This window comes from Lycium barbarum, chromosome 7 (assembly GCF_019175385.1).
Source record: "Lycium barbarum isolate Lr01 chromosome 7, ASM1917538v2, whole genome shotgun sequence".
Classification (NCBI taxonomy): Eukaryota; Viridiplantae; Streptophyta; class Magnoliopsida; order Solanales; family Solanaceae; genus Lycium; species Lycium barbarum.
The window spans coordinates 117,071,860-117,137,622 of NC_083343.1; the positions used below are offsets into that span (position 1 = coordinate 117,071,860).

The 65,763-nt window shown below is 35.7% G+C and overlaps 2 protein-coding genes and 1 long non-coding RNA gene across 3 annotated transcripts; 1 reads left to right on the forward strand and 2 right to left on the reverse strand.

Annotated features, from left to right (window-relative positions):
* Positions 1 to 12,771: 12,771 nt before the first annotated feature.
* On the reverse strand, positions 12,772 to 14,126 carry LOC132603950 (FCS-Like Zinc finger 6-like). The gene is made up of 2 exons (XM_060317253.1): positions 13,727 to 14,126; positions 12,772 to 13,154 (listed from the first exon to the last, which is right to left on the reverse strand). Exons 1-2 carry the CDS (start codon positions 14,011 to 14,013, stop codon positions 13,028 to 13,030), a joined length of 414 nt encoding a protein of 137 aa, XP_060173236.1. The 5' UTR covers positions 14,014 to 14,126; the 3' UTR covers positions 12,772 to 13,027.
* Positions 14,127 to 16,140: 2,014 nt separating this feature from the next.
* On the forward strand, positions 16,141 to 18,371 carry LOC132602480 (uncharacterized). Its single transcript, XR_009567800.1, has 3 exons — positions 16,141 to 16,350; positions 17,329 to 17,394; positions 18,326 to 18,371. It is a non-coding gene; the product is annotated as an uncharacterized LOC132602480 (long non-coding RNA).
* A 29,636-nt stretch (positions 18,372 to 48,007) lies between these two features.
* Positions 48,008 to 61,358, reverse strand: LOC132603953 (probable glucan 1,3-beta-glucosidase A). Its single transcript, XM_060317256.1, has 8 exons — positions 61,086 to 61,358; positions 60,876 to 60,995; positions 60,196 to 60,384; positions 52,266 to 52,427; positions 51,638 to 51,807; positions 50,749 to 50,895; positions 49,667 to 50,019; positions 48,008 to 48,385 (listed from the first exon to the last, which is right to left on the reverse strand). The coding sequence occupies exons 1-8, from the start codon at positions 61,290 to 61,292 to the stop codon at positions 48,204 to 48,206; spliced, it is 1,530 nt and encodes a 509-aa protein (XP_060173239.1). The 5' UTR covers positions 61,293 to 61,358; the 3' UTR covers positions 48,008 to 48,203.
* Positions 61,359 to 65,763: the final 4,405 nt, after the last annotated feature.

Here is a 65,763-nt window from a genome sequence, read left to right on the forward strand (position 1 = left end):
AGACTGGTCTTTAATTTTTGTCCCTCAATTCGCTGGTCTTTAATTTTTTCCCTTCGCTTAAAAAGGTGGCAGAAAACGCCCCGAGGTTCTGGGTTTGAAACCCAGTGAAGTAAAAAATAATAATATTTTCGCAAGACGTAGGTTTCTATGAACCTATGTCTATTCGGGCAAAGTTACATAGAACCTATGCCGGAGACGACAGACTTTGCCTTATAAGACAAACTTTTAGTTATGCCTTAACTAAAAGTCTTGCCTTGCTATTTTATTTTTTATTTTTTATTTTTTACTGAGTGGGGTTTGAACCCAGAACCTCAAGATATTTTTAATCACCTTTTTAAGTAAAGGACAAAAATTAAAGACCAGGAATTTGAGGGACAAAAATTAAAGACCACATCAAAAGAAGGGGAATCCGCGCAAGAAAATGTTTAACTTTGCAGAGGGCGGGCACATGCATGACTGTCTAGGCAGACAATTAATATTTAGTGCCGAGAACGTGGTCGGATGAAATTAGAAATATTTATTGGGCTTTGGGGTTACTGATTATATCTTTTGGGCCGCTTTAACTAACTCTGAAATGAGAAAAATGAGTGTTTGCGTCACTAAGTAGGCGTGTGGCCATAGGATTTTTAATCATGATTTTATATTTTAACTTCAAATAGGTGTTTGTTTATAAATTTGCACAAAATTTCAACTATAGCTTCATATCATAATTTCACATTCCAAATTCTCCAAAAAGTAAGATTTGGGATTCCAAAAAGAAAATTTAAATCATAAGTTGGTAGATATTTTTTTAAATTAGAATCAAACCAACGAAGTTAAATGTACTAAATTTTAATGAGCATATATAAAACGGAAAAGGGCCAAAATTACCCCTGAACTTTGGGAAATAGTTCATCCATACCCTTCGTTATACTTTAGGGCCAATTATACCCTTACCGTTATACTATGGGGTCAATTATACCCTTATGTCTAACAGCTGCCACGTGGCATCATCCCAACCCTTCAAAATTATTTTCCCCTCAAATAATTTTTTACCCACTAAAATAATTGAACCCGACCCCATTTTTTTTTTCCAGCCAAGCGGTAATGGGTTGGGTCCGTATCAGTTTGGCTGGAAAAAAAAATCGGGTCGGGTTGGATTATTTTAGTGGGTAAAAAATTATTTGACGGGAAAATAATGTTGAAGGGCTGGGATGATGCCACGTGGTAGCTGTTAGACATAAGGGTATAATTGACCCCATAGTATAACGGTAAGGATATAATTGACCCTAAAGTATAACGAAGGGTATGGATGAACTATTTCCCAACGTTCAGGGGTAATTTTGGCCCTTTTCCGTATATAAAAATCAAATCACAATTCTGAAAACAATTAATTCAAACGGATAAGAATTGAAAGGTCATTCACCAGAAGTCCTGAAAATTTTGAAAATATCGCAAAATTTTGAAAACAAAAGAAATAACTTAGAATGATTATTCATCACGCAGTATATTTTAGAGGTCTAAGGTCACTATCAATTCAAAAGAATAAAATTCGGGAGAAATGGATTTTTGGCCTTTTACAAATTTTTTTATAACATTTTTATAAGAGATCTTTATTTTTTACACATAAAAGATCTGAAAAAGACATTTTCTTCTATTCAAATTGTAAGAGGCCAAGAGATCCTATTTTCTCGTAAAGTTCTCAACCAAAGCAATTCGATTGAGTAAGCAATGATTTTATACGATCAGGCCTTGCCGTAATGATTTTATACGTTCAGGCCTTGCCCTCATATTACATTTACATTTTCAATAGTCAATATAGAAGGAAAGTGAAATACAATTAAGATATAAAATGAAAGACGCTAAAATATGTACTTATTACATTTTTCTTTGAAAAAAAAAAGGGTAATAGAAGTCATTTAGTGATGCGAGGAAAAGTAAAGAAACATTTAAAAATTAGAGGCAACAAATAATTGGTAGAGCATATCCAAACAAGTGGGAAGAAGCTGAAAACTACTTAAGATGTATTTCCATTATTTTAGTTTATATGAACTTATTTGAGTTCGTATGCAATTGAAAAAAAATATTATTATAATTTTAAACTCTTTTTGATATTTACGCGACTTTAACACTTTTTAAACTTATACTCTTAAATATGTTATAACATTTGTATGACTATAAAAATTTCTCACTATAAATAAATTTAAATTATTTTTAAATTCAAAAGAAATCATTCTATTTAAAACTAATTACTACTGAAAAGAAACAAGATCATACTCCACACGATTCATTTTACTTATCGTCCACTGAGAATAGTCGGTCTAAATTAGTTGTCATTTTAGAAAATTAACATATAATTAATTATTAGTTTCCACCTTTACCCTTATTCAATGAATGTGGTGAAAAAGAGAGTAGTAATAAATTGAGACCAAAGAATAAATAAGAATAATTTATTCAAATTAACGTTTTAGTTAATATTTTCTTAAGGAGCGCGCGAAAAGAAAAAAAACATGACAAACAAAATGAACCGGAGTGAGAATACACTAAAACGGAGGAAATACTCCCTCCATTCACTTTTACTTGTCCACTATGAAGTATGGACTCTGCACACCCTTAAAAAATAATAAATGAAGTGCATATTTTGCTATGATACCTATATTAATTGGTGTATGACTTCTTAATGGGTTTTGAAAGTGTTTTGCAAGGAGTAATTAATGATACGGGTAAAGCAGGAAATATAAATTGTTTTTATCTTGATATGCGAAAGTGGACAAGAAAACGTGAAAAATTATTTTTGAAACTGTGGACAAGTAAAAATGAAGGGAGTGATTAATAATAAGAAAACAAGTGGTTGACATTGGCGACAAACCTGTCACTGGCATTGTAGGTCCCCAAATGATATTACTTTGTTTTTCAGTTCTTGTCCAATTAGAAAATAAAAAATTCCCCTTTGATCAAGAACAAATCTCGAATAATTGGGTAGAAAGCGGTTACAAAATACGTTATTCATTGTTGCAGAAAAAAAAAAGGTTAACACAACGGCCATGAATCATATGGATTTTACTATTTTCTCTATGTTCCTTTTCCTTTATTTGAAAGTTTTCACATAAATAGTTCATTATTCTTATTTGGTCTTATATTATGCTTCGCGTAGTTGATATCATGCTTCATATTTGTTTCTTTTATTATCAATGAACAAACGTTGGCCGGAGGTATGTTTGAATATACGAATTATCGAGTATGATTTCTATATATGTGTTAAGAAATTTACTATATAAAAATTGTCTGGTTGGATGAATCTCGCTAGCCCAACTCACTAAAAGAATCTTTCATGTTAGTGACACAACTCACATGACTATAAGATGTATTAACATAATGAGCACTTGTACTAAGCAATGAAAACCCTTATAAACTATACTTTAATTGTGGGTTTATTAACATTGGAAGTAGACGCATTCCCCACTTGCACTAGTTAATGCAAGCTTTGTTCAGTTTTATTTTCTTTTTTAATTTAGACTCTCTCTCGTCGTTTAGGTTAAGAAACTAGTAAACATGAAGCAACTTTAATCTAAAGAACTTATACTTTTTGCGAAGGTAAAATCAAAATAAGTTTCTTTAACCTAAACTTAAAATATATTATATTTTTTTGCCAATTGTTTCCTCATCTACGGGCAAGGAGCAAAAGCTGCAACTTGAGAGACCACCCTAAACTCCGCGGTTCTTGGAAGCAACCTAGTAACATTTTGCTCCATTTAATTTTCGAGATAATTATACACAACTACCAATATATAGGGGCTCAAAAAGAGCTCCAACCAATATATACTTCGTATTTAATATTGTTTTCTTGATGGACGTGACAATAGTTAAATCGACAGTTAAAATGTGACGGAAAGAGTATTTTTCAATGCGAAATTGATTGAAGTGGGGTAAAAGTGATTGAACTTTAATTTAGTCATACGTGTATGAAGTTCACACAAAAATGCGTGAAGTGAAGTAGTCGGCCTAACCTTTGGTTCCGCAACCAAGTTTTTTCTTCTTATTCTTATGTACTTTTAATTTTAACTTCATCCATACTTTTTGATTTTTTCTGAAGTGTGCTTGGGGTAAAGTGCAAACGGCGCAGACAAAAAGAGCTCAACTTCAGTTATATAAAACTCACACATGTCCTTTAGAAGTGGATAGACATGTAAAAATTTATAAACTAGGACATAGCTCTAACAGTGACACGAAAATTGAGTATTTTGCGGTTCTCCCTATTGTATGTTTGTTTTCACCAATAAGCAGTTCAATAAGTGAGGTGGAAATACTAGGTAAAATTGTTTAAGAATTCTAATGGCCAAAGTGGTTAGCACTTTTTATTTTTAATCAGAGATTATGAGTTCAAGTTTTGAGAATAAAATCACTAATGATAAAAAGTATTTGCCTGTTAAAGTGAAAAATTTTCAGCTCGAATTCAAATTAAATGGCCAAAGTGGTTAGCACTTTTTATTTTTAATCAGAGATTATGAGTTCAAGTTTTGAGAATAAAATCACTAATGATAAAAAATATTTGCCTGTTAAAGTGAAAAATTTTCAGCTCGAATTCAAATTAGTTAGACCAGAAAATATATGAGTACCAAATACCAGATGAAAATTATCGACAAAGAAAAAAAGAGGTTGATATTGACATCAAAGCCACCAATATATAGGATGAATTGGAAAATTATATGTTTCCTTATTTTTTTAGGTCCCATGTGACTCTATTCGCTTGATCCACTACTTTTTTCCAATTAAAAAGAATCTTAAATTTCCCCTTTGAGAAAGAACAGATCTCGAATAATTGGGAGGGCAATTACAAATTCTGATCTTTGGTATTGCATAATGAAACACACCCACCAATTGCTAAATAAAAGTTCGTTATGTTTGTCTTTGGTGTCTTATTTCTTACGATTAATTTGGATTAACTGTGCAAATTCTTACAGAAATCAAGTTTAACTATTAAATGACGTTAACCCTAAGACTATAAAGAATCTTTACTCTTTAATTTGCATAAGAATCTTTCAAAGTCTGTGACACGACTCACCTGATTTTAGTATCTTTTATTAATGGAGCAGTTGTACTAATTAATAAAAAAACGCTTGTAAGTTAAACTTCACATTAAAATGAGATTTATTTAATTTTAGCCTAGATGTAGACACATGCCCACTTGCACAAGTTGGTGCAAGCTGGATTCAGTTTTATTTCTTTTTACTTTAGTTTGAGAGTTTAGTAAACATAAAGATACTTTAACATAAAGTACCTAGATTTTTGTGAAGGTAACAATCACAATACCTCTCTTTAACCAATTTAAAACTACCACTTTACTATATTTTGCGTATTTGTTTCCTTATCTAGGGCGAAAAGCAAGAGTGCAACTTGCAGAGAGACATCCCAAATTCCTGGTATTGGAAGCAACCTACTTCAAACAATATAAATGGTGGTAAGGATGACTGCCTGATATTTTGACTATAATGACTAGGTTTAGATTACATCATGCCGTACTATATATACTATTTACTGTTATTATTATTGTTGATCATATACGTAGAAATATAATATAATGATTATGACTAATAGTAAGTTAAGAAATTCATATGAGCCATATACCAATGCCATATGTTATATTGGACGAGCTGATGTACGTGATAGGCGGAGTTAGGATTTGAAGTTTTATGGGTTTAAAATTTGATTTTCAAGTTTTTGGGTTCTAAATTAAATAATTTGTACATATTTAATTTAATGGATTCCTTAAGATAAATACGAGGTCTAGCCTAGCTAAACCTGGATTTGGCCAAACCCGAAAATTTTACCCTAGATATGCCCATGCTGACGTATTAATTTTATAACCGGACTTCTAGCTCCGCCCATGGGGAAAGGAACATGACATTCACAAAACTCTATACATACACAAAAATAACAACACTTGCTTATAATTAAAGAATTTAATGGTTTATTAATCTCAAGGTAAGAAAGAATCGAACATAGAACAAAGTAAATCTTGAACGAAGCATCCCACCCAACTATATAGCATAAGTAAAATTCCTTCTTGGCCAATCTGTGACCTTCACAACTTGACATTTGTATATCCTTTTTCAGCATTATGTTCTAAGGTATCAGAGAACATTTCTTTAATTATAAGAACATGTGATATGTTTTATGGATATTGTTTTCTAGCAATGGACATTCTTTTATATGTAGTTTGCATGGATGAAGTAAAGTATTTCAATATATAGTTCTTCCAAATAAAACCAAATTGTAAGAGAATATTTGCCGTGCTCATTCTCATTCCTTGAATAGGTTAATATACAGCATTTACAACATAATTGTAGGCTACAAATTAGGAACTAATTTGACTAATATAATTCTAACATACGCTATCCTAAAATAGAAGATTACAAAATATATTTGACTAAATATTTACATAGTCTAACACACCCCCGCAGTCGAAGCGGTAGGTTTACGAACGGTTAGACTGTCCCGAAAATCATCAAATAGTACGCGCAGAAGACCTTTGGTGAAAATGTCGGCAATCTGATAACGGGACGGAACATGTAGGACGCGAACCTCTCCACGTCTAACCTTTTCACGAACAAAATGAATGTCCATTTCAATATGCTTGGTACGTTGATGTTGTACCGGATTTCCAGACAAATAAATGGCACTCACATTGTCACAATAGACCAAAGTTGCTTTACGAATAGGACAATTGAGTTCAAGCAACAGATTACGAATCCAACAAGATTCAGAGACAACATTAGCAACCCCTCTGTATTCAGCTTCAGCACTAGACTTAGATAGAGTGGGTTGGCGCTTTGAAGACCAAGAAATCAAGTTATCCCCAAGATATACACAATAACCCGATGTGGAGCGTCGAGTATCTGGACATCCACCCCAATCAGCATCTGTATATGACAGTAGTGACTGTAGAGAGGTTTTGTATAAGTGTGTACCAAAATCAATCGTACCTCGAATGTAATGCAAGATGTGTTTTAATGCTTCCATATCCTCGACTTTGGGATCATGCATAAACAAGCAAACTTATTGGACTGCGTACGATATGTCTGGCCGAGTAAATGTCAAGTATTGCAAAGCACCTGCCAGCTGACGGTACTTCGTAGGATCTTCATATGGGGCGCTCGAATTGGCGCTGAGTTTCCATTTTTAATCAACTGGTGTGGGGCAAGGCTTACATTGTGACATGCCTGCCCTGTCAAGAATATCCTCTGCATAAGAACTCTGAGACATGAATAGGCTATTTTTGTCCCAGGAGACGGCAATCCCCAAAAAATAGCTCAACGGACCCATGTCTTTCATTGCAAATTCCGTAGCTAACTTGGACATAATTCCGAGTCTGAGAGAGTCTGAAGATGCAGTTAGAATAATATCATCCACATATAACAGAATGTAAGCAGTATCCTGTCCACGACAATAGGTGAAGAGAGAGTTGTCAGATGTACTATGTGAGAAACCAATGGTTGCCACAAAATCAGCAAAACGCTGATACCATGCCCGGGGTGCCTGTTTCAAGCCATAAAGAGACTTACGCAATAGACAAACATGATCGGGACGAGCCGAATCCTGGAATCCCAGGGGCTGATACATATAGACGGTCTCATTCAAGTTTCCATGCAAGAAAGCATTCTTTACCTCAAGTTGGTGAATGGGCCAAGAGTGAGATAAAGCAATAGTAAGTACCACACGGATAGTTGCCGGTTTGACGACCGGACTGAAAGTCTCGTCACAATCAACACCTTCCCGTTGAGACCTGCCATCACCTACAAGACGGGATTTATGCCTCTCAAAAGAACCATCAGATTTCTTTTTATGCCGAAAAATCCATAAAGACCGAATAATATTAGCATTTGAGGGACGAGGGACCAACTCCCAAGTCTTACTATCAATAAGAGCATTATATTCATCTTGCATAGCATTTTTCCAATTCGGGTTATTAAGCGCACCAACTGGATTCCGGGGAATAGGGGAGATGGAATTGTTGGTGACACTTAAGGCTTGATTATGGTATTTCAAGTTCGGCTTAAATATCCCATGTTGACTACGTGTAGTCATGCAAGGAGCGGGTGGGGGGCTGGCAGGGGTGGGGCTGCTGCCGTGGTGGGGGGCTGGCAGCGAGGGAGACGGAGGGGCTGGCAGTGACTCGATTGCTGGCAGTGACGGAAGTTGGCGGGCAGCTGGGGTGGTGGGAGGTGTTTGCGGGGCAGGCGACGAGGGAGGAGCAGGCGGCGGAGCAGCGGCCTGGTCATGCAACAAATGGATTCTCAATGGAGAATTATCATCACCCAAAAACTCATATGAGGTAGAAGATGGACTATTTATTTGTGAAAATGGAAAGGAGTTTTCATCAAACCACACATGCCGAGCTATGATTATTTTTCGGCTCGATGGATCATAGCATTTGTATCCCCGATGATTAGAAGGATACCTCAGGAAAACACACGGAGTGAACCTAGATTGGAGCTTATGAATTTGTGTGGATGGAAAGAGAGGAAAGCATAGACAACCAAAAACTCGGAGATGAGAGTAGGATGGATTCTTTTGATAAAGAATCTGAGTGGGTGTCTTATATGCTAAGATTTTAGAGGGGAGAATATTGTGTAGGTACGTTGCCATGGCCAAGGCATGATGCCAATAGGAGGGGGGCATAGATGCATGGGCAAGGAGTGTACGAACAATATTATTTATGGATTTAATTTTCCTTTCCGCCTTACCATTTTGGGATGAGGTGTGCGGGCAAGAAAATCTAAAAAGCATCCCGTTTTGTTCACAAAATTTATGAAAAGGACCATTATCAAATTCACGCCCGTTGTCACATTGAAAGGTTTTGATTTCTTTTTCAAACTGAGTGCGAATGAAAGTCTGGAAAGACAAGAAACAATCATAAACTTGGGACTTTGTTTTGATGGGAAAAGTCCAAAGAAAATTAGTGTAATTGTCAAGAAACAAAACATAATATCTGTGACCAGAAGAGCTAAGTACAGGTGAAGTCCATAAATCACTGTGAACAATGTCAAATGGCATAGTAGTAGTTGAAAGAGAGTCATCAAAAGGCATTTTAATTAATTTCCCTAAAGGACAAGAATGACAAACATTGTTTCGACCCTTATTACATTCAATCAAATTACTACTACGCAAATGACTAAGAATTACATCCCCGGGATGACCTAAACGGGAGTCCCAAATGTGAGGAGAGATGACGGTAAAAGCAGATGGTACGGAAGGCGAGATGGCTCGATAAGTTTTGAAGAATGGATAAAGATCACCCGAACTCTCACATCTCATGAGTTTTCTCCCCGTCCGTAAATCCTTCACAGAAAATCCAAAAGGATCAAATTCAACAGAAACCATATTATCGATAGTAAATTTACGAACGGAAATAAGGTTTTTGATGAGTTTAGGTGCATGTAAAACATTTTTCAGGTTTAAGGAGGGATTTACTTGAAGGGATGTATGACCATAACCACGAATCGGAATCATGTTACCACTACCAACAACAATGCCATTATTTTTGCTCAATTGATAGTAAGACGAGAGAGTACCTTGGGAGTTGGTCATGTGGGATGTGGCTCCGGTGTCCATGTACCAATTGTTGTCATCGGGCGGATTCAAAGACATTGTGTGCATAGCATGATCAATATCCGTGGGCGCATACCCACCATGTGATGACGAGGCTGACGAGTAGAACGACTGTGGAGGACGAGGACCAAGAACTCCCTGCTGTGAGGGAGCTGGACGCAACTGCTGCCACCCAGCCGTGGGGTACGGGCACGGTGGGGTGGCCCACGGCTGTGGCCCCCAGGTATCCCACGGTAGAAAGAACCACGACGGGGCAGTGGATCCCTGGTGCTGCGATGCAGTGGGCTGGTTGGTCTGGGCGTTATGCCGGCTGCCCCCGTCGCTGCTTTGCCCATTGCCGGCGCTACCGCGGTTGTTGTTGCGGTTGCCGCCACTGCGACCAAGGTTGTTCTTCTTTCCACGATTGTTAGAACTTCCTCGATTGTTTGCCGTGCTCATTCTCATTCCTTGAATATGTTAATATACAACATTTACAACATAATTGTAGGCTACAAATTAGGAACTAATTTGACTAATATAATTCTAACATACGCTATCCTAAAAATCGAAGATTACAAAATATATTTGACTAAATATTTACATAGTCTAACACAAATATTTGACCCAATTAAATCACCTGATCAAGAGCAATTAATTCTATTCATAGATGACTTTCACCCGAAACATAAAACAACAAGAGAAAAGAAAAGGAAAAATTAAATAGGTTCAGGTCCTCCAGGAGATGCACGATCATTTAATAAACATATGAGAAGTACATGGGCAAGTATTTTGTTTCTTTTTCTTTTTATATACTAGCTATTTTGTTTTCCTTCAAAATAGCCTTGAATATATATAAAGTGAATGATTCCAAAGTGGCACGCTAAAGAGAAAACAAGAAGAAGGAATCAGAAATTCTGTGGTTGGACAATGGGTGGGGGTGGGGGGGGGGCAGAGGGACCAACAAATAAAAGAGTAACTGCAATCACATACAGAAAATATAATAAAAGTTTAATTTATATAGTACACCGCATGATCAGGACGTTCATATTATTAGGTCATCTTTACTTACTCTAACAGGTTTCATTTTAAAATTATAAATCTCATATTTTAAGAAAATCAACTTACTATATATTTATTTTAAGTGATTATCTTACTATATATTTATTTTAAGTGATTAAGGTGTAAAACTGATAGATCATCAGTAATAGCATACTATATAACAAACTCAGTAAATTACGGGGACGAACTAGTGTAGCCTTTTTTTTAAAAATATTTTTCATCCGGTGCCCGGTACACTCATTGAATCCGATTAAATTTGAATTCACGTCTGAAAGTTTTACATTGAAAGATAAAACACTCCATATAATTATATATAACAAAGGTCACTCCGTATCCGGAGGAAATCGAACCCGGGACCTGTGGTATATTGTAGCTTATTTGCCTTTAAATCTCATCCACTTTTGTTAGTAATTGTTTATCCAAAGATGGACCCCATTCCATGGGTAGCTGACTAGGCTATGGTTGAGTCTCCGCTCAAAAATTTCAATTCGAGATGTCATTTTCTTTCATATATTCTTAGACAATTATTCACCTTGAGTTAACCTTTAAATTTGAAGTAAACCTAAAATATATTTTTATAATATGGTATTGAATTCCTCATTGATGTTGATCTACTAAATGTAGGCCATCTTATAATATTACTCTACGTTTCAAATGTCTAATATGAGCATGCCAAATATATGTCAATGTTTTTACAACAATTCTCACAGTTTGAGCTAGCTCTTGAGGTAAAATTAGACTCAAAATTCATTTTTTTAATATATGTCAATTACGGCGCCACTCTCAAGACTCACGACGACGAATTTTAAAGAATTTGTCTTTCACTTAATTAGCATAGGCAGAGCTAGGGGCTCAAGAGACTTCATCCTAACCCCTTTCGTCGGAAAATTACATGGTATATACAAAAGTGAATAGGTTAAAAAATCCTAAATTCTTACCATTCTGCACATTTTATACCTAAGTTATTGAGTGTTCACAAAATCCCCTGAACTACCATGACCTGATATCAAATACTTTTGGAGGCTGTGACATGCTATGTGAACATCATGCTCAAAGCTCCTCCAAAGAGTTTCAAGTGGTAGTACACATTATTTGTTTTTTTGAGTGAATAAGTTAAAAGCATCCTAAACTATCACCAATTTGTGAGTTTCATCCTAACCTATTGGGTGTTTATAGAATTCCCCTGATCTACCATGAACCCATTGTGCAAGGTGCACTCATTTTAAGACTTTTCATCTCCCACGTGTCTCTTAACAAGTTATCCCAAACCTTTTACAATGTATTCAACCACTTTTTTTTTTAAATAATAATTAAAGGGAGTTATAGTCAAGGAGGTAACAGAAACACCTAACGGTTTAGGTATGAAACTAGCAAAATGACGATGGTTTAGGAGGATTATAACCTGTAAACTGTATTAGGAGAAGCAAGACCATTATATATCAACCTAAACCCAAATTTGGTGACAGTTAACAATGACAAAAAATCTATTATTACGGTGTACCCCGCTAACCCAATTAGAGGAAACAAGAAGTAGTAGTACTCTTGACACGAGGAATCTCTTAGTTATGCATGCCATAATGTTTTTTTCCTTAAGCGACCAATCAAATCAAATATAAGACTGCATTCTCTCTGTCCAACTTTATATATGTCATCGTTCGGAGTCAAACTTTTTTATGTTAGACAGTATATTTGGGATATTCAATCTTTAAGGTTTTTGAAAAATAATTTATATATTTAGAAATTACTCGACATAAAAACTATTACTTATAAATCACAAGAATTAACGATGTAAAATATTTAAACAACATACGAATAAATCGCGATCAAAAATTTTCTTGTTCGACTCTCAGAAATCTGAATTGCTGACATATAAATTGGGACTGAGGGAGTCATTAATACTTTCAGTACCATAAACAAACGACCACTTAGTGAAATAAGCAAATTCTAGACTAAGTTTTCCACTTAGTAAAGAAGAAAAAGAAATAGAGAAATTCCTGGGACACAACTCTCACGTCCTTCATTAATCTACTAACCCGAATTTTGTTTTACCAAGTGGTCCAAAATTTAAAAGACAAAAGCAGGGAATTGAAAACTTGCTAAAAAAGGAAAAAAAAGAGAGCAACCTCAATAATTCGGAAATAGAAATTTCGCACAAAGTAAAACTGGATGATCAATCCTTCATTAAAATGAAAAGCTTGCAAAACTTGCCACCAGCTCATGAATTTTTGATAGAAAAATATTTACACATTCATCATCTTATATTATAGACCCACATCTATATACATATATAGTCTGATAGTATATGTATAAGAGTGGGTTCTTGAACATCATCTGGAATATTTGTTCGTTGTCTAATTTCAACAACGGAAGTATATATAGGTAACAATAATTCACACTGCGGTTAAGGTAATTTGGCTTGTGGTGGAGTAATTGTTTTCCTAGCTGCAGCAAAGGAACCCTTCTCTTTTCTTTCATCTTGATTCATCTGCTTTTCTCTACAGTCTAGGCTGCAAAAAGCACTATCTCCTCTGGAAAAGGAAAAAATCACAAGTAAGCTCATTTAGTTTCAAGAAAAAAAGTAACAAGATATATATGTGTAAAGAGTTCAACTTTTGTAAATTGATAAGGTAAAATTCTTTTTACACTATGATATCACTTTAAAAGATAACCACACGTGATCGATTATAATAAGTGAGATTAGTACTTAATGAGTAAGACAATGATATTGTTACAACATGTTAAACTACACTATCAGTCATTCAAAGATATCTACAGTTAACTTATCATAGAAAAAATCAAATTTGAAATCTTGAAAATAAAGTATATTACTTGGTATTACAGATTAAAATAATTTGATAGTCATAGGCGGAGCTGGGGGTGGTGGTGGTGAGGGGAGTCATATGAACTCCTTCATCGGAAAATTACGGTGTATATATACTAGTTTCAATATTTACGTTTGTATGGAACCTTTAGGTATTTTGCCTATTCTTTATATTTTGAATCTCCTTCATAAAAGTTCCAGCTTAATTTGTCTTTACTGACAGTATAAAGTTTCTTTACAGTACTGTCGATGTATATAAATTGACTCGTATGTATATACCTGTACATGTAGATGTCATGACCAGGGATTAACTGGCGTTCACAGAGGGAGCAAGCTCTAAGGAAATGAGCAGTTTCAACAAAATCAGCTGATTTTCTGCGAGTCAATAATGAGCGTTGATCTTGACCGTTGGATCGTGGAATATTATTTGGGCCAAGGGGGTTATGAGGATCAAACGGTTGTTGTTCATAATTAAGAGGTATAGCAGTAGCAGGATCTAAGGTGAATTCCTTCAAGCTTGTTGTTCTCTTGATAACTGGTGGCCTTGGCCTCTTTCCTAGCAACATGTTTAGTATTGCTTTGTTTTTTCTTAAAATTGGTAGGGTTTAATTTTATTTTTTTTGCTAGAAGTTATTGGCCATGGCTGAAGAGAGTTGGGGGTTGGGGGGGGGGGGGGGGGTTGGATTAGGGGTTAGAGAGGAGGAGGAGGAAAGAACTTAGAGGTTTTTAAAGAGGAGGAGTGAGAGTGGAGAAATGTGGGAAGATAAAATATATAAGAGCCAGAAAGCAAGGAAATAATTTGGACCACTGAATATATATATTCACTTGTTTATTTGTGTAGTCACTTTCATTTCACGTGACATAATTTAACAGTAAAAAAGTATTTATACCAAATTAGCTCGACTTATATTATGGTTAAGCGGAAGAGCAGGTGCACTACGGTCTCACTATGTGTGGGGTCCGAAAAAGGTCAGGTCAACAAGGGACTTATATTATATGGGTTAAGTGATTTAATAATAATAAAAGCATGGTTAACCATAGTTAAATAGTAAGGGGTCGTTCGGTATCATGTTTAGTAGAAGGTATAAATTAGTTTCGGGATAAATTTATACCATGTACCAAACATGGTACAAAAATTAGTGCTGGGATATCCCAGCTTATACCTTCTTATCCCACTTATACTGGGATTATTTTATACCATCTAAAAGATGGTATAAAATAATCCCAATAGATGGGATAAATTAGTCTCGGGATTATAATTTCGACTATCTACCAAACGGCCCCTAAAAGTATATATACAAACATATGTAATATACTTGTTGGCTATTGGTTTGATGCATGCAAATTAATATCCAATACGGATAAGCTTTAACCTACTTTGAGTGGACATAAAGTTCAAGAATGGTGTTTATTTTTAATTTATGATTTTAAACATGTCATAACATTTATAAGAATATCAAGACATGTCTTTAAAGGTAAAAATGGTAAGATAAAGATATTTTTTTTTTACTAAAAAAAATGTGCGTTTTTTTTTTTTTAAAACAAAGTGGAAAGAAAAGAATGTTGCATCAATGACAGAATATAGAGTATTACTTTATTTATATGCGTTGACAGTGTAACATAATTTTCACTGTTAATGTACTTATATATGTTGTAAAATACTATTATCTATTTTATTTTTTAAGTTATTAATTTCACTTATTATATATGAATATATGTAGTTATAATTATTGATAGACTATGAAATAGTCTACGTAAATATTAGGATAATCTTTTCATAATTAGCAAATGTATATTAAGCATGATCTCTTCCTTATGTATAGTAATTAGGTCCTATAATTTAGCCTAGTATTATGCTGATAGTTAGATACCTACTTTGTATATAATGACTTTCATACATCAATACAGATCACAGATTGATTTCCTACATGGTATCAGATTAGGTTTCCTTCCTCACCTCCCCAAAACCTAGCCGTCACCTTCCCTCCAAACCCTAGCTATCCTCTTTCTCCTCCCTCTTCTCTCTTCAATGGCTGACAAAAAATTTCATTCTGCTTTAACTATCACGAATGTGAAATCTTTAATACCAATCACCCTTGACATGGAAACCGGCCATTATCACGAATGGGCGACCCTCTTCAAAGTTCTAGCTCGCGTCCACTCCGTACTTGAGCACATCATACCACCAGCTGACACCACCGAACTCACAGCGTACAACGCAACGAAGGCGGCTAATCTTCCGCTCTGGAAACGGCTCGATGCGGTGGTCCTCCAATGGATATACGCCACCGTATCCCATTGTCACGACCCAACCCCGTAGGCCGTGACTAGTGCCCTAGTTGGGCACCCTGACGTACTTACTCAATCGAATCACAAACAGATAGCATATACGACCATAAATACTATATGCCGTCTCAAATTATATCAAACTACTGCAAACACATTTTTAACATAACCATAGGCGTATACATATATCAAAAGCCGGCAAGGCTATCAAATGGCACGACGGCCCCAAAACATATCCCAAGTGCACGCCGACAAGGCTGCCATAACCAAAACATATACAAAATGCACGCCGACGAGGCTGCCATAACGAATAGGCTCATACTAACACATCTGGGATATTTTGTATACTCTTAAAAGATGAAGACCAAGTCTTCTTTCATCATTTGCTCACTTCAACACTTAGAAAAATAAGAACTTGGGAGCTCCATTTTTGCCACTGTTTTCGGCCAAGAACAAGAGAAAACCAAGATCATTTCAAGCCTCCCAAAAAATATTTCCTTGATACAAACCCACTATATTGAAGTCCCTAAGTAGCGTGGAAGTATTGTTTGGGTCATCCAACCATTAGTTGTGCCTATTTGCAAACCCTAGCCTATTGGTGGAGGTGAAGAACAAAGGTATGTTTTGCTCTTGCTTTTGTGTTGCGAACGTTTATTTCATGTTGTAGTATGTTAATATGGATGAAATTGGTGAAATATAGTATGTTGGAAGTGGAGTGTGTGCATTGTGTTCTAGTCGTGTATATGGGGGTGGAAAATGGAATTTATGAATCAATTCTTATATCATGTTAGATTGTTGGAGAGTGGGGAAGAGAATAAAAAGTCCTCAATATATATATATATATATATATATATATATATATATATATATATATATATATATATATATATATATATATATATATATATGTGTGTGTGTGTGTGTGTGTGTGTGTGTGTGTGTAGTGTGGACGAATGTGAGTCCTATTATTATGCCGAAGATCGCATTTATATTGCTTAGCGCTTTAGTTATCGTCGATATGAATTCTAGTTGGAAATAAGTGTTTAGTGACTCAAGGATGATGTTGAAATGGTAGGGGCTGATCTAAGGCTTATTGTACGTTCGATGTAATTCGTATATTTTATGAGAATGATATTGTTATATTGTGGATTGTGATACAAAACATGACTTGAAAATGAGGAAAGTGAAAAGAGGGCTGCTCTCGGCTAGGGGCTGTTTTCGGCCAACATTGGAGAAATTTTTTCGGATTGTTAGAAATGTCATGCGAATTGTTTAGAAAGTCCTCCAATATTGTTGGTAAGGATTTGGGTTAAAAATTGAATATATGAGCTATATTGTGGCTTGAATGTAAGTCGTCGAAACGAATATTTGGGAAGTTGTCGAATGGTGTAAAAGAGAGCTACTATTATTATTTTGCCTTTCGAATTGATTATCGATGTTGCTAGGTTGGTTGTTGTTGTTGTTGTTGATTTTGAGCGAGTTAAATTCTCGGGATGGCCTATTTACAGGGGAAATGCTGCCGAATTTTCTGTAGAATTTAATGAATGGCTTAAGGGCCCTTAGCTAATGTTTGGTATTCGTTGGCGTATTTGTAGACCTTGGGGAGCCCGAGGCGTAGATTTGGATTAGCTTTAGATTGGCTTGCTTGGAGTGCGTACGAGGTATGTAAAGCAACCTTCTTTTCTTGGCATGCCTTAGTTTCACATAGGCTAGATTAGAGCCTTAAGGAAATTCCAAATCCGACATCCGAGCATGATATGATCTATATATTCCTCGGCACTCCTATGTATGATTTGATGAAAAATGAACCATTATGTCTTTGAAAGAAGGGATTTCCAAACTTTGTACAAAAGGTTTCACTCTAATGAATTTCGTAATTTTTGAATGCCATACCTTTCGCATAAGGGCTCGGATTATTCCAACATTTTCATAAGAGTTTGCATGATGTATAATGAGTATGTTTTCCATAAGTGGGCCTGATTCGAGTCGATACCCGTCCGTGGGTCCAGCGACCTTCCTTTATGTAATTCGGAAAATCTTTGAAAGAATGTCGTATGACCATTATTCTGATTTCAAGTATGATCATTTTACTTATGTTTGAAGCTATGATAACGATTTTATGCATACGACTACTCACGACTCTATTCGTGCATTCTGTTATTTCTTTCGCCGAGTCCCGGGCCAGTTCTGTTATCGTGCGCATTTTAATATACTCCGGAGTTATGCTGTGTTTATGGTTCACCGAGCTACTCGCAAAAGAGGGTCGGGTTCCACCTATATTTGGTGTTATGCTGTGTATGGCGTTATGTTGTGATGTTATATGTGACGGGGATACAGAGATTTGAGACTTTATGGTGTTATGCTGTGTTATGGCGCCATCAACGGGTGGGCGACCATATTCTTCTGTACCCGATGCATGACTTACATGTTTTTGAAAGTAAACAAATTTTGATATGTTGGATTTGCACTTATGTTTGATACTTCCATTTCGTTTATATCTCAGATTTGCTTTCTGTACATTCTGCTTTGCATACTCAGTACATATTTCGTACTAACCCCCTTTCTTCGGGGGGCTGCGTTTCATGCCCGCAGGTACAGACGCACAGTTTGGTGATCCACCGGTTTAGGACACCCCCTTTTGTTGTTGGAGTGCTCTTCTCCTTTCAGAGCATATCTTTTGGTATATATTTTTGTTCGCTATGTATGTATATATATTCGTTCAGGGGTACGGCGGGGCCCTGTCCCACCATATGATTCGTTTGGTCTGTTAGAGGTCTGTAGACGTATTTGTGGGTGTGTGTGCCTAAGTCTTTGGCCCACACAATGTGTTGGACCAATTAAAATTGGCCACACAATGTGTGGGACCCTTTCCATTGTACACGGCCACATGCCCCTTTTTGCACAAGATTTTTAATTCCAATTTTTATGAATTGTGGTCCCAATTTTTCCTAAGTGTTCAATGCCATCAATTCATATATAACTTATGTCTCAAAATAAAAATCAAATGGTCAAAAGTCCCGACTTCAAATCCCGGAATAATCTTGGCCTTAAGTTATCATAATTAATCCGGGTTGTCCCAATGTATAAAAATACGGGACGTAACACCCATGATATTCTTACCTCTATTCTCGTGGCGGATGATGTTGCGGAGAAGGCTTGGAACCGAGTTGCTCAACTTTTCCAAGATAACAAGCACTTAAGGGCAGCGTACCTTGAAGCTGAATTCACCACCACAAAAATGGCCGACTTTGGCTCAGTTATGGCCTATTATCATAGGCTAAAGTCACTCGCGGACCAGCTTGCTAATGTGGGGTCGCCGGTGTCCGACCAACGTATGGTCTTGTGCCTCCTTGCGGGCTTACTGGAGACATATGCACACTTTGTCACTACTATCCAGCAGAAGGATGTGCTGCCCTCTTTCTCTGAAGTGTGCTCCAGACTTAAGCTCGAAGACGCCGCTGCCAAGGAACGTGCCCGCAATTCTAGTCCCGCGGCTCTTCTCGTTGATAATGATGCTCCCTCCCCGCCACCTGGTGGCACCAATAATTCAACCAACCGTCGTGATAATAATCGTGGAAGGAATTGCAACAGGAACAAGGGAAAGGGGAATAACAACAACAACAACCGCGGGAAATCCGGCGGCGGCGGACAGACCAGCCACGGCCAGTGGCCGACGGCCCAGCCACCAGCAGGGGGCTACTACTGGCCTGCCTGGCCGCCCCAGCAATGGGTACTGCCCCCCTGCCCGTATCCAACCAGGCCGTGGCAGCAGCGTCCCACGACGCCAAGGCCCGGCAGTGGCATTCTCGGTGCCGGTCCACGCTCACCTCAGCAGGCCTATTCCATGCATGGTCCATCCTACTCTGGGTACACTCCAAAAGACTTGGAGGCCGCCATGCACACTCTGTCCATGCATCAACCAGATGATAATTGGTACATGGACACCGAAGCGACTTCCCACATGACTGCCAACACAGGTATTCTCACATCTTATTTTAATTTGACAATAATTCTGGAATCATGGTTGGTAATGGTAGCACTATTCCAATTCGCGGCTATGGTCATACAACCCTACCCCCACCTAATCCCCAATTACGTCTCCGAAATGTCTTGCATGCTCCAAAACTCATCAAAAATCTTTTTTCCGTACGTAAATTCACTAAGGACAATAATGTTTCTGTTGAGTTTGATCCTCTTGGGTTTTCTGTGAAGGATGTACCAACGGGGAGCCGCCTAATGAGATGTGAGAGCACCGGGGAATTGTATCCTATCACTGCCACAAAACGGACCACTCCACTATCAACCTTTATAGCCGCATCACCTAGCTTGTGGCATTCCCGACTCGGGCATCCGGGAAATGCTATCCTTAGTTCTCTTCGCAGTAATGCCTTAATTAAATGTAATAGGGCCCGAACTTCTTTTTGTACCTCTTGTCCTTTGGGGAAACACGTTAAATTTCCATTTTATGATTCATTGTCATTTACTACTATGCCATTTGATATCATTCATAGTGATTTATGGACATCTCCTGTTTTGAGTTCTAATGGGCACCGCTATTATGTTTTCTTTCTGGATGATTATAGTAATTAATTTTGGACTTTTCCAATCTCTAACAAGTCCCAAGTTTATTCTACTTTTCTATCTTTTAAGGCATTAATACGAACCCAATTCGAAAGAGACATAAAAAACATTCAATGTGATAATGGGCGGGAGTTCGCCAATGGGCATTTTCAATCTTTTTGCGCCTCCAATGGTTTAAATTTCAGATTTTCTTGCCCCCATACCTCTCCTCAAAACGGCAAAGCAGAAAGAAAAATTAAATCCATTAACAACATAGTGCGCACTCTTCTTGTCCACTCCTCTATGCCCCCTTTTTTTGGCGTCATGCTCTCCAAATGGCCACATACCCCCTTAATGTGCTTCCCACCAAGGTCCTTGCGTATAAATCACCAACGCAAGTTCTCTACCAACGAACCCCCACTTATTCTCAACTTTGGGTTTTTGGGTGCCTATGCTATCCACTTTTCCCATCTACAACTATTAATAAGTTGCAAGCAAGATCTCCCTCGTGTGTATTTTTGGGCTATCCGTTGAATCATAGAGGATATAAATGTTATGATTTATCCACCAACAAAATTATCATATCAAGGCATGTCATCTTTGAGGAAACTCAATTTCCCTTCTCAAAACTGCACTCACCAACCCCAACTTCTTATGATTTTTTGGACCATGGGATTTCTCCATACACCTTGCATTTTCTGTCGCAGCCCACTCCACTCGTCGTTCCCTCGGTCCAGCTCGATCCCCTCACTGCTACACCCGTGACCACTGCCCAGCAGCCCCTTCCCTTCAGGGCTGCACCCGTGACCACTGCGCAGCAGCCCCTTCCCCCCATTGCCCAGCAACCCGTGACCACTGCCCAGCAGGCCGTCACTGCCTAGCAGCCCCTCCCCCCCCACTGCTCCACCCGTGCCCACTGCTCAGCAGCCCACCAGCATGGTCACTAGAAGCCAACATGGGATTTATAAGCCCAAACAACCGTTTAACTTAAACACTTCCACCACTACCTCCATCTCGCCTATCCCGCGAAATCCTGTAAGTCCTTTAAATGACCACAATTGGAAAGATGCCATGGTTGATGAATATAATGCTCTAATTAAAAATAAGACGTGGGAGTTGGTTCCACGTCCCATTGATGTGAATCTTATTCGTTCTATGTGGATCTTTCGTCATAAAAAGAAATCTGATGGTTCTTTTGAGAGGCACAAAGCTCGTCTTGTCTGTGATGGCAGGTCTCAACAGGTTGGAGTTGACTGCGACGAGACTTTCAGTCCGGTTGTCAAACTGGCTACTATTCGCGCTGTCTTGACCATTGCACTTGCACACTCTTGGCCCATCCATCAGTTGGACGTCAAGAATGCTTTTTACATGGTAATCTTAATGAGACTGTTTCTATGCATCAGCCTATTGGGTTTAAGGATCCAAAGCATCCCCACCATGTCTGTCTCTTGAAGAAATCGTTATATGGGCTTAAGCAAGCTCCCCGTGCATGGTTCCAACGCTTTGCAGACTATGTCTCCACTATTGGTTTTTCACATAGCCGATCTGATCACTCTCTCTTTATTTATTGTCGAGGTTCTGACATTGCTTACATTCTGCTATATGTTGATGATATTATTCTCACAGCTTCCTCAGATGCTCTCAGAAAATCCATCATGTCTCTGCTTAGTGCCGAATTCGCTATGAAGGATTTGGGCCCTTTAAGCTATTTTCTGGGTATTGTTGTTACCCAGACTTCACACGGCATGTTTCTCTCTCAGAAAAATTATGCAGCAGACATTATAGAGCGTGCCGGCATGACTGCCTGTAAGACGAGTCAGACATCGGTCGACACCAAAGCCAAACTTGGTGCCACGGTCGGGCCTTCTTGCGATGATCCCACACAATATCGTAAGTTGGCCGGCGCGTTGCAGTACCTTACGTTCACAAGACCAGACATCTCCTATGCGGTTCAACAAGTATGCCTTCACATGCATGATCCAAAGGTTGCACATATGAATGCTCTTAAACGCATAGTACGATACATTCAAGGTACTATTGAGTTTGGTCTTCATCTGTACAAATCCTCCATTGCCTCTCTGGTTGCTTATACAGATGCAGATTGGGGTGGGTGTCCAGACACTCGCCGATCCACATCCGGTTACTGTGTTTTCCTTGGCGATAATCTACTCTCATGGTCATCCAAACGACAACCTACTATGTCTAAGTCGAGTGCCGAGGCCGAATACCGTGGCGTCGCTAATGTCGTCTCTGAGTCCTGTTGGCTTCGCAACCTTCTTTTGGAGCTCCGTTGTCCCATCCGGACAGCTACATTGGTTTATTGTGATAATGTTAGTGCCATATACCTATCAGGTAACCCAGTTCAGCACCAACGCACTAAACATATTGAGATGGACATACATTTCGTACGTGAGAAAGTTGCCCGTGGAGAAGTTCGTGTTCTTCACGTCCCGTCCCGTTACCAGATCGTAGACATTTTCACTAAAGGTCTTCCGCGCGTGCTCTTTGATGATTTCAAGGACAGTCTAAGCGTACGACAACCTCCCGCTTCGACTGCGGGGGTGTGATAGACTATGAAATAGTCTACGTAAATATTAGGATAATCTTTTCATAATTAGCAAATGTATATTAGGCATGATCTCTTCCTTATGTATAGTAATTAGGTCCAATAATTTAGCATAGTATTATGCTGATAGTTAGATACCTACTTTGTATATAATGACTTTCATACATCCATACAGATCACGGATTGATTTCCTACAATTATATTCTTTAGTTATTATTCCAGATTAAGCTTCCTTAAGGTGGGGGAGGGGTTGACATCAGCCACAACCAACACATGTTAAGAATAAATATATTGGGGATTAATTAAACTGGGAAATTCATACTTATTAGGAGGCCATGTCAGCTTTCTATTTTTAATCGCATTTATTGAGATACTACCTGCTCTGTAGCAACTACGGCAAATGACTTCTCTTTCAATTTAAGATTCTCCCAGTTAAAAAAGAAAAAGAAAAATAAAAAATAAAATATTATGACATATTGGATATATACCATATGTTCCTTTTAATTCTCTAAATGACAGAGTTGGCCTATGATCTAACTGGGATTCTTTTCCGTACTTCGTGCGGTAGTTATGAAAAACAATTAAATATAGTAATGCCATAATTCAAAATTCTATAGAAATATTTTTGACACAAAAAGTTATTTCCTTAATTATTTTTAAATCCTACGTACATAAATTATCTTTGCAGAAAAATACGTGTGAGATATTCCAAGTTATATATGAAACATCTTATTTAAATCACTATATGAGAACTTGAATATGGAATATAAACTTGAAAACTAATGAAAAGATGAGAAAACTATGAATAGAAAACTAATGAAAAAGAGAAAAAATGTCGCATGTTTCGTTTATTTCTCTAACGCCTTTATGTTGCCTTTTATTTCTTAGTATTTATTGTTATTTGTTAATGAATATGTTGCATAAAAACTAAAAATGGAAGGTGATTAAAAAATAGAAAAATAAAAGAAATGAAAATAAATCAATTAAAGACATCCATCCCTAATTTGTATACATCTTCATCGATCCTACCCTTCTTCCCCTCTATAACTACTCTATTTCTTTTGCTCCACTTCCTCTAATTCTCTTCACCTTCAGTTCAGCTCATCTATTTGCTTGAAGAATATCATTCTGTGACATCCGTAAAAGTGACGAATTTGTGGAGAAATTCCAACGTAGCAGGTATTCATGTCTCTTGAAAATTAATGGTGTGATGACCAATATGTTGACATCATAGGAATTCAATATAGCCTGCATGAAGTTCGGAGATCACCCTATTCGCCAAAAGATGTATGTATGAGCAAAGAAAAAATTGTCGTCGGCTAAAAAACCTCTTCATTGTCGTCTAAACTTTTCAGTTCCTCACTTTATCAGAACAATATAAATAATCAATATATTATTACTTCATAAGAAAAAAGAAAAGAATCAAAGAATGAAGATCTATGTTGCTCGAACTTTCAAAAAAGTCGCTGGATGCATATCGAATCTTCCAACAATTTAGAGGAACCAAAACACATCCGATAATTTTTTTTGAAGAGTCCGAGCAACATAAGATTTGATATCATCATGACATCATCTATATATTGCAAAATTCACTGAAACCCAAATAAAGTATAATGAGTAAAATGGATAAGATATGATGAATTGAAATAACTGAGAATTTCTTTTTGCAGCATGCTCTAAATAAAATCTATGTATGGTTTCGTGACTCAATGTTAACTAACATCATGATTGGCAGAATATTTGGCTTTTATGTCAATACTGCCACGATGTGGAAAGGGGGCATTCCGCATTGCAGCGACCTTCTAACGGATATGTGCTTCAAGGTAGGATTATTCTCATTTCTGTATTTATATACTACTATAATTTATTTCTCTAAAGCATTTTTACAGGTGTAACTGTTCCTTGGAAATTAAAGCACTTGGAATGATAGTCATGTCTTTTCATCTTTGACGCCCTCTTAATTTAGATTTCAGTTTTTTTGATAGACTGACTTAATTTTTTTTCCAGCAAATATTTTAAAATGAAAACATAAGAAGAAAAAGAAGGTAACCTTTTTCTATATTTATGGTGATTTAATGTGAGTTATGAATATTATTAATCAATTACGAGTAGAAGTTATGAAGATGAAGAAGTGAGTTATAGAGATGACTCTTTAGATTAAAACGACTAATAAAAATACCAAAAACAAAATGAGAAAAAAAAATAAACAGGATCCTTGGCCAAAGAAAGTTGCCACATTATCTTTCTATTGCCTAGCTTTATATTATATATAGATTGTCAAAAACATCATGGAAGCAATTCCTTAATTTTGTGACCATATCTTTACTTTTTTGTTTCCCTTTAGAAAAGAGAAAAGAAAAACACAACACCAACCCCTTTTTGAAAAAAAATATAAGAGAAAAATAAATGCTCCAAATAAAAGAGAAATCACTAGATAATTAGCTTTTGATTCTGTTTCGATATTTTCAGTCAATCAGCCACTTTGCCCGTGGCGTAGGTAAAGTTCAAATTATGGGTTTATCCAAACTTTGGACTTGATCTTGTAAATATGATAAAAGATTCACTAAATTTATAAATAATTGATTTCGAGTTCAATAAATTAAATAAGTTATAGTAAGATAGTAAGATCTTGAACTCGAACTCATAAATTAAGCTCATTTCTGAATTCGGCTTTGGAGCTAGCATCTTTGTTCAAACAATTTTTTTTACCTATTTGACTAGAATGAGGTGGAGATTATGGACTAGACTACAATGATGGGTGAAACTTGTGGATTAATCAACTGCAGAAAGAATTGTTTTGGTATTACTTCTAAAATCAACTAAAAATTTGATCAACATCAATTGTAGCACAAATTTTAAACTGACTATTGATACAATTATAGTGACAACATATTTACATTGATAAGAATTATCGGCATGTTGGCTACAAAGTCGCCTTTGTTAGAGAGCGTTTTACCCCTCTATGTGGGACTTCTGGCGCGAATTAGAATTATCTTTTGAAATGTTTATCAAATGCAAGATGGGCAATTTGTAGTTCTTAGTTTGCCAACAATTTGTAGTTCTTAGTTTGCCAAAGTCAAATTAGGAAAATCATTTTGGACCACGAGAAAAGGTGCGGGCGAACACACATCAAAGCATGTTTTATGGTTGACAAATTTGAGTTGATATGTTTTAGTCTTGCTTCAACAATCAATATTAATGGCAATTTGGAACTTTTAAGGAGTGGTCCAGTTTTAGATTCTTTATATACTAATTTATGAGCACAACTTTTTTGAAAGCAATATTATCTGCATTTAGAATGGCTTTTCCTAGCTTTCTCAAAGAAAAAGAAACAAGGACATGAGAACAAATTAAGAGTATTTGCACCAGTGGACATTGGCAGAGAAAAAGTCAATAAATTAGAGAAGTTCCCTGAATAAGTTCCAAAGGGTAGCATTTATTACCACTTTTGTTTTAAAATGAATGTTTCTTTTAAAACATTCATGATCTGAAGTATTTTAATGAGCAGCCCTAAAGTAAACGTGGCAACCGGTTTGGCCTTACCGGTTTTAACCGGTAATCGGACCGGTTAAACTGGAACCGGAACCGGAACCGAAACCGGTAGAACCGGTTAACCGGTTTCGGTTAACCGTGTAATGGTTTTACCGGTCCGGTTCCAATATTTTGGAAACCGGAACCGGTTAAACCGGTAAAACCGGAACCGGACCGGTTAAACCGGCAAAAATTAAAAAAAAAAAAAAAACGAAAGAGTCGTTGGGCTTAATGGACCGTTGGCAACGGTCCATTTGCAAAAATGGCCGTTGCCAAACGGTCAGTTTTTTAATTTTTGGCCCCCAATTTTTTTTTTTTTAACACTTTAACCCATCCCCACCCCTATATAAATCCCTCTTCATTTTCATTTTGATGCACATCAATTCACTCTTCTTCATCTTTCTCTCAAATCTCAATCTCTCAATTATAGTTACTTTGCAATAATTAGCCACAAAGTCTTATTATAGTTTCAACTTTCAATTATTAATTTTGCAATTATAATATTGTTGGTGGAGTTGGTGATTTTGCAATAATCCGAAGTAGGTTTGGTGGATTTGCAATTCTAGCTGCCTTCACTTTGTTGGAAATTAATCCGGCAATTTGGTACCTTCGTTCCAACTCTATCTTTATTTTTCGCAATTTAATTCTAGCAATTTATTTTTCGCAATTTAATTCTAGCAATTTAATTTGTTGTAATTTATTTTCTTGTGATTTATTTGATTGTGATTTAAATTAATTCTATTTAATAATGTCAAAGAGATTAAGACGTGATGCCGGTAGTAGTAGTCGTACTGTTAGGGGTGCACTTAATGAGGAAACATTTGTGGAAGAAACACCTAATTTAGGTATTGATGTTGGTGGAAATAATCCACTTTTAGATCATGAGGCAATGCAACAACATTTTACCGACACTTTTAATGAAGACTTAGATGATGATGATGATGAAACACAACCCCCCGAAAATCCCATAGGAGATACATGTCCTGCACAATCACGTACACAAGACAAACCGCCTAGAACTCGTAAGCCAACAGCTAAAGTTTGGAAATTTATGACTAAGAATAGCCAAACAGCTACGTGTACCCTATGTGGACAAGTATTTAGTTTTAAGCAAGGAACTGGTAAGGATGGTGGAACGGGTACACTAAATGGTCATATGAGAACCAAACATATGGATATTTGGGGAGAACAAACGGGTTCAAATGTGGGGGGGGATTCAAATGACGATAGACCCACGAACCGGTAGAAATTTTAAGTATGACAAGAAAAAAGAACGCGTAGAAATAGCTAAAATGGTAGCTTATGATTGTTTACCATTTTCCTTTCCCTCGGGTTTGGGATTTGTTACTTACATTCAACGTTGTTATAACCCGTTATTTGAGGGTATTCCTAGAAGTACTTGTAGAGCCGATGTTATAGATTTGTTTAAAAAATATAGATTTTATTTGCGCCATGTATTTAATTCTTTAAATTGTAATGTGTCACGACCCAACCCCGTGGGCCGTGACTAGTGCCCGATATGGGCACCCGTACAAACTTACCAACCAAATCACGCTTACACTTACATTTTTTTCTTGAACCTCGTGCGTACAAATTATAAACATATCCTTTAACCCGATACTTATAACATACACGTGACCCGATGATGTTAGCATAGTGCAGGGGAGAATCAAACAGAAACCAAGTACACATTTCTGAGCAAACATGACCCGTAACCCACATACATGTCTACCGGCCCCTAATACAGACAACAGAATCATATGGCGAGACAGGGCCCCGCCGTACCCCAGAATAATCATAAACACAATAATATGTACAACTGAAGGATCTGTACCAAAAAGGTGGGCTCCGGAACAAAGGCGCACTCCCAAAAGCCGACTGTGTACCTAGGCTGGCGGACCACCACGATAAGCGTCTATACCTGCGTGGCATGAAGCGCAGCCCCCGAAGAAAGGGGGTCAGTACGGAATATGTACTGAGTATGTAAAGCATGGAATACAGAAAATAGAAACATGACCCGAACAACGGTACCAAAACAAGTACACTATCCAAAATACCAGAGCGCTTACCTTCCACACACAAGTCATCTATATATTCATATGTCGATGTCGGAGGCCAGAAGAAATACAATAAATACGTGAATCATCCTGTGTACCAAAAGCTTACCTACCAAACTCAGGGTGTGCATGACGGGATCGTATATTTTATATGTATATGTCAAATAACATGCCCCGGCCCTTTGTGAGGGACGCGGTATATGGAATCATATATATATTAACATCATATATCAAATATTCATGTATCGTGCCCCGGCCCTTGATAAGGGACGCGGTGAAACATATATCAAATATGCCAATGTCATGTAACATATATGCAAGTAACGTACCCCGGCCCTCAGCGAGGGGCGCGGTGAATCATATTTCATGTATGTCAATGTCATGTATCATGCATGCATGTAACGTGCCCCGACCCTCTTTTGCGGGACGCGGTGAATGTGCCATCCTGGCCACCACCCCGTCATCAGATCATAATGTCATCATATCATACGTAACATGCCCCGGCCCGCAAGTGAGAGGGACGCGGTGAAAAATGCAGAGAAGTACGCACGAGAACATATCCTGGCCCGGGCTCAGTGAAATCCAAATCAAAGCTTGCACGAACAGAGTAGAGCGAAACCACATGCACACAATCAAGACCCGAGATACACACATACTTATATGCAAACACATTATCGGCATCTGGAGGTCCAGAAACAAGCTTCGGGTCAATCGGAACTAGTATACGAAAGTTACGAGCGTTCGAAGTACGGAACGCTCCATAAATGTTTCGTAAATCAATTCTTGCAAAACCAACGTGTTAGTCATATCAAATATCTTTCGGATGATGTATAGATCAAATTAAGTACAACTTAGCTTCATACGCACATACCATTACATATCAAGGTATTAATTATATCACTTATTTTATTTTATTTTCTTCTTTATATTAACAACTAAGGAACATATCAATGGGTCTTTAGATATCGCGCCAACTTCATATAGATTAAATCAAATAACTTTCGGAATCATATGTACGTATCATAACATATCAAGCCTCGGTGAAACCATCATACGTGGTGTCGTATTTACAAAATCTTCTTTACAACATGCTTCACGAAAGTTGGAGACATTATGTCTCATAATATTCTTTCCGACTCAAATTCTTTATACTTATTTCGTTACTCAATCATGTCGTAAGGTGGATCATGTCAGGCATACTTCTATCAATATAATTCAGAATCATAGGAAGACTTGGAACATTTTAGCTAGCACTTTAGAAGCGAATTACTCCCGGATATCTTACGGATCAGACCAAATATAATTTATAGGATCGCGTGTACATATCAAAATATAGATTAAGAACTCAATGAAATAGTAAGACAACCATCGTTTGGTAATCGGGACAACAACCAAGAGTTTCCTTTAATAATCGCACGAAATTAAGCCAAGTAGAACAATAGGGGAGGATTCGGGAATAGTGGGTCCACCTCGGATCAAGTCGAGGTGGCGAACATGAACCTCAGATATTAAGGGCTATAGAGTCATCCAAGGAAATTTCGAATCGATTTGATTACATTTACAAAAGTTTCGGACGTTTGATTACTTTCCAACCAAAACATGAGATTTATAGTTCAATTAGATTGAATGAATAGTGCTCAAATTCAATTTCGGATTTCTATGAACAGAATTGCCCCCGAGGCTCAAGTATCGACCTAGTACGCCTAGGACATGCCAAAAGAAGGAATAGGGTAGCCTTACATACCTTTCTCGCGGCTTATGCTCGCGCAAAATCAAATCCCGTTTCGTTCAAAATCTACAAATGGTCAAAGTTACCAATTAGGAATTGCAAGACTTTTAAGAATTCATTTAATTTTATATTTGTCTACCGAAATTTCGGCAGCACTTCCACTATATATATGACACCCCCGAGGCTTAGCTCGGCTCATAATATCAACAACAACAACCCAACAATACCAAACGACATCAAAGTTCACAACCAATTAGGTTCTAACACCAATGTTCTTCCTTTCTACAGAAGGCGACAATTTCCATTCAAACTTCACAACATCAAACAAACATCAACATTATCGTATTCATTTACTAATTCAAAGTTATTCAAGCGTATTTCCATAACATTCCAAGCAATACACGTGAATTCAATTATTCCCGCAAATTTCCATATTCCATCGAAACTCCTACAAATGCGACAAAACTACAACATCACATTCTTCTTCTTCCAAATTCATCTATAACAACAACAATTCCACTTTAATATCTCCACTTCCATAATTACATAAAACCATATTTAATCACATAAATTCCTACAACAACTTACAACCAAATTTTCATGCCAACTTAAGCCATTATTCTTCCATTTACATCACAAAGGCCACAACAATACAATTAACATAATAAATAAAAATTTTCTCATCCCTCTCCTCCAACACAATACACGGCCACACACACCCACTCACAACACACAAAATTTTCATACTTTTCATTTATTTCCACACACTACAACATATATATATATATATCTTTCATAATATGAACAAGATAAAATTCTTACCTTTCTCTAAGATTTTCCACTTGCCACAAAAGGTGTTTTCTTGCCCCGAAAATTATACCACGTTGAAGAGGATCTTGAGCTTAGTAGGAATACAAGAAAATTACAATTTTTAGACCCAAGATTGATGGCACAAAATTTTTTCTTTCTTTCTTTCTTGCTTTCTCTCTTAGGCCGCCCCTTTCTTTTTTTTTTTCCTCAACTTTTGCTCTCTTGAAGTTTCTTGAACAATGAATGATTCATGGCCCTTATTATTATTTATCACATGAGATAATTAATCATGGATTTGGGCCATTTATTGGCCATGGCCGGCCACCCCCATATTGTGGGCCTCATTTTCTCTTCTTTTTTTTTTTGGCCCAATTGTTGTGGCTAATTTTTGTAATTCCCGAAACTAATTTCCAAAATTCCCAATTTTTGCCCTTGGCCTTCCTCCGTATTTCCACATCAACATTTTTATAAACAACATATGTATTAAATAAAAATCAAATATAGCTTTATCCTTTACAAGTCACAATTATTTCAAATTTTTCGAATGTGCAAAATTGCGGGATATAACATAATGTTTGTCTTACCGCTGATTTGGGTCTTAGTATTAACCATTTAGATTTTTTTGCTATTACATGTCATTGGGTTGATGACAACTGGGTTTCTTTTTCTTATCAATGAATAGATCTCTTTACTTGAATGACTTAGATGTCTCGTATTTCTCGAAAAAGTGATTCGATTGATGGGATTTATGCAAAAAAGAATTATAGCTTTTTTATATGACGAAGGAAAAGGTCGTCACGATGGAAAATTTTTAGCCGATTCAATGTCTACTATAATGAGATTTTTTAACATTTATAGAAAAACACTTTGTATTGCTTTAGATAATGCTTCTAATAATACAAAGGCAATTGGTCTTTTAAAAAGAGAAATAAACCCTCCTCTAAGAAATATTTTTCATGTAAGATGTAGTTGTCACATTTTAAATTTAATTGTTAAAGATGGTCTTGTGCATTTTGATGATTCTGTTCAAAAAGTTAGAAATGTTGTTGCGTTTCTTTTTTGTAATGCTAATAGGGGAAGAATTAGAGATTTTAAGAATGCTTGTGTGGAAAATAACCTTAGACCTAGGAAAATTCAAGTAGAAATTGAGACTAGATGGAACTACACTTACATTATGCTACAACAAGCATATGAGTATAGGATTCTCATACAACAAGTTCACAACAAATATAATACTGATAGTGAGGATTGGTTAACTTTTAGGCATTGGGAAGATGTTAAAGAATGTATTGAACTCTTAGAAAATTTTTATAATGCAACTCTTGCTTTTTCTAGACAATTTTATCCCACGGTAACCGGAATTTTAGCCTACTTAGCGGAAATAGCTAGAGTTTTATAAGAGTATAAATATAAACCCGATTATCAAGTGGCTATTTTTGAAATGATAATCAAATTTAAGAAGTATTTTTTTTCCATCCCAACTTTATTTATATTGGGTTCCCTTTTAAATCCTTGTTTAAAAGTGTCTTATACTAAAAATTTGGTTAGTCAAATTTATACATTTTTAGAAATTGAAGAGGGAGTTCAACCATCTTTAGCTGAAGCCGATCTCGCTATTGATGATGAGTTTAGAAGAGTTTTTACTCATTATTCTAGTTTGGAAGAACGTGCTACACCCGTTGCTCCACGCCCTACTACTTCTCAGAGTAGTAAAAAGGGCTTGTCGGGTTTAAAATTTTTACATTCACAGCCAACTTCTTCTTCTTCTACTGCAAACTTTGATGAATTTAACTTTTATGTGATGCAGCCAAATGTGGATATCAGCCAACTGGATGAGGTGGACGTCTTAGCATGGTGGAAGAAGTACAAGACAAGCTATCCGGTACTTTCAAGAATGACTCGAGATATCCTTACGGTTCAAGTATCAACCGTGGCTTCGGAGAGCGCATTTAGCCAAGGAAGACAGCAAATTGGAGACCATAGACATTCATTATCCGGCTTTAGCTTGCAAGTACTAGTGTGCATTCGAGATTGGATTAGATCGGAGCGACGCAACCAAAACTCAGAAGCGGAGCAAGGCGAAGTGGATGAAATTGAAGATTTGATAGCTAGTGGACCGGACCAAATGGAAGACTTTGAAGATATTTCCATGAACGAATATGATGTGGGGGAAATTAACGAAATGGTTCAAAATTGGTGATTTTATTATTGTACTATTTTTGTATAACTCATGTATTATTTGCAAGTTAAAAAAAAAATACAACTTGCAAATAAATGTTATCCAAGAATGAATAAAATATATGGCTCATTGAGCTTTCTTCTATTTACTTGTGTTCATATTTTTACTTTTATTAAGTTATGAATATACCTAAAATATACTAAGAATATACTTATAAGTATATTAAGTTATATAGTATACTTAAACATATATAAGTATATATAGTATATAAAGAAAAAATAGTATATATAGTATATAAGTATATATAGTATATAAGTAAGTATATATAGTATATAGTACATATATATAAGTATATATAGTATATATATTAAGTTATACACATATATAAGTATATATAGTATATAAGTATATATAGTATATATAGTATATAAATATATATAGTATATATATTAAGTATATATAGTAGATATGTATAGATAGTATGTAAGTATGTATAGTATATATATTAAGTTATACATATATATAAGTATATAGAGTATATAGTACATATATATAAGTATATATAGTATATATATTAAGTTATACATATATATAGTATATATATTAAGTTATACATATATTTAGTATATATATATTAAGTTACACATATATATAAGTATATGTAAGTTATACATATATATGTATACGAAAAGCACTATTCTGTATTGCTGACTTGCTGTTAGGCTGTTAGTCAGTAAATATTTAAACTTTAATTATAAAGTTGTATAACATATGAAAATATAGCTACAATATAGAAATAAATACTATAATATATATATATATATATATATATATATATATATATATATATAAAATACAAAAAACAAAAAAAAAAAATTTTAAGCAATCCAAACCGGACCGGTTCCGGTTTGGACTTTAAAACCGGTAAACCGGAACCGGTTAGGCGGTTCCGATTTTGGAACCGGAACCGGCCGGTTTCCTAACCGGTTCCCGGTCCGGTTCCGGTTGGAACCGGTTAACAGGCATACCCTAAAGTAGTTATCTTAATTACAGATTAGCCTATGTGCCTAACACATCAATTTATGATTTCTTTCAATCCAATAGTTATTAGTTAGATTGTGACTGCTTTTTGACAAGGATTCATGTTTATAGTACAATGTGTCATCACATGATACAAGATTTGAGAAAGTACACTTATTTTGTTACAGTATAAGTTAACTTCTCTAGGGCTATGTGGGAGATCGATCACTATTAATTAATCAATGCAGATCAGATGGAATCTTTTTTACCAATTGAAACTCTTGATAGTTGATAGCATTATAAACATGTTTCCACTAAAATGCCATGAGAGTGGCTTAATGATGCCTCTAAAAAGGCATCTGAGTGTTGGAATCCACTTTGGTAATTAAGTTTCTTGAGTCACATTTGTGGATTAAAACTTAGTGCTTACGCCAACAAGGGAAAAATTAAACATTGGGAGCAAAATTTATTAATCATTGGACATATGGTGACAAGTGAATTTCAGAAGCCATGACATGTTAATCCAATAATTATCACCTGTACATGCTTTAATTGTGCAAGTATATATGTATCAAATTATATGTTGCATATATATATATATCTGGAATTATTTTTTTGCGGAAATTTCAACTCCAAAGTAACTCTTCTAATAGTGTGATACTTTCTGCTTTGGACCAATACTACAAGACTTCTCCAAAAATGATGTCACATCATTAAGAACAGGGAAAATGACAGAAATGGCCGACCAGGTGAAACTAATCCCACCCGATAGCCCAAATTTCCCCAAACCCAATTTGTAGCCCGCCCAGGCCATTACCAAAAAAAAAAAAAAATTGTGGCGACTTTAGTATCCACTAAAAGTAGTCACTAAAAGTTTGTTAAAAAAGGGACTTATTGTGGCAACTTTAGTCGCCACTAAAGAAAAAATATGTATAGAAAATGTATCGAAAATGTATGATACGTATAAAAAATGTATCATTCTTGTATAGAATATGTATCCCTACCGTATATGTATAGAAAATGTGTCATAGGTTTGCATCATTGTTGTGTAATTTGTGTATAATAAATGTATCATCAATGTATACTCACTAATCATACATATATTATACATTACTATGTACATTATACACTAATGATTCACATATTATACATATTCCGTAAATAAGTACAGAAAATGTATCATTGTTGTATAATTTATGTATAAACTGTATCATTCTTGTATAGAAAGTGTATCATAAGTCTAGACAATGTATCATACATATACAAAATATAAAATGTATCATTCTTGTATAGAAAGAGTGTATAAACTGTATCATTCTTGTATAGAAAGTGTATATAAACTGTATCATTCTTGTATAGAAAGTGTATATATAATTCAAGCATATGTATATAAACTGTATCATTCTTGTATAGAAAGTGCATCATACGTACAAAAAAAATGTATCATACATATACAATAGTGATACATATTCTATACAAAATTTATTATATCCCAAAACATGTATAATAAATGTATAATCAACATATACTTACAAATTATACATGTTTTGGGATATTTCTTGAAATCTTAAGTACTATATAAGTATACACATATTATACAAGTTTTGAAATATTTTTCGAAGGCTCAATATGAATTTTGACCTTTATTGGTGACTTTTTGATCTTTAGTTGCCACTAAAAAGTCTGATTTTTCTGTAGCAAGCCTTTAATGGTGACTCTTTTTATCTTTTGTGGCGGCTCAAAAAGTTTGATATTTTTTAAAAAAAATGTGTTTGGGTGCTAGGCTAGCACATGGAATTACTTTGGGTCGAAAGGCCAGTTCGCGGTATTAGGCCCAAACGTGGAATTACCTGGGCAATTCGCAGGATTGCCCTTCCTTTGGGATGGTCTTTAGTTTTTGCCCCTCATAATGTTGGTCTATTTTGCCCTCCACATTGCAATTTTGAGTTTCGCGTAGAAATCAGGAGGTTCTGGGTTCGAATCCTCGCTCAGGCATAAATGAAAAAAAAATTGCAAAGCAAGGCTTGGGTCGCGTGTATGCCGAACCCGTCATACACTTCTTAAGAAATGACTAAAATTATGCCGGATTCGGCATAACTATAAGTTCCGCCTTATAAGGCAAAGTTTATGCCTTAAGGAAAAGTTCCGCCTTAGAGGCATACTTTTAGTTATGTCTTAACTAAAAGTCTGCCCTATAAGGCATAACTAAAAGTATGCCACATAAGGCGAAATGTTTCCTTAAGGCATAACTAAAAGTTTGCCTTATAAGGCAAAGTCTATATCTTAAGGAAAAGTTATGACTTATGGGGCATATTTAACTAAAAGTCTGCCTCATAAGGCGTAATTAAACTATGTCTTAAGCAAAAGTTCTACCTTATGGGCAGACTTTTAGTTAAGGCTTAACTAAAAGTTTGCCCATAAGGCATAAGTATACGGGGTCTGGCATAACTTTGGTTATTCCTTAACAAGTGTATGTCGGGTCCGGCATACACGGGACCCAATCCTTGCATTGCGATTTTTTTTTTAAATTTACACCAAAGCGGGAATTCGAACCCAGAACCTCAGGTATAAGACAATTTTTCAAGCGAAGGGCAAAACTTAAAGATTACAAATATGAGGGGCAATATTTAAAGACCACCCCAAAAGAAGGCCAACCTGCGCAATTTATTGGGGTTACTTTGGGCCGAAAGGCCACTGTGCGTCTTTTTCCCTTAAGAATATCCTTACACTTTATTATGTAATTTAGTTTTCTTTCTTATCAACTAATTCTACTTGTTAGATTTTGTTTGCACAAACAACTCAAATATATTCTTTCTAAAAACAGTAGCAATCTTCTATTACGAGTATCTTATTAGGGAATTATATGGGTAAAAATCGCATTTAACACGTGGATCAACATATAGTCAACACGTGTCAGTTTATATAATGAGGTAGAGAAATCAGATGGTAATGCCGAGCAAAGCATTTATGGAAAAGTAGCTGATACCAACGATCTGGTTAATGAAGAGAGCATCAACGGAAACAACACACAAGACCCTCTCGATTGTGCATTAAATAGAGTTAATACAGTAACAACAAAACGGTTTCTAACGACCAGAGTTAAAGAATTAAATGAAAATCACTAATTCAGCAATTAATGATTACTGTTACATGCATATAACGGGAAGGACACCAGATAGGACCAGATACCTATAAATAGGACTTTCACTTGTATATATAGGCAGTCAATACTGACTGAAAAATACACTATTATTGATTATTCTCTGCTTATTATCATTATCATTATTCTATTATCATCAAGTTCTTATTCATTCTGGGGAACGAAGTAATCTATCACTGTTGTTCATCTACAATTGACATAAGTTTACTTTTTTCCTTTTATTTACTTATTCTTTATTAACCTTTAAATAAATTGCATGTGTTAATTCTAATATCTGTATCAAATTACTACCAATTGTGGTTAACCTTAGATTAAATTCAACTATTTGGGTAAAATACGAATTTTGACTCAAACAGTTTGGCGCCGTCTGTGGAAATTCTACAGTTGGTTTCGTAGTTTGATCTCTATTTTATCTCTGTTTACGCAAACATTATTACTTTGGTATTTTCTTCTGTTTTTACATTTAGATATGATAGCAACCACGATTCCGAATAAAGACAATTTTGGAGCAAACGGGAAGATCATCGCCAGCAATTGCAACATAAGCAATTTGAAGCTATATCATTCCTAACACAGAGACACATTCTACGAGCTGTACCCTTTATCCGGGTGTAATACCGATTGGGATTTATCGAAAAGAGGCAGTAAGAAGGATATACGGGAACAATATACATTCTACATTGTTTGAATATTCATACTTCACACCCAAACAAGGGGACTATGAATAGGGACTGTCAGTCTGTATGTATATACTAGGGACTGCAAGTCAACCCGATAAAATTTCAAATTACTCAAAATTATAGTGCCTTTGTCTCAGTATGGCTTCAAAGTAGCACATCGGTGAAAAATGAACAAACATGGTCTCGATTCATGCAGCGATTATATCAACTATAACTCCGATTATTTAAATAAATCTACTATAGGATCATATATTTCTCAAGGAAAATTCAATTCCACGTTATTATTTAAAGAAAAAATGAAAATAAGAAAACACACTCGTAAAATTATCCAGGCAAAAAGTTTATTCAAAACAGAGAAAATACAATAGAATGATACTCGAAAATACTAAAAGTATACATGGATCAACTCTTCTACTTAAAGATAGCAGGAATCTAAGAATTAGCAATGGTGATCATTGCTAGCAGGAATCTAAGAATCAACAATGGTGACCAAGATTAGAATTATCAAATAGCACCACAAACCAAATCAGCACACACTTTTTCAAGATTCTTAACGTTCTTGGTGGATAGAATGATTCTAATCTAGGGAATCTCCTCCGGAATCTTCCAAGTCTTTAAGAGATGCCGACGCAACTTGAAGCTCATTGGTAGCAGCTTGAAGAGATGCGGTCAAATTGAAACTGGAGTGAGAGCATCCTTAAGAGCCTCTTTTCGAGATTTAAGGATGTCCACATTACGTTGAAAGCGCAGTAACTTACACCGGGAGTAGCAACATTCACGAGAAGCTTCAACACTTTCAAACCGATCTTGAAGGTCTGCATAGGATGTGCTCAATACTTGCATTGCATTATCCCGATGCTGTAACACACAAACAGCATCCTCTGGGCGCAACATCAAAGCAGCTTCAACAAAGTCAGAGTCCCGAAGGTCAAACTTAAGCTTTTTTATTTTTATCTTAAGCTACTCGTTTTCTTTTCTCGTTTTAGCAATATGTGATGAAGAAGACGCAGCACGGGAGTAACCCTGTAGAAGCATCTCGGATAGGTGACCCAAGGATAACTCTGCATTGCTATGGGACGTTCTTGGTAACGGGAAGGATCCCGAAGAGCTTTCTTGTTGGAAATGGTCGACACTCTTCGGATATAATTCTCTCAGCGAGATCTCGAGATTAGGCAAAGGAACAAAAACACAATGACTAACATCAGCTTGAACCTCCTCGTCATCATTCTCTATTATGATTACATCCCTTTTTCGTTTTCTATTTGAAGGTCCAAGCCTTTCTAAAGGAAAAACTAAGGGAAGAAGCCTTAAACTTCTCCAAGAACGTATAACATCCTGAGAAGCTCCCAACAAACCCGTGATCCAATCAAGAATGTCTGCAATCACATTCAGATTAACAGGATTCGGAGTTGGGTTCCATGTCTCCGGGAAACATAGTCGGAGGGGTGATGGAGTAGTTCTGTTCTAACTTTGACAAAACGCTTCAATCGATCCACGTCGCCGGAATTGATAGAGTCGATTAGGTTGCATTCTCCACGGGGAAACAAATGGATCAAGCCACCCCGAAAAAACAAAAGGAATGTATAGATGGATCAGATGATCCAAGGTAAAAGGAAGATTAGCCTTAATGGCTAAAAACTGGAGACAATAAAATAATCGCAAGGTATCAAGAGCAATTTAGCCAACACACACATTGTATCGGCGGCAAAATTCCTTAATAACAAGAGGAATGGGTAACAGAAACCCAATAAGAAAAGGAAAAATAAGCATCAGAGTAAAACCATCAACATGGTTAAGGAGTTTTGTCCCATTGTCAACAGCTGAAATGACATCAGGAACCAAACCACACTCCTGAGCAATTGAAACGATATCTTCAGGAGCAGTAGAAGAATCAATATACTCTATGGGAGAGAAGTCATGGAAAATTTCAAAATCATTAGAATAATCGGAACGATTTGGAAGAAAGGAATCAGCAAGAGTCTCCAATTCAAACGGATTAGATGGAATTTTAGAAGGATTTTTGTCAGAAGAAAAAGACATGGTTTCAGAAAAGGTATGAAAAGATTGCATAGAATAATTCTTGCTTAAACGATTTATGAAAGGAAAGAAGACTATGAGATCTTTGATCAATGATTCACTTCCTTATATAAATTCAAAAGAGGATTATAAAGGGTTGGAGCTGACGGTTTCAATAAAAAGCAGCCTTTATGGCAAGTAATTATGAGACATTACGCGAATCGAAGAGGATTATCAGAAAAGTAAACTGTCTTATCAGTCTTAGTCATATCCTATTTTCCCGCCAAAATTTAGGTGAATCCACGGGAACCGAACTGTTTCGCCGAGATGAAGAAGGGATTAAATACATGCATGACAACAGTTCATGTAATAAACATAAATGCGAAACGTGCAATGCCATAATGGAAAAACATTGAGTACAAGCGTTACAAAAATCATTCATTATGAAAGAATCTTGCAATTTAATTTCATGATGCCCCTTCAAATACCAAATATGACAAAAGATTCTGATCTTTTGATGTTCCCGAATCAGTTAGTATCATGTTTATGAATTCCGATCCAAAAACCTAAACTAGGAGCTAATGGGACTACATCAGTAAGACACTATTTCTAATATCCATAGAGGAAATCTTTATCTCCAAATATTTGGAGATGACGGGCTTGGATAAGCTCCATTCGCCGAAATCCTCAGCAACTTAAGGTATTTTTGTCTTTTATATTTAAATCACTTTGTGATTAAGTGACAAGTAGATTGTTTAAACTTTCCTTCTCACAAAGTAGAAAAAATTTCTCATTATAAGTGAGGCCTTCTTTTTCGGCATTACGAGTGCAGGAATTTATTCGTAATGAGTAAGATGCCCAAACCATCTTCCCGAATATATTTGCGGCAAAATTACAATTCTCCTTACAAGTATTCTGAGGTCGGAATTTTGGAACGGATTGATCACCCGGGAAAGGTTCTAACCAAAGAAATCTTACAAGAGATTTATCATAAAAAGGGAAAAACGAAACAAAAGCTTCATTCATTTCAAAGTCAAACGCAAACAAAACTCTTACAAAGAAATCGCCAAACCCAAACGGAGCAAAAGTAAGAAAAACAATCAAACACATGAGGGAACAGAAATACAGGAGCCTATGAAATGGTCTAAGTATGATCATCATCGGATGGAATCTTCTTTTCAAAAAGCAAATCATCATCGACATCTCCTGAATCAACTTTCTCCTCAACCTCCACTTCATCATCTTTTTCTTTGGAATTCTCATTTCCGAACATGTCACTGAAAAGATCATGAGCGTCCTTTAGTTTTTGCTCAGCAATAGCGAGGGCATTGCCATGTTCAAATGAGAAAAGATCAAGGACTTTAAGAAAATTGAAGCGAGTTTCAAGAACAACCAGGTTAACGACATTTTGCTTTTCTACAGCATAGGCTTCTTCCAACTGCTTGACCTTCTGCTTATACTTGTCTTTTCGGTACATGAGTTGCCTCCCGCGTTCCTGCAGATCTTCCAGTTTTCTCAAGATTTTAGTAATATATCTATCTTTCTTATCCAATGAAGCTTTCATCTCGAGATCTTTCTCAGTATACTTCTCCTCAATTGCAACTATGTCTCTCTTACTTTGATCTAAATCAATCAAAGCTCTAGTTAGATCCCCGGAATCTTGAATGCTTTTAACTTGTAATGATTGAAATTTTGCATCAAGCTCGGCGAATTCAACATTCTGCGAAGATAATGTATCTCGGAGATTCTGGATTTTCTCGCTTGCTTTTTCAAATTTGGCCCCCGTCTGCATAAGTTTCACCCTCAAAATGACAATGGCCGTATCCTTCTCGAAGATCTCTCCTTTCAGTTTTGGAAAATCAGATACCTGATCTTGAAGACGCTTCAACTCTGCTTTGTACACATCGGTTTCTGCTTTGGCTTCTTTCAATTATGCATCAGAGCAAGATTGCTTTGCTTTTAAAGCTGACAACTCCTGAGTTAGAGAGACATTGTCTTCATTGAGTTTATCACTGTGTTTTGACTCACCCTCAGAACGCTCAAGACTTCCCGCCAAATAAGTTTGAGCCTGTAAGCATATTATCAAAAGTTATAACATATGAGGAAAAATTAGTGGAAGAAAATCTATAGAGAAAGATGAAAAGAAACATACCTGGATCATAAGCCTAAGAGCAATCATATTTATCTGATATATGGGCATATCATTTAGAATGACATATTCTTTTAATCCTATGAAATTATTGGCAAAAGTGATTATTGCATGAGGATTAGCCAATAAATTTGCCTCATCAAATAAACTGAAAGGTCGGTTGTGATTAACAATAAGAGGAACAAAAGACTGAATCCACTTGACTGTGGGATCATCAGCCCGAAGAGCTTCATCACCAGAATCAACTTTATGCGAATCCTTTTGAACAAGTGTTTTTCCTTCTGCATGGTGAGAAGATCGACATGAAGGAGTTACAGTATCGCACGAGAAGGTGTCAACTTTAGGAGAACCTTCAGCCATTTCCCGAGAGGCATCAACTTTGGGAACATCAGCAATCTCCACCCCGATAACGTTTGTCTCGGATATATTAGCAGTGGCAGTTGTGCTTTCGAAAGGTACATGGAAACATCATCAATAATCACTACCTCAGGGAGAGTAGCCGATGAATCTTTTTCCTAAGAAGGAACTTCAAGGATGCCAATTAAATCTTGAGAATCCTTCATCGGATATGCCTCTGAGATATTTATCATATCAATAAGAGAAAGGTTAGTTCTTCTTCTTCTCTTCAAAAATAAAGACAATGAGGATAATTGTGATCAGGAAAAGAAAATTAATAAAGTAAATACCTTTATTCTTTCCCGAATCGTCCAAAGTACGAATGTCCTGTTGCACAACCATTGATTCCCAAGTTCTAGCACTTGCTGAGAATCAAATTGTTGTTTCCATAAATGCACGAATATTCTCCGGAATATTCAGGTCGGGATTAAAAGCTCTTGCATTCCATTTCTCCAGAAAGAATTCGGCATCACTACTCACTAATTGGTGGGTAGGAATAAACACAAACTCATTAAACCATTAACGGTCATGGCTATCCTCAAGGTCATCGAACAACTTATTCAGGCTCTTGGCCCTAAACATTATCATCGAAGCCCTTATAAAACGAAGGAAGTTCAGATAAAAAATGTGATCTAAGGTAAGCTATACGTTTGCAAGTCGAGCAACGTATTGCTATAATTGAATCAAATGCCAGACCTGGGGAGTGAGTTGCGCTATACAAATTTGAAGACAACGACATAATTGATCAATCAACGGAGTTAACGGTAAATTAAACCCAATAGTGAAGGGGTAGATGTATACTGCAGAAAACTCAGGCAAATGAGAAGTAGTGGGTCTATCTGGTTCAGGAACAATAACCTCCACACAGTGATCCTTCCAATGACACCTTTCAATTACAGAAGGAACAAGGTCTTCGGTAATATGGGACTTAATCCTGGAAACCATAGCCATTCTTTCCATATCAGTTTCATGTTCGTTTGCAATCTTTAATTCAGTAGTATGAGTAGTATTTTTGGGGAGCACACTGTCAACAAAAGAAAGATTTACCTTTCCAACTTCACCAGCACCAGAAGGTATTGTTGATGAAGTGTCGCGCCCCAAAACCCACCCTAGACGTGACCGGCATCCAACGTCATGAACAACATCGGAAGAACCTAAACAATGCAATAATAACACTTGAACCCGCTAGGTTCAACATTCACCTCCAACAGTTTATAAATGTAACGTCAAGTTCCTTTTTAATACTCATTCCTTATTAAATTAAAAAAAAAGTTATAAATGACTGCATATATCAGGATCATAATTATGAAATAAGATCAGAAGAAGTCTAATATAAGTAATAGTCATAAACGTGGCAAACACCCATTAAGTCGTACGAGACTTTGACAATCTACCCACAATTCTGAAAACTATCTATGGAGCTTCTAAGAGACATAACAATCGTCTAACTTCGGGACGCAACCCAAAAATCTAGAATAATAAATGAAACAGAAAGTGTCCCACGAACAAGGATGTGGGCTCACCAAATCAACAGCAGCAGCAAGTTCTCCTAAGCGTCGAGAGTATCACGAACCTGCTCTTTTCCGTTTCCTAACATACCATAAAAAACAACAATGGTATGCCTGAGTACTTTCGTACTCAGTGAGTGCCTCGGGGACAACAAGTATTATAAAAATAAAATATAATAATACATAAAGAAATCAATTCTGAAAAGATAATATAAAAACAGTCATTCCACTTTGTGATTCTTAATATCATTTGTTAAACAGTTTACAAAGCCATTAATCAATATAAAAACAGGTATTCAGCATGTGTATCTCAATAAGAATTATCAAAACCGATTACAAAGCCTTTTGTCAATTTATAACTTTCAATTATGCCTTTCAAATTGATCATGATTGTCAACAACAGTTCCATGAGAGAATGAGAATATCACACATGCCAATACAGGCCCAAGAATCAATCATATCGCGCATAGCGCACCACACCGGAACGTATGATTCTCGGTGGCTATCCTTCTTCTCGAATAGCTAGGCATAAATCACACCGGACTATGTAGTACGCGGTGGCTATCCTTCCTCCCGAATGGCTAGGCATAAATCACACCTCGGTAGCGAATCCAGCGGTGGCTATCCTTTCCCCCGAATAGCTAGGCTTGAATCACACCCCGGGTAGCGAACCCGGTAGTGGCCACACTTCCTCCCGAATGGCTAGGCAATTACCACACTAGGATCCATAGTAACTACCCTTCCTCCCGAGTAGCTAGCCATATATATACCGGAATATAAAATCCTCGGTGACCACTCATCCTCCCGAATGGCTAGACAAAATCACATTAACAGAGTTCATAGGTTAAAAGCCAAATTAAAATTCATCTCAAGGTAGTCACATCACCATTTACCATTAAGGTTTATTATGCCATATCGTAAAGATAAATCGTTTCAAAGAATGTTTTGAAAACGTTTAAACTTCTTTACGAAAGATTCCACGTCCTAATTCATCAATGAGAATATCATTACCAACCCTTAACCATCATTATTAAGCATCTCTTATAGAGGAAAACATTCATAATATCACATACACATATAGGGTTTGTTACAATCTAGGTTTAATGTGGGTTTGTCCCCTCACACACATTAACCACCATTTAGACATGAATTGGAGTTCAAGAAACATGAAAAGATTACTTTTCCTTTCATTCACTAAAGAATCTTGAATAAAAGTTATACTTCCAACAATAGTTTCAAAAGTGATTTTCATTCAAAATAAGTTTTCAAAAGAGAGACATACAAATCACCTTTATAGTCAACAATGATTTTAAAAGAGACATACGAATCACCTCTATAGTCAACAATGATTTTTAAAAGAGACATACAAATCACAACCAAAGAGTTCGTAAAAACCGATAGAAAGAGTACGTTCAAATGAGACATACAAATCACAACCAAAGAGTTCGTAAAAACCGATAGAAAGAGTATGTTCAAAAGAGACATACAAATCACAACCAAAGAGTTCGTAAAAACCGATAGAAAGAATATGTTCAAAAGAGACATACATCCAAAATAAGGTTTTTAAAAGGGAGACATACATATCACCTTTATAGTCAACAATGATTTTAAAAGAGACATACGAATCACCTCTATATTCAACAATGATTTTTAAAAGAGACATACAAATCACAACCAAAGAGTTTGTAAAAACCGATAGAAAGAGTATGTTCAAAAGAGACATACAAATCACAACCAAAGAGTTCGTAAAAACCGATAGAAAGAGTTTGTTCAAAAGAGACATACAAATCACAACCAAAGAGTTCGTAAAAACCGATAGAAAGAGTATGTTCAAAAGAGACATACATCCAAAATAAGGTTTTTAAAAGGGAGACCTACCTTAATACGTTAAACAAAGTTTAACAATTTACTTTTCTAATGAAGAACACCCAAAACCTAGCTTGAATCGCTTTGGGAAGAATTATATTGCAAACCCTAGGTTTTGGTTATAAGAATCATGTTAAGAATCATGGGTTTGATGTTAAAATGGATTAGTAATGTTAAGGATGTCCTTACCTTTGATTTGAAGACTTGGGGGGAATGATTAGGGTTGTTTAGAAAGTGTCCTATTTATACTTTTCTGGTGAAAACGGGCCAAAGGACGCCCCCGAAGGACCGACCGTCCTTCGTGTTACAGACCGTTCTTTGGACCGTCCTTTAGTGGAAATTTCCAGAGAGTTCTGGTGATTTTTGAGACATTACAGTTCCATGTTACGGCCCGTAACACGTGTTACGGTCTGTGACGTCTCACCGTAACACATGCCAAATTTCCAGCGAAGATAGGCTTCAGTAAAATGGGCATAACTTTTTGTACGTAACTTTGTTTGGGCTAGACGACCTACCGTTGGAAAGCTATTTCAAAGATCTACAACTTTTAGCAAGGAAGGTTTTTCAAATTCGCAACACAGTTTCATAAAAATCGACCAGAAGACAGACCTACCAAAACTTAGGCGAATTTAAGAGCCCTTAAGAACTTCAACAGTTGGTTTGACTTCAAAACGACCATCTTTCACCCGAATTCATCAAGAATGGATTCATGTAGATAAAATATCATCTTAGCACTAGATTTTTACAAATTCACACCTAGTTCAAGTTTACGGGGTGTTACATAAAGGCCTGGGAACAACAATAGCAATAATAGCATCGCCTATAAATTTTTTGGGAGACATTCTATTCTTAGGTTTTTCTGCGCCCATATGGGCAGGAAAAGCGTCAACAATGACGGTCTTTTTTGGTAAAATATTTTGAGCAGATGAAGGAGAAGGCATGATTAAGAATTAAAGAAATCGAAGAAGTTGAAGAAGAAGAAAAAGAAGCAAAGGAATTTGAAGTTGAGAGTTTTGGAGCGGAAAATTTGAGATGAAATAATGAAAAGGTAAAATTTAAACTTTTGTAGAGAAGGTAAAATCGCCATCATTACCTTGGGAAACAACGAGAAAATGAAGGGCATGGTAACAACCACGTGCCCCACGTCTGACTTCGTCATTTAATGCGAGTTTTTTCAACTTCTGCGATTATGCCACGTACCCATCACTTCAATGGGCCACGATCTAACGTCAGTTACAACGTTTCCTATTCTGCGATAAGAAGATTCAAATGTCTAATCAAGGGAAGATTGATGAAAATCGGCAAGACAATTTCTCGGGAACATCTTTGTGATGAACCCGAAAAACTGAGGGACTGTCTGTATGGGTAAAAAATTGCACTTAACATGTGGACCAACATGTAGTCAACACGTGTTAGTTTATATAATGACGTAGAGAGATCAGATGGTAATGCGAAGCAAAACATTTATGGAAAGGTAGCTGATACCGACGATGTGGTCAACGAAGGGAGCATCAACGGAAACAATACACAAGACCCTCTTGATTGCGCATTAAATATAGTTAATACAGCAACGTCAAAACGGTTTCTAATGACCAGAGTCAAGGAATTTAATGACAATCATTAATTCAACAATTAATGATTGTCATTACATGCATATAACGGGAAGGACACCAAATAGGACCAGATACCTATAAATAAGACTTTCACTTGTATATCTAGGCAGCCAATACTGACTGAAAAATACACTATTATTGATTATTCTCTGCTTATTATCATTATCATTATTCTTTTATCATCAATTTCTTATTCATTCCGGGGAACGAAGTAATCTATCACGGTTGTTCATCTACAATTGGCATAAGTTTACTTTTTTCTTTTATTTACTTATTATTTATTAACCTTTAAATAAATTGCATGTGTTAATTCTAATATCTGTTTTAAATTACTACCAACTGTAATTAACTTTAGAACAAATTCAATTATTTGGATAAAATACGAATTCTGACTAAACAGGAACATGTAACGCAAGGAAGTTAGATTTGAAACGCACAGAGAAAGCAGTCTTTATATATAATGATGCATCTTTGTTACCGAAGATCTCCACAACGTTGTAACAAGTTGACCCTTTGAGGTGTTTCCTCAAAGTTTATGATTAATAACATCTATCTTAATAGAATGGCTTTGACATAGGGAAATTTGGGTTGACACAATATGATTATTAATCAGTCAATAATCTAAACAATTTAAAGCTTGATATAGTCATTCTTGATCATCCACTCCATACTCCAATGGTTGTTGACATTTTTGAGTGTCCAATAAGCCCAACCAAATGTTGCACGTCCGAACACCTCCAATTGCGCCTTGGCAAATTTTTGGTAATCCTCCTTTGTTGCATCTCTAACTTGCCATTCAGCAACCCATTCCCCTGAAAAATATTTAATGTAGTTTAAGATATCAATTAACACATAGTTCTTTCGAGAGATAAATCCATCATATTTGTATCCGAAAGATAGATAACAAATTTATATTCATACATTACAAATTACCATACAAATATCTCTTCTATTTTATATTACTGATCTCTTGAGTCTTAAGTCTTAACATAAATATATCTCATGTGGTATGTGTCATGTAATTAGAAAAACATTTATAACGGGTGATATAACCAATGAACCTGAAAATTTTGTTAGAAATATATATAGGATATATTCTCTGTATTTCAACTTATGTGACACGCTTTTCTTATTAGACCGTTCAAAAAAAGAGTGACACATTTATATACTTGAAAATAATTTATCTTTAATCTTTTTATTTTACCCTGAAGGAGAAGTTTTAGCCACACAAATGCCATGAAATGTTTATGGCCACAAGTTTCAAATGTCATGTAGCTACACAAATATTATAACATATTTAAGACCACAAATTTCAAATTTTCTCCAGTTATTTAAACTCTGTGCCGAGTTAAATTGAGTCACATAAATTGAAACAAAGGAGTATACATGATAATATGAGTTTGTGTAACTTTAAATTAAATTACGAGAAGGGTCACATCTTGTAACAGTCAGTTAATATACATTTTTTTGCACGGATTGGCCTTCAAAGGTGCTGGTCTTTAAGTTTTGCCCCTCAAATTTCTAGTCTTTATTTTTTGCCGATCGCCTAAAATACCCTGAGGTTCTGGGTTCGAACCCCGACTCAATAATAATAATAATAATAATAATAATAATCTCAAGGAAGTGTTTCGTAGGCAAAATTAGGCCTATTCGGGCAAAAGTTAGGTCTTAAGGTTTTTTTTTCCTTGAGGCAAAACTCTCCCTTGCGATTTTTTTAATTTAATTTTTGACTGAGCGGAGTTCGAACCCGCAACCCAGAAATTTTAGGCGAAGGGAAAAAAATCAAAGATTTTCAATTTGATGGGCAAAAATCAAAGACCATCCCGAAATAAGGGCATTCCTACGAATTGCCCGTTAATATATGGGATTACATCTTAAGCGACAACCCCCCACCCCTTCTTTCCCCCCGCCAAACCAAAGAAAAATAAAAAAGATGATCTGACTTGCAAAATTAATTAGAATGTACTAAAGAAAATTAGGATCCAAATTTATTCTATTTGACGGATGAAGGGACTATATGTGTTAGTGTCATGTAATCAATGAGGGAATTAAGTAGTAGTAAAACTTAACGTAAAGAGAAAAAGAAAACATACCAACAAAAGTGAGAGGACCATGAGATTGGGTGACAGTATTGAGCTCAGCAGAACGGTTAGTGTTGACAAAATCAAAATTTTGCTGGACAGACATGTTGTCAAACATGCTAGAGAAAAGGTTGTAGTAATGAACATCAATTACAGATCCCTTTAAGCCACTGGCAAATGTCAAAAGTTCAGTTGAATCTGCAGGTCCTAATCTGTTGGACATAACTACATATGCTGTCGAAGAATGTTTACGGACTGCGTTGTATCCAGCTTGGTAGTATTTTTTTACCATGTCTAATGTAACTTCAGGTGCTAGTGGCTCATTGATTAATTCCACTGCATATAGGCTTGGATTCTTGGCATACCTATAATGCATGAACAAGAAAAGAAGAAAATGAATAAGATTAGTCTTTCTAAAGAATTTTAACTTCTGTAAAAGAAATTGAAGAATGAACCTAAATAGTTGTTCATCCAATTGCTTAAACTACAAATAGGTGTATAATCAATGTATAATCTATGTATATCGGCTAGGAAAAGTAAACAGTGAATGCGGCTGCTATTTGTGGAAAGACCCCAAAGAAATTTTACATATTAAATCACCTAAATGATCAGAGGTGGATCTTTATATTTAATGTGGTCAACTTTTAAGATTCTTAATATTACTAGATGTTTTAGCAGTTTGTTACATTTATTTATACTTTGTGTCGAATGTTATAGGTTGAGATGAACCCGTAGCCAAAAGGCTACATCGGCCCCTATAAATAACTATATGTAATAGTCCATGAAAAGTACTGTGATTAACAATAATAAAAAAAAAGTTACCTGCTACAACATATTAAACTAGTATAATAAGAAATTCTACACCATCAAGAAAGGTAACTTATTTATACGAACATCAGATCACACGATGATAACTATAATAGTCGACCATGAAAAGTAACTAATGTGACTACCAAATAGGGAAGATAAAACAAGTTACATGCTACATTACTATAGTAAGAAGTTAAAATACACAAATAGATTATCAAGTGATAGCATAATTGTTTAAACGTTATATACTGTCAATATATGCAAATTAATTCTATTGTTATCACCTGGCAGTTAGGAAGTCAATTACTTCAACTGTCTGGTGAATGGTGTCATCAGTTTTTCCCCATTCTATAGTACCATCTCTGTACTCCCAGGGATTTTGAGATCCAGGTGCAGCATGCAGATCTATTATTACTTTAAGTCCATATTTCCTGCATAAAATTTCACTTTCAATTAAAACCTAATATAGCATCAAGCGTGCCAGCTTATTATGGATATAACTTTATATACTGACAGTGTGAATAATCCTTATACTATCAGTGTACTTTAACGTTATAATAGGTTGTCTACTTTATTTTTAATAGGTAACCTGTTCTGCTTATTATGGACAATTACCAATGTTATTTTTAGGTGATTTAATTATGTAAATACTTTTTACCACTAACAGTAAGCATATAGAGAAAATAATGAAAAATTTGACAGGCAGCCTATCTGCACAGTTCCATTTAAGGCGGCCACCTTTTTAATTTTTAATTTTTTTTTGTGTGCATCCATTTAAGCTTGTAGGTCTCGAATATGAAAATTGAGCTTAAATCAAGTGGGATATTATTGGAGAAGCTTGAAAACACTGACAAAGATGAAGATTGATAGTTCAAGCTATGCAAAAGTTACTTTCAGTGTCGGATCTGTACGTCTGAAACTTCAAATATACGTGTTTGAAATTTGTCCTTGACAAGCCAAACTCCGAGCAAAATATCAGAAGTTTACCCTTGGCAACCCAAACTTTAAGCATAAAAGTCGGAAACTTATATTGCCAAACTTCAAACAGAAATTTTGCAACTTGGGTACGTATATCTGAAGTTGGTTACGAAGTGACTAAATTTGACAATTTTATACATTGTGGCTATATCTTAAATTGTGATCCTGAAATCGGCTATCAGTGCAAATGTATACCTGGCCCAAAGAAAGGCATTGTCTAAGGCTTGCAATGAGCCTCCAACATAGGGCTTTGGGGGTGTTGGGTCACTAGCAATCCACCATCCAACTGGAATTCTCACTGCATTCAGTCCATTGCTTTTTATGAAACTGAAATCTTCTTCTACTATAAATGTGTTCCAGTGTTCCTGTGAAATGAATATATGTTTTTTCAAATTTAAATACAGTTAAAATTATATTATTTTTAAATATAGTCAAATATTTCTATAACTGCATCGTTTGTCCGGATATTCTTCAACTGCTATAGCGAATTGAACTGGTATTACAGAGCACATATATATAATATAACATAACATAACATAAAAAATTCGGTTAAAAAAAAAAAGAAACCGTTACAGTGAAATGTTAGAGGATGGTTATTATAGAGAGGACTGATATATAAACGTGTCATGTGAGGAGCAAGGATATCGGAAGGGGGTCGTCAAAAAATTATACTAGTACTATATATAAGGTCAAAATGATTATTTAGGTTTATGCAGTAGATGTTGAATCCCCTTGACTTCTTTATATGAAATATATATTTTGAAAATTTTTTTGGCTCTGCCACTAAATTTTCAAGCATATTAAAAGAGAAAGGTGTACATACTCTCATAACTTGTGCTGCCATGATTGGACCATAGCCATTAGTTATTTGAAAGTCTCCGTCAAGCTTTCCACTAGTTTTCATGATGAAAACAGAGGGATCATCATCACCCCATCCTCCATTTCCTCCATTATGATCAGCTGTTACAAGCTCCTCTGTTTTTACCTGCAGCTTAATAGCAATTTTTAGTGTTACTTTCCAAGGCTAGCTTTAGAATATACAATACACTTATAATACATACTTAAAGGCCATAATTAATTACTCTATGCTCATTGTTTGTGCAGTTTCGAAGTTATTATTGGAAAAAGAAAGAAGATTTAGTAGAGCTTGATATGCTTCGAGATAGATATAAGAAAAGAAAAAAATTCGCTCATTTGTGTCAATAAGATGTGAACTTGGTATAACAAGGTGATTCTTGTTCTTTGATCACGTTTTCTTCACATTTTTCAAAGTTGTTTGAATTATAACTTGTCATGATTTATATTACTTTTTATGTAGTTTCTAAATATATAAATCTTTTTACAAATTTGAAAAATCTATGTTAAAATTTACGGTCATAGTTATATAATTTAACCCCATGCTCCGAAAAAGTTCATATAAATTAAAAAGAAGAAAGTGTATCTTTTTCTTAAAAAAGCCTCGCACAACTTGTGACGGTTGTATGAGACACAACATAAAGTTTCTGAAACATATAAATGGATCAACTTGTTTTTTGGAAAACAATATTCCATAGGAGATATTTTCATTGCCAATAGCAGCATTCACTTAGTGGATGAAGTCCACTAACGTTATCTATCATATGGACCTGTGAAAGCACTTGTGGTACCAAATATTTGGTCCAAAGTGAGCCTCCCTGAAAAATAGCTTACTAGTTACTACCACAACTATTGAATTGTTAGTAGCTGAGTAGGACAGTTAGTTAGCTGACTAGGACAGTTAGTTAGAGGTTGTTAGAGAGTGATGATTAAGAAGTTAGTGGGAGTTTTAAAAGTTAGTTAATTTGTTAATTGCACATGTGAAGTGCACATCTACAGGCTGTATACATAAGGTGTATATCACCTTCATTTTGATATATCAGAAAAATATCTTCTCTTCTCTCTTCCTTCTTCCACACGACTTGAACCAATGTAATTGTATCTCAAGTTCTACATGAAAATCAGTCTTCCATGACTGAATTTAACATGGTATCAAAGCGGGTAACACGATCAAACTGATAAGAAAAGGAAGAAATAAGAACAAGATACAGAAAAACACAAATTCAAATTTGAAGCTCGAATTCAGCCATTAATGGCGATGACAGAAGACTCAGCAGCAGTCAATGAAGTAACAGCCTTAGATCACAATCATCCACCCTATCTCCAAGTTTCAGATGCACTAGGTGTCGTACTTATACCGATGAAACTCAAAGGGCCAGAAAACTACGCCTTATGGAGCAGGTCGATGAAGTTAGCACTTGGGGGAAAAGGAAAGCTTGGATTCATTCATGGAACATGTGTGAAGGCTTCATACAAAGGAGCATTAGAAGAACAATGGGAGAAATGCAATACGATTATTGTATCATGGATTGCAAGCACAGTTACAAGCGAATTACTACCTGGAATAATGTATGCTTCAAATGCGAAGAAAATCTGGTTGAATTTTACTGAGAAATTTGATAGAAGTGATCTAACTAGGTCATATCATGTATGGACTGAGATTGCATCTTTGAAGCAAGGTGCAGACTCAATAACTCATTACCATTCCAAATTGACAGACTTGTGGGCTGAACTTGATGTGATGATTCCATCACCTGGTTGTGAGTGTAGAGCATCTGCTGAGTATGTAGTACATTTGAAGTCTCAGAGATTGTTGCAATTTCTAATGGGATTAAATGAAAGTTATGGAACTATAAGAAGTAATATACTTGCTAGGAAGCCAGTTATAACTGTTAATGAGGCATATGCTATAGCAGCACAAGAAGAAAGTCAAAGAACTCTAGGTGTAATGGACAAAACTAGAGAAGCATCGACTCTGCTAGCTGGTAGAACACAGAACTTCAAGCCTAAAAGGTTTAGTGCTTGTGAAGTGTGTGATTTCAGAAATCATCCTACAAAAATGCTATAGATTGGTGGGATATCTAGCTGATTTCAAAAGCACAAGGAAAGGGAATGATGAATACAAGCAGGGAAATGGTAATTTCAGGCAGGGAAATGATAATTTCAGGCCTATTGGAGACAACAGACCAGCTGCTCTTTTCACTAAAGAAGCAGAGGCAATAACAACTAGTGGAGGAGCCATTACTGTGAATCATCTCTCTGAGGAGTAATACAATGATCTACTAGACAGAATGGACAGAACAGGAATAGGAAATTGTGCTGCAAACATGGCAAGTATTACTACATTTTTAACAGAAGCAGGTTGTGATTATGAGTGGATAGTAGATAGTGGAGCAACAGACCATATCACACCTAGTAAAGAGCTTTTGCATGCTATTAGAAAGTTAGAAGATCATAGTAAAAAGTTGATTACAAGTGCCAACAGGAAGTAAATGTCATATAGAAGGTGTAGGGAGTGCACAAATTTTGGAGAGACGTGAACTGAAAAAAGTAATACATGTGCCAAACTTCAAGTTCAATTTATTGTCAGTGTCCAAGCTGACTAGGGAACTTGGTTGTTAAGTGTCTTTTTAACCAGATTTTTTCTTATTTCAGGAACTTTATACTGGCAAGGTGATGGGGATTGGTAAAGAAAGGGATGGCCTGTACATATTAAGAAGACATGCAGTTCCACCTATAATAAATTCTGCAGTATCCAATAATAGAAGCACTGATAGGAAGCTATGGCACTTGAGGCTTGGACATACATCAATCAAGACTTAGAACATATCAAGTCACTTCAGAACCTCACCAATAAGGATGTACAACATACATGTGAGATTTGTCCTTTGGCCAAACAATGTAGGTTAAAATTTCCTAACAGTGACAATACTTCTAGTCATGCTTTTGAATTGGTGCATGTTGATGTATGGGGTCCTTATAGAAAGGCCACACATGATAAGAAATACTATTTTGTGACAATACTTGATGATTGTAGTAGATACACATGGATATGTTTGATACATTAAAAATGTGAAGTGATTGTTGTCCTTAAAGATTTCTTGATATTAGTTAAGAATCAGTTTTCCTTGTCTGTAAAAACCTTGAGATCATATAATGGAATTGAGTTTTTCAATTCTTCATGCAATGAATTGTTTAATTATAATGGTATTGTGCATCAAAGTAGTTGTTCTTATACTCCATAACAGAATGGGATAGTGGAGAGAAAACACAGACATATACTAGAAAGGGCAAAGGGCCTTAAGATTTCAGAGTTCTATTCCCATACAATTCTAGGGTGAATGCATCAAAACTGCAATATACCTTATTAACAGGTTTCCAACAGATACTTTTGGAGGAAAATCACCATATGAGATGTTGTTTGGTAAGCAACCAAGCCTAGATCATATCAAAGAATTTGGTTGCTTATGCTATGCTAGCAAGTTGCCAAAGGGGGATAAGTTTGCACCAAGGGCTAGAAAATCAGTACTGGTAGGATATTCAGAGATTCAGAAAGGATACAAACTATATAATTTGGTTGATCATGTATTCTTTGTGAGCAGAGATGTCAGCTTCAGAGAATATCAGTTTCCATATGCCCAACTTCATACTTCCACTTCACAAGACATGTTTGAGTTGTCAGATTTGCCTCATACCACTACTGATGCAACTGAAGTTAATCCCATCATTTTGAAAAATGCTAGTCCTGCTATGGACAGTGTTGATCCTAGTTCTTCACCTTGTCAAGAGATAGAACCAGCCTCACCAGATGGTATACCACCAGTTGCAGACCTGGATCCTGCTATTCATGCACAGGATGATGCAGCCTTACCTATTTTTGACCCTGCACCAGGTTCACCTCTTGCTCCTAGTAATCCTATCCATCCTCTAGATGATCATATAGTTGACCACCCTAGGGGTAATGCTAGACCAGTCAGGGTCTCTAAGCCTCCAACTTGGTTGAATGACTATATCACCACTTCTGCCTTGTCTAATTAGTGTAAGTACCCTATAGCTAGTTCTGTGTCCTATTCTCACTTACCTAACTTTTATCAAGCTTACTTAAGTGCTCTAGCTGCTATAACTGAGCCTAGAACCTTTAAAGAGGCTTCTCTAGATTGCAAATGGGTAGCAGCTATGCAGGATGAAATTTCTGCTTTAGAAGGTAATAGTACCTGGGAGGTTGTAGATTTGCCACCTGGTAAACAAGCCATTGGATCAAAGTGGGTGTCCAAAATAAAGTATAAAGCTGATGGGAGTGTGGATAAGTACAAGGCTAGGCTGGTAGCTAAAGGTTATAATCAGCAAGAAGGATTAGATTATCATGAAACTTTCTCACCTGTTGCAAAGATGGTTACTGTTAGAACTGTGATCAGCATGGCAGCTTCTAGAGATTGTTACTTCAAATGGATGTGAATAATGCCTTTTTACAAGGTGACTTATTTGAAGAAGTCTACATAGCTTTACCTCAAGGTTTTCACAGATAGGGGACACCAAAGTGTGTAAGCTTTTAAAGTCATTATATGACTTAAAACAAGCATCAAGGCAATGTAACATAAAACTATCTAGTGCACAGATGGCAGCTGGATATAGTCAAAGTCCTTTTGATCATTCACTATTCACTAAGCAAGATAGTGATGACATGGTGGTTATACTTGTATATGTTGATGATCTTTTGATCACAGGAAGCAATCAACAAATGATCAAAGCAGCTCAACAGACTTTACACAATAGTTTCAAAGTGAAGGATTTGGGCCAGCTCAAGTACTTCCTAGGCATTGAAGTTATGAGATCACAAAGGGGCATACTACTTAACCAGAGAAAATACACTTGGAGCTTATATCCAATACTGGTTTAAGTGGTGCTAAACCAGCTTCCACACCAATGGAGCTGAATGTCAAGCTTACTACTGCAGAATATGACCCAGTTTTGATCAAGACTGAGGGTCAAAAGATTGATGATCCCTTGTTATCAGATGTTCATGGGTACTAGCAATTGATAGGCAAGCTGATAAACTTGACTATTACAAGACCTAATATTTGTTTTGCAGTTCAAGTACTCAGCAGTTCATGCAACAACCAAAGAGGTCACATTGGGAAGCAGCCTTGAGAGTACTCAGGTATTTGAAGAATGCACCAGGGCAAGGGATTTTGTTGAAAAGGAGTTCAATTACCAATCTTTCAGCATTTTGTGGTTCAGACTAGACAGCCTGTCCAAATACAAGAAGGTCAGTTACAGGGTATGTCATGCAACTTGGAGATTCCTTAATTTCTTGGAAGTCAAAAAAGCAGCATACAGTGAGCAGGAGCTGAATATAGAAGCATGGCAGCTGCAGTAGCTGAGGTTGTTTGGTTAAAGGGACTGTTGAATGATCTGAAGGTCCACATTGATACACCAGTCACACTTTATTGTGACAATGAAGCAGCTATGCAAATAGCCACAAATCCCATATTTCATGAGAGAACAAAGCATATAGAGATTGATTGCCATTTTGTGAGGACTCAAGAAGGGACTGATCAAGCCAAAGTTTGTTGGTTCAAGTTTTAACTGACAGATGTGCTCACTAAAGGTCTTGGAGTTAGTCAGCATCAGTACTTACTTAGTAAGCTTGGGGTGATCAATGTTTTCTCACCACCAGCTTGAGGGGGAGTATTGAATTGTTAATGCTGACTAGGACAGTTAGTTAGAGGTTGTTAGAGAGTGATGATTAAGAAGTTACTGGGAGTTTTAAAAGTTAGTTAGTTTGTTAATTGCACATATGAAGTGCACCTGTATAAATAAAGGGTATCAGAAAAATATCTTCTCTTGTCTCTTCCTTCTTCCACACGACTTGAACCAATGTAATTGTATCTCAAGTTCTACATGAAAATCAATCTTCCATGACTGAATTTAACAACCACCTTATATGTCCGATTGAGTTGGATTTTAGAACTCAATTTTGAATAAATTGATCTATATTATCTTTATCTGGACTTTATAAAAGCATCATTATTAAAATCTTAAAACATTCGCATCACTGTTGTATGGTCAAATCAAGAGAAATATTAGTTAACTTATTTCCACAATGCTGAAAAGTAAAAGATAGTAAGAAAAGATTCGTATCTCTTTTGGCTGTGTGGACCTAAAAGCAGTCAACGTGAATAAAAAGAAAGAAAAGGAGGATGGACGTGTAGCTATATGATCCACACACTGCCAATCCATAACTCAAAGCTAATCCCAATGCCAATACCAATTGGATTGGTTTAGATACTAACGCCCAAAATAACTAGTCCTGATGATGGTTCTTAATGGTTAAAATAATTATACAATCAAATCTCTGACAATATAATAATTATCAGTAAATTCTTACATCTGGTAACGTGGTAAATATATCAACTAAATTGCTAAACATTGTTTTTTCCAATTTGCTAAACATGTTAACTTATAATGATACATGAGTAAAATTTATCAACACAACATGTGTTTATATCCAGAGGCGGATCTAGGATTTGAAAGTGGCGGGTGTCACAATTTTCTTCAATGTACATCTTGGTAGGAACGTGTATTCGGGTCGGGTTCATCTCTTTTTAGTTTATTCGGGTCAAATCAAGAAACAAACATAATTAGCATCTTAAACAAGTAATCACACCCATTAACAACAACAGTAAAATCAACATTTTCACCAAGGGACTTGCATCTCTTATATATATATATATATATATTAAAAAATGAATTTGCACAAGTAAAACAACATCTTCAATAAGGGAATTACACCAATCAAAATAAGAAAAATAATAGAAAAACTCTTCAATAGGTAAATACACCCCATAAGTAAATATAGAATTAGGTAAACTACAAGTTCTAAAAAATAAATCATAAATTTCATGTTTTCCTAAGCAGTGCTTACGAAATTTCCATCACAATTTAACTAGTAAAGTGATTTAAATTGAATTTAACAATTATACAATAGCATAATTTTTTATAATACACTTCCTCCGTCCATTTTTATTTGTCAATTATACTAAAAAATATATGTCTACATTTACTTGTAAGTTATAAAGTTTGAAAAACCAAGACATAATTTACCATTTTATACCTATTTTACCCTTATTATTAGGTACTCCAATTCATTTCTCATTTTTTTTGTTGCTTATTAAGAGTGTCCAAGTCAATTATAGACAAGTAAACATGGACGGAGGGAGAATGAACAAAAGAAATTATTAAAAAAAAATGAATTTTGATCTCAATCCAAAATTCCCATTGAGACCCAAGTTTTTCGATTTAAATACTCACATATTTGAGATTAAGAGAAATGCTTCATTTAAGGGATTTTGAAGTTTCTATTTGTGTGTTCTCGGTAGAGATCACAGATAAAATAATAGAAAAGAGGAAAGGCAATATAAATAATAAAAAAATAGAAAATTAGGGGAGCCGAAAAGGGAATTACTGGTACAAAGTAAGTAAAAAGCACAAAGAAAAACAGGAGTCGAAAAATGTTCAAGATAGATTCAAACTTGTGTCTACCAGCCGTGACACCTTTGTCTAATTTAAGACTGGGGGTGACAGGATCAAATATTTAACCTAATTTAAGCAAATTTCAACATAAGTATATAAAAAAATTATTTATCTAAGGGGTGCCATGCCACCCCCACCCTTTAGGGTGGATCCGCCCCTGTTTATATCAAGTCAATACGTGTATGCTACATATTTGAATATAAAAGTTTTTTACGTTGAACCATGATTAGTTAACATGTGTTCTTACTTCATTAAATCACTTAATTATGATAAATTAAATGGTTTGGTGGGAACATCCTAACAGCATTATCCAAACGTGATTGTATCTCAAGATTATTACAAAGACCAATATTTCAAGAACTCACCTGTAGGAAGAAACCATTTGTTGATTTTATCCGAACACGGCTTGGATCATCTGAATTTCTCACAATCTCGAAAGTCTCTGAAAGGCCAGGTTTGTTTTCCACTGCTACCACATTTCCACTTCCATCAATTCCCACAAATTCTTTGTTAAATACCCTAAAGTTAAAAGTTGTGCTGTTTATCCTCCAAATCTGCAATAAAATAGTGCAATAACCCAGAAATTAGCCCATGTTAATCCGCTAATAATCATTAAAATAAGTTTTTTTTTTTACTCCCTTAGTTATCATGAAGAGTTGAAGCTACAATGTGAGTTTTAATCTTAAAAACAAATACAATATGGCCCAAAGTTACTGAGTTCTACCAATTCGTAAGTAGAACTGTAGCTCCAACCCATGAAGGGTGTAGCTTAATTAATTAAAAAAGGGTGAAAATCATAGTCGATTAAAGTTTTAAATCTCAATAGAGACGAAAAATTGCTAGATGATTTTTTTTTTTTATCTACCTAACTTTTGGTGTAAAGGATCGTGTAATTAAATGATACCTGCATTGGTTGAAGGTGCATATAGCGCAGATAATCGATAGAATAATTGAGGTATACACAAATTAATCCGAACCCCACCATTTATCAAAAGATTAAAAATCTATCTCTGAAATTCTTGAAAGCAAATTAAAGGACACCTACTTTGAATGTTTCCCATCCAGAAGCAGCTGTTCTGTTAGCAACAATAATATTTCCTCCTCCTAATTCAGCACACAAATACTTCCCCACTGTTACTGATTTGAATTGCAGTCCAGTTCCATCCTGCAAAACAAGTTCATATTTTACACTGTCAGTATATGTCAGTCAGTATATAAAGTAAATATGAAAATGAGGTTGTAATAATTAAAGTACCAGAAAATCTTTGTTGGGGATGCCATCAAAAAGAGAAGGTTTAATCCATCCTTCAGTAAAAAGCCAGCCTCCAAGATTAACAGCTTTAACTCTGAAACTAGTGTTGATATCTCTTCCATGTGAAAAACTAATTTTGCAACAAGAAGAGATAATGAACAAGTAGTAGACTACAAGTAATTTCCTTGCACATAATGAATAGGTTGCCATATTTCCTCAATGGAGTAGTATTATTTTTGAGCTGCATGATTCTCTACTTGATAATGCCTTTATATTGCCTTTATATAGATAACATTGTTTGACCATCTAGTTTTAAATAATCTGAACTCAAAATAAAGAATGTGTCAAAATGGATACTATATAAAGTAGGGGTGGGCGTTCGATTTTTCGGTTCGGTTTTATCAAACTTCGATTTGGCTATTTCGGGTTCGGTTTTTTGAAGGTGGACACCAAACACCGAACCAAACTAGTTCGGTTCGGTTCTTTCGGTTTCGGTTTTTTAAAGTTCGGTTCGGTTCGGTTTCGGTTTTTTCAATTCAGTATTTTTAATATAATATTAAAAGCGATTTCATTGACACTAATTCATATTCTCAAAAGCAATAAAACATAAAACTGATAAATTGAAATCAAAATCAAACAAACAGGATACACAAGTACAGAAAACTATAATCATGACATAGGATTACTAGGTGTTATATATATAGCGTAAGAATAATGAAGAAAACACATAAAGGACATACATTAATCCTAAAGAGACATTCTAGTTACCTTTCTTTGTTAAGGATATTTGATTTTTTCAATTGAAGTGGAAAATTAGGGATACAAATGCAAAAGAAGACTTATTACAATTGAGTTTTTTTTGCTTTAAACTTAATAGGCCTGAACTATTTTAATTTTTTTTGGGTAATGTATTAAATTTCGGTGCACGTTCGGTTTTTCGGTTTGGTTTTATCAAACTTCGGTTCGGCTATTTCGGTTTCGGTTTTTTGACGATGGACACCAAACACCGAACCAAACTAGTTCGGTTCGGTTCGGTTTGTTGAAGTTTCGGTTCGGTTCGGTTCGATTTTTCAGTTTTCGGTATTTATGCCCAGCCCTACTATAAAGCCAGATTGGATGGGCTTAAAAAAGCAGCTTATGAGCTGCTTTTTTTAAACCCATCCAAACGGGTTCAAAATGGATACTATAAAGCCAGATTGGATGGGCTTAAAAAAGCAGCTTATAAGCTGCTTTTTTTAAATCCATCCAAACGGGTCAACTTATTTTTTTAAGCTTATTTTAAGCACAAAATGACTTATAAGCTGGCCAGCCAAACAATCAAAAAAGTTGAAAACAGGTTATAAGCTAAGTCAAACGGGCTCATGTATCTTGATATTGTATATGAGCTGCTTATTCAACTTTTTGGCTTTTTAAATTATAACAGAATTGGTTTGCGAATTGCCCTTCTTTTGGGGTGGTCTTTAAATTTTGCCCCTCATATTTGAAATCTTTAAATTTTGTCTTTCGGCTAAAACCATGGGTTCCAGGTTCGAACCCCCACTCAGCCAAAACTTTTTAAAAAAATCGCAAGGCAGAGTTTAAATTTCGCTATGCCCCCACCGGCATACACTTGTTAAGGAATTACCAAAGTTATACCGGACCCGGCATACTTATGCCTTATGGGCAGACTTGGCATAAGTATGCTGGATCCGACATAACTTTGGTAATTCCTTCACAAGTTTATGCCGGATCCGGCATACTTATGGGCAAACTTTTAGTTAAGCCTTAACTAAAAGTTTTTTCCTAGTTATGCCTTATAGGGCAGACTTTTAGTTAAGGCATAACTAAAAGTATGCCCCATAAGGCATAACTTTTCCTTAAGACATAGACTTTGTTTTATAAGCCAAATTTGATTTGTTCAAACTCCGCATATTAGCAACCAAATTGAACTTAACATCAGCAAAGCAGTAACGCTGGGAAAGAAACAGATCATACATTGGCAGAAACAAAGCATGCTCATAAAAGGCTGATATTGTTTTTATATTTTATCTACTGGTGCATCGTAGGATGTGTTAATTTGCACAACTTGGTAAGTGCAAATACTAACAGACTGAGGTACATTTGTAACATTTTAAGACCTGAATATGCATTAAGATACATTTAGGTAGAACAGAACATCCACATTCTTTATTGCTTTGTTATGATTTACTAGTCTGGTCCCATTAAAAGTTTGTCCATAAATATGGCTGACCCGGCATAAACTTGTTAAGCAATTACCAAAGTTATGCCGGATCCGGCATAAACTTGTTAAGGAATTACCAAAGTTATGCTGGACCCAGCATACTTATGCCAAGTTTTCCCATAAGGCAGAGTATGCCCGGTCCGGCATAACTTTGGTAATTCCTTACCAAATGTATGCCGGGTCCGGCATACACGCGACCCAAATCTTGCCTTGCAATTTTTTTTAAATTTATGCTTGAGCGGGGGTTCGAACCCAGAACCTTATGATTTCTGCGTGAACGCCCAGGGTTGCAACGCAGAGGGCAAAAATTAAAGACCAGCAATATGAGGAGCATAATTTAAAGACCACAAATATGAGGGGCAAAATTTAAAGACCACTCCAAAAGAAGGGCAATCCGCGCAAAAAAATGAATTGGTTTTATGATATTTTTTTTCTTTCGTATCTTGGTGCAATTTTAAGTAGACTTAATCACCTTCGCTAATCCTAAATTAATAACTTTGTCCTTTTAATAATTGCATCAATTAACTTCAGCAAATTAAATTGTATCGACTTCACTCTTAATTACTAGCTTTATTTGTTGTAATGCTAAATAGATAAAGTGAGACATTTTAACTATATGGTATTCAAAGCTTGCCGGACTGACTAATCAGGGGTGACAAATGAACGGGTTAGGTTAAATTTGGTCGAGTCAAAACGGACTTAACTCTATAAATGGATCATATTGCTCAACTCAGTTAGTTGGACTAAATGGGCTTAGCAATGTATAGGTTTTCGCTAGTTGTCCTTCTTTTTATTTTTTTATTTCTCTTGTGGGTTTCAATTTGGAAAAAGTTCAACAAACACATTTCACTTTCAAGATCTAGTCAAACCTCGGATTTGGGAAACTTCTAATAAAAAGAATTATCTTTTGCAATTCAAGCACAATATTCTCCTTTTATAATCCAAAACTTTAAACATTTCAGGAAAAGTAGTTGAAACACAAGGATATCACCACGAAAAGTCCAAACATTTCCTAAAACTTCTTCAAACCAAACTAGAGCCAAATAAAATAAAGTGTTACTTTAGTAAACTGAATACTTAATGTATACAGTGTCCGAATTGATCATGAATATTGGTCAATTAATTTTTTTAGCGAAGAGTGAAAATTAAGATTGAAGGAGTATGTTTATGAGCGTCAGATTTCTTTTTCCTTTTGAATACTGGCTAGCATATAATCCAGCGCAAATGGATGATTAATATTGGATGACTAGACTAAGGAGAAAGTATTTAGACTATTGAAGTTTAAGCTTATTTAGCGTAACTTTTCAACTCTAATATTCAAAACTATACTGTGGAATATAATACGTGGGTTAACTAAATAATAGTTTCCTCATATAATGGCTTTTTTGTATTTTTAAGGAGTAACTTGGGTATTAGTAATAAGCTATGTGCTTTTGTCCGGAAGCGAGAGAATCCAAGGAAGTTTGGTGGTTCGATGTACTCCCTCCGTGAACTCATTTGATTGAGCAAGATATTTAAAAAAGAATGAAAACTTTTAAAATTGTGGTTCAAAATAAATCTTGAATATTTGTTTGGCTGTAAATCATTTCATAAAGTGAATTTATTTCTAAATTAGAAAAGACGTTATTTATTTTGACACGAATTAAAAAAGAAATAGATTCACATAAATTGAAAGAGAGGGAAATATACGTTTTTTGTTAAAAAGATGTACTCCTGTAAGTTTTTTGTTGTTTGCTCATGTTTTGAAGACTCAAAATCTTATAATAAAAAGTTAGATTACGGTAAAATTTTTTGTAATTTGTTGCATATATTAGACGATATATAATCTAATATTTTATCTATAAAATTGAGTAAGATATGAACAAATTAGATCCGGGTCTAACATTGTCTAGAAGGATAATTTCTCAAAGGCTATATTTGCACAATTTTCAGAAACAAGGACAAAACTAAATAAAGGACATAAATTAGCCTAAATAATGAGTCATAACCTAACTCATTTTTTATTTATTTTCTTATAATTTATTTAACAACCAAATAAAACTATTTATTTTTTATTTTTTTATTATAGTTATATTATATATAATATATCGAACAAAACGAATTATTATAATTTGATAAAGTGTCTTATGGATTAATTTGAGCTACATACTTGGTCCAAAGCATTCCAATTTTCGAAAGAGCTGAATTTGAAAGGATCAAGATGGACTGAGTTTACAAAATATGTGTGTCATTAATTTGCCCAAACTTAAACAGGTTGAACAGACCACATTTCATAGGCTAATTTTATCACTTTATGACTACTCCAAATTCACATCTAATAGGCTTATTAAAGAGATAAAGTGTTTTATGTCAAAAAGTTGTCTTTCCTCGTAAGTTAAATTTACAGATAGACTAGAAAGGCGGTGCCCGAGCACGGGCCCAACATAAAATAGTCGAAAATTTGGCCGAAGATGGACAGAT

Bases quoted from the DNA above. Each gene is read 5' to 3' on its own strand.
- LOC132603950 (XM_060317253.1), bottom strand. From the start codon at position 14,013: ATGTTGCTAGGAAAGAGGCCAAGGCCACCAGTTATCAAGAGAACAACA. The intron at 13,155-13,726 runs GTATATACATAC...TTCCTTTTCCAG, and splicing joins CATGACATCTACATGTACAG to AGGAGATAGTGCTTTTTGCA.
- LOC132603953 (XM_060317256.1), bottom strand. From the start codon at position 61,292: ATGGCAACCTATTCATTATGTGCAAGGAAATTACTTGTAGTCTACTAC. The intron at 60,996-61,085 runs GTACTTTAATTA...CTTGTTTTGCAG, and splicing joins TCCCCAACAAAGATTTTCTG to GATGGAACTGGACTGCAATT. The intron at 60,385-60,875 runs GTAGGTGTCCTT...ATTTTATTGCAG, and splicing joins CTGGATGGGAAACATTCAAA to ATTTGGAGGATAAACAGCAC.